Here is a 67,998-nt window from a genome sequence, read left to right as displayed (position 1 = left end):
GGTACTTTAAGGTTCAAGGTTTGCAAAGTGCTTTTCACATATTATTTTACTTAATCCTCATAATAACATTGTAAGGTAGATGTCATTATTATCCATTTTTACAGATGAAAACCTGAGGTTAAGTAATTTGGGTCACACAGCTAAGTGTCTGAGAGGAGCTATGAATGCAGGTATTCATGCCTCCAAATCCAACTTTCTACCCACTGCGCCACCTAGCTGCCACTCTGAGGGTCAACTTCCACTCAGAACCATAGTTCATGATTTCCTGTTCTAACTTAATTTTACCAGCCAGGCAGAAGACACACTGGTTTATCTTTTAAAATTTTTTTTTACAATTGATACACTCATTTAAATAATTATAATAGCTAACATTAATATAGCGCTTTAAGATTTACAAAGTGCTTTCCATATGTTCTCATTTGATTCTCCTTATCACCATGTTGGGAGATAAGTGCTATTATTATCATCCCCATTTTACAGATGAAGAAACTGAGGACAACAACGTTAAGTGATTTACCTGTAGGTCACCCAGAACATGTGTAAGGCAGAATTCCAACTTAGTCCTTCCTTGACTCCACATCTACCACTTTATCCAACCAGTAATACACAGGTTACTTTAAAAATAATTAGAGGATACACATGCTAGTAGCCCATGTCAACAGGGCACATACAGAGGGACATGTGTAGTCAGAGTGCAGTGTACTCAGGGCAGCTCACACTTTTGATGCTGCAGGGCCAACTACATCAGTAAAATGTTATCTTGCTGTTCTCTCCTGGCCATCGAATCCTTTGTCAATCAACTACTCTCTGATGAAATAGGCTAATCTTCTGGGCTACCATCTGTCATGAATGGGCTGATAAACCTTCTTAAAACTCTTTTAGTACATAGTCAAGGTCTATGGGCATTCTCCTCAGGCAGGCAGGCAGACAACCATCACATCAGGGAATGACTAGACAAGTTGTGGTCCACACACATAATGGCCAGCTTCTGTGCTGTAAGAAATCAAGCATAAGCAGAGGGCTATAAAACTGTTCATACCCTTTGATCCACCAATATCCTCACTAGATCTGTATCCCAAAAAGATCATAAAAATAGGAAAAGAACCACATGTACAAAAATATTTATAGCAGCTCTTTTTGTGGTGGCCAAGAATTGGAAATTGAGGGAATGCCCATCCATTGGGGGATGGCTGAACAAGTTGTAGTATATGTAGTATATGAATGCAATGGAATACTATTGTTCCATAAGAAACGATGAGCAGGTAAATTTCAGGAAAGCCTGGAAAGACTTAGATGAACTGATGCTGAGTGAAGGGAGCAGAACCAGGAGAACACTGTATACAGTAGCAGCCACATTGTGTGATGACTGACTTTCATTGACTTAGCTCTTCGCAGCAATGCAAGAACCTAAAACAACTCCAAAAGACTCCAAAAGAAAATGCTATCTACATCTAGAGAAAGAACTTTGGAGTCTGAATGCAGATAGAAGCAGAGTAGTGAAAACTACATATTTTGTTTCTTCTTTCTCGTGGTTCCTCCCATTAATCCTGATTCTTCTTTACAACATGACTTATGTGAAAATATGTTTAATATGAATGTATGTGTAGAGCCTATATCAGATTGCATGCCATCCTGGGGAGGGAAATTTAAAACTCAAGATCTTATAGAAATGAATGTTGAAAACTAAAAATAAATAAATAGATCTTTTTAAAAGGGAAAAAAGGCTCATGGAAATGAATGTTGAAAACTATAAATAAATTAATTAATAAAAAAATTAAGTTAAATAAAAGGACTCATGATAAAAAATGCTATCCACATCCAGAGAAAAAACTATGAAGTCAGAATGTAGATCAAAGCATACCATTTTAATTTTTTTGTTGTGTCCTTTCTTTCTCTTGGTTTTTCCTTTTTGTTCTGATTCTTCTTTCACAACGTGAAATATGTGGAAATATGTTTGATATGATTGTATACATATAACCTATATCAGATTGCTTGCTATCTTGAGGAGAGGGAAAGGGAGGGAGGGAGGAAAAAGTTTGGAACTCAAAATCTTATAAAAGTGAATGTTGAAAACTTAAAAAAAGAAAAGAAATGAAGCATTTGAGGAATACAGAGAAACCTCAGAAGGCTTAGATGAACTGATGCAAAGTAAAGTAAGCAAAACCAGGAAACAATATGCACAATGATTACAAAAATGTAAATGAAAGAATGACAAACTCAAAACTGAAGGCTGGGCAAATCTAATGATCAAGCTAGGCTCCAAAGAGGAGGTGTGAGAAGGTGCCAATCCTTCCCCTTCAGCCACAGTCCTTTGTAGCCCCTTGGCTGGCCATTTCACCCAGGATAGCCTAGAAACCATGACACTGAGGGATTTCCTCCCTGAAGTTTTGCTTCCCTGGTTGGTGACCCCTCTGCTAGAGCTTCATCTCCAGAAAGTTCTAGGACATCCTTTCTTTCCCAATGCATCCTTCTCATCATTCCTTCCTCTCTGGACACCTCTTCTCCTTCCTTGTACTCTCTCCACCCCCTCTACTTCTGGAACTAGGAACCATGACCACATCAGCCTGGCTATTGTTCCTCAATGTGGCGTATAAGTCTATGCTACCATCACCATCATAGGTAACTTTCTGGCTGACGGGCCCCTTCTTTCCTGGCCACTCTTTCCTGGGTGTATTGTTGCCCTCACTGGAATGAAATCTCCTATAAAGCAGGGACATAAATTTGCCCTTCAGATTTATATTCCCAGGACTGAGCATGGTGCTTGGCGCTTAGTAAGTATTTAATAAATGCTTGTTAAGTGTTGACTAATAAATGCTTTTCCCACTCCATTCATTTTTTCTTTCATTCACTTCACCCTCTGCTTTACAGAGGTAAGAAACTATGAGTGTGGAACAATGCTTAAAATGTCATACTTTTTCAATGTGGTAAATAGTTTTGCTGAACCTTTTTTTGAAATAAACAATCATCTTCTGAAGAGGGGAGGAGGAAGGGATATAACGCATATGGCTGGCACAGTGGAGACTCCCGGACCTGGAGTCATTGTGCATATTGTTTTCTGGTTCTGTATACTTCACTTTGCATCAGTTCATCTAAGTCTTCCCAGTCTTCTCTGTATTCTTTATATGCCTTATGTCTTATAGCACAGTAACAGGTCATTACGTGCAAGACCTGAGTTCAGATTTAGCCTCATACACTCACTACCTGTGTGACCCTGAGCAAGTCATTTAACTTCTGTTTGCCTCAGTTTCCTTCACTTTAAAATGGGGATAATTACAGCACCCACCTTAAAGGGTTGTTGTAAGGATCATTGTAAAGCACTTAGTACAATGCCTGGCATGTTGTAGGCACATTTAAATGCTTATTCTCTGGGAAATTTAAATGATATAATAACATAGCAATAAAATTTATATCAATATCAAAATCATTTACATCAATAAAAAATAACCCATCAATAAAATTTATTTTAAAAACTTTTAAACAAATTTATTTTTAAAATTTTTAAAAATTCCAGTGCACTGCTGCAGTCTTGGACATTGTCTGTTGGTCATGAGAGGTGGAGGATGAAGACCCTAAGGAACAACTTATCCCTCCTCAAATCCATGGTACCTAAAGACCCTTATGGCAGATCAGTATAGAAGAAGTATATCTTGAAAGCCAGGAAATAGCATCTATCAAATGGGCTAAGATCCAGGGGGGAAGCTCTCTGATGACACATCCCTTGTTTTTTCCCTTTCCTATAGTCTTTGACCCCCAAGAGAGGATCAGATAGGAAATCTCTTCCTTAATCCTTTCCTCAACCTGGATTGGTAGCTAGGGTCTGTTCTCTTGGCACTCTCTAGGAGGGGCAAGATTCAGAAAATAGTTGGAGAAAGAGGGAGAGGGTCAATTAATTTGCATAACGCTCCATAAACTATGTGGCTACATTATATTGAATCCCTGCTCTATGAATGTTGGAGAAAGAAAATTCCAGGTGTGGAGTGGAGGGATAGAGCCATAATCTTCTATTTTTAATATTCTGAGCAGTATTTCTTATCATCTGCTATTTCAAATCTTGAACTCAGTCAGCATCAACTTTGGAAGGGAAGCTGCCCAGCCCTTTGGTTGAATTTGGGAAAGGAGAAAGGAATAAAGCATCTAAAGGCTGACTGCCCTCTGGTGGCCAGTGGAGAGACATTTAGGAAGTCCTACCATGTGATGGTCAGACAGGAAGTGAATTGGTAATTGGGCTGGTACCTCAAGAATATCACCACCTTGTGGACAACTCAGATATTGAACTCTCTTGTTACATAATACAGTGATATATCACAGACTTCAGGAATACAGCTCAAAAGGTCCCCAAGTATCTTTGGGTGAGACCACAGGCGTCACAGGATCTTAAGCTAAAAGACACTTCAGAGATCACCCAGTCCCATTCCCGTGGTCCAGGGTTAAAGCTCTGGATTAACATGTATAGTAATTACTCTGACTGCCCCCCTCTTCCCCCTGCAAGAGAGAAGTTGGCTACATCTTGAAGTCAGGTTCATAGAGGTCTGGGCCTGGAGTCAGGAAGACCCTGAATTCAAATATGACCTCAGACACTCCCTAGCTGTGTGACCTTGGGCAGGTCCCTTAACCTCAGTTCACCCCACCTGCAAAATGGGCATTATAATAGCACCTACCTCCCAGGATTGTCGTGAGAATCAAGTGATGTAATTTTTTTAAGTGCTTAGCATAGTTCCTGGCATATACTAGGTGCTATATTAATGCTAACTATTATTACTCTCTCCCCATCAAAGTTCTAGGCTTATCCCTGAGAGACTGGGGGATATCTTCTCTATTGCTCTCTCAAGATTCCATCTTGAGATCTATTTATCCATTTGTTTCCCACTCAACTTGGATTCCATTTAGTAATGAACATCAATTAGCTTTTACTAAGGGATATTTATTTTAAAGATATAGCCAGAAGAGAAAAATAAGCATCTCCAGGGGACATTTCACCTTATACCACCTCAACCTCTGGGAAAAATGAGATCAGATTCAATGTATTAGCTGCACAGCGTTGAGACCACCAAGTTCACATCCAAATGTAGCATCTTCTCAGAGGACTGGGTCTTCCCTTCCTTGAGGCATCAGTGTTGGGTTGGCTGCAAAGCCTGGTATGGATTCTACTCTCAGAGTCCCAGTCCTGACCCTCTACAACTCACAAGGTCGTAGCCTCCTGGCCTAAAACTGAAGGACAGATGCTGAGGCAAAGAACTGGGGTCTGTCGTTTTTGGAGCCCCTCACTGGTCATGTGTTGCAGCCTGCTTATATCTACAAGGTACGTTTTCATTATCCTCTAAGCAGCTAGGAGACTCAGTGGGTAGAAGCCTGTAGCACTACAGGGCTCGTAGTCAGGGAGACAGCCCCAGACACTTATTGGCTAAGTGACCCTGGGCAAGTCACCACCTCTGCCTGCCTCAGCTTCCTCATCCGTAAAATGCGGATAATAACAGTACCTGAGTTAATAAATATCACAATGGAAAAAAATAATCAGTCTCACACAGAGGGAACAAGCATCAATTAAGCCCTTGAGCCATGCACTGTGCTAAGTGCTTTATAAATAGTATCTTATTCCATCCTCAAAAGAATCCTGAGAGGTTGTTGGTCATTGGTATCCAACTTGTCTTCTTTTGGGTTTCTTTGTTTTTTTTTAGCAAAGATACTGGAATGGTTTGACATTTCCTTTTTCAGCTCATTTTCCAGATAAGAAAACTGAGGCAAAGAGGGTTAAGAGGCTTGCCCAGGGTCACACAGCTTGAAGTGTTAGAGGCCAGATTCCAACCTAGAAAGATGAGTCTTCCTGACTCCTGGGCTCTTTGTACTATGGCATCCCCTAGCTACCCTATTGACACAGGAAAGACCAACCAGATGAAGGAAGTCTATTGTCCAGATGATGGTGGGCACTTGGATGAGCATCCTAGAAAACCCAGCCATGGGATGGTAGTATAAATTGGCAAGTTGTGCTGCTGAAGCTCCTGGCTTGGCCCAGAAACCCCTCCCAGCTCTCTTCATTGTCATTCCTAGCGTCACATGTCTCCCTGATGGGGCTGAATGGATGGGCAATGATCTCATTTAGGAAATTGTGTCTGATTCCCAGGTCCGACTCTTTTTTTCCCATCATTCTCAGCTATGGTTTTCTCCAATTCCCTTTCAAAGGCCTGAGGGTTGCAGTCCATATGTGTGAAGTGGCCAAGAAATCATCCATGGACCTGACACAGAGTGCTTAGACTCAGCATGAGCTCTGGGCTGCCAAGGCACGTCTATAGTCAGGAAAAGGGTGTATGGGTTTTATTTTTTAAAGGCAGCACTGGTAGAGGAAGTGGATCATGGGATCATAGACAGAGATGGAAGGAATCTCACAAGTCACCTAGTGTCACCCCCTCATTGAACAGATGCGTTAACTACGGTCACACTGCTAGTGTCCAAGGCTAGATGTGAACTCAGGGCTCCCTGACTCCAGGTCCAGTGTTCTATCCATTGTCAGGGATTTTTTAAAATGTTAATGTTTTTTAAAAGCCTCACTATTGTGTCCAAGTGACGCAATCAACTTCCCAACCTAATTCTCCCTTGTAAAAAGTCATTTCTTTGGTGGTGCGTTGTTGGAATCCATGGCCATGGTTAATCAGGTAGGGGTTAACACTGCTACCCCAAAGTTAACTGCTGTTTCAGTGATTAAATAACTGACGTGGAAATAAATTGTTCAAAAAAAGAAAAATCAGTGGGTTGACCATATCTGAAAACGTATGCCCTCTTCTACACCAGTATTCCACCACCTGTTTGAGAGAGATCTCCAAGGCAACCTTCACCATTAAGTTTTCTGAGGGTTTATATGGAGCAGAATTCTGAAGTCTTTCCAGTCTGTTCACCTTTACATAACTGTATAAATTGTCTACATGTATCTTCCCAGGTTTCCCGAGTCATCACATCTTACACTTTTGGTTTGATTATACTTGTATTCCACAATTGGGTCAGTTATTCCCCAACCAAGGGGCTCCCATTTACTCTCCTGCTAGTTCCATAGGGTGGCATCTAAAATGGACCTTTTTCTCTGTCATTGACCTCCTTGGGACATATGACCAGTGGTAGGCTCAAAATATTTACACAAGGCAATTTAGAGAGCGAGAGAGAGAGAAAGAGAATGAAAGAGAGAGAGAGAAAGGAGAGAGAAGAAGAGAAGAGGAAAGGAGTGAAAAGGGGAGAGAGAGAGAGAGAGAGAGAGAGAGAGAGAGAGAGAGAGAGAGAGAGAGAGAGAGAGAGGAGATAGAAGAGAAGGGGAGAGGAGAGAAAAGGAGAGAGAGAGAGAAGAGAGAGAGACAGAGACAGAGACAGAGAGAGGGAGGGAGGGAGAGAGAGAGCATGCACATTGTTGAACAACGCTAACTAGGAACATCAGGAAGGGCCTGCCATAGCACATAGCTTCTAAGATGCACCTTGAAGGAAACAAAAGATGCATTAATTCCTCCATCCCTATTTCTCCAACTGAAAAACAAATTGAATGCTAAAAGTAAAGAAAAATACAATTGATTTTAAGCTGGAAGAGAACTTAGGGCAACCAATCCAAGCTCTTCATTGTGCAGGCAATGGGGACAAGACCAAGTAGGGACCAGAAAGTTCTCCCAGGCAGAAAGAGGCAGGGCCAGGCTCCTCTGGTTCCAGGGGGACCCCCAATCAGGACAGCCAGACCCCCAGGGCAGACACTCCGGAGCAGATCTCCTATGGCGACGCCCTTCAGGACACTGTCTGTGGTCCAAGAGAAGGGATCCAGGGGTAGCCAGAGTTTTCTTGGTCCTTCAGCTGTAATGTCCTCCTGGTCATGGTTGTCTCCTCTGAGAAGTACTTGGGGAGGTCACATTTTGCCAGGCTGTCAGCATTCAAACCCAGGAGTTCCCAACCTCTTGAACTCAGTAGGTTGCCACCCAGACCAACCACATATACCTCAGGATCATCATTCAATAACCTGTGCTAAGGAAAAGAGACACAAACCAGAAGAGGCAGGTGTGACCTTCAAATCTAGTCTCAGGCACACCTAGATGGGCAATGCTCAGGATGCCACGTGTAAAGCAGCCTCTACAGCTGGTCAGCCTCGGGCAGGGAGCAGATATCCTTTGCCTTCTCCCTTCCCTACTGGGAGCCTGAGGAAAAATTTGAAGAGTTCTGGCACATTCCACAGGGACAGAATTGGCAAAGTTTAGGATGAGGGGAAAGTACAATTTGTTCCTTCTTGGGGTTACAAGAGTAGGGGGAATGCCTCCTCCCTGGGCTCACAGCTCCAAGGCCAGGGTGGAACACTCTGTGGGAACAATGAGGGGAAGTTCCTGTTTACATCCTCGTTTGCCCCATAGTCTATGCGTGAGGGACTCTACCCTCAGTCTGATCCCATGAGTGCAGAGAAGATGGGGCTGCCATTGAAAGGAATCCTGCTCGTGCTTCTGCTTTCAAGATTGGGCTTCACTGAGACCCATGAGCCTTCCAGCTGCCCAGGTAGATATCTGCTCCCCATACCACTCCCCCCGCCCCAACCAGGACAGGGAATGCTTACCTGCCACCTCATCAGACCGTTGTCAGTGAAGGACACAGGCTCCAAGTGTCATCAGACCATTGTCAGTGAAGGATAGAGGCTCCAAGTGCATATAGTAGGAGGTGGGAGAAAAGGAAGATCAAAGATCTCTGGGTGAAAGCAGCATCTGAGCTGTTTTTTTTGGAGGATCAGGAGGACCTCTGAGGACCTGAAGGAGCCTCTGAGGTTATTTAAAATACAATTTTTCCTCCCCCAATGATTTCAGAGAGAAGGATATTGCAGCCCAAAGAAAGGTGTGTGTGTGTGCTTGTGTGTGTGCGTGTGTGTTCATCTTTCATTGCCGAAGAAGACTATGCCATCAGAGAAATGATCACATGACTGGCACTTGACTTTGTTTTGAGTGAGGGAGGGCTGTGCAGGTCACCAGCCTAACTTCTCCTCCAGAGTCATCTGAATCCAGTGACCAGATATTCATCAGGATGACTGGAAATGACCCAGGATGAAGCAATTTGGGGTTAAGTGACTTGCCCAAGGTCACACAGGTAGTGACTATCAAGTGTCTGAGGTGAGATTTGAACTCAGGTCCTCTTGACTCCTGCACTGGTGCTCTATCCACTGCACCACCTAGCTGCCCCCCCAAAAAGGAAGTGATTTGCTGAAGGTCATACAGCAGGTAAACTGAAGAGTTGGGATTGGAACCCACATGTCCATCATCACAGCATGATCACTGGCAGATAGAAGGAGGCCAAGGGAATAGGACAGCAAAGGTGCTTGGGGCTTTAGGGAGTCTGAGAATCCTGCAAGTCCAACCCAAAACATTTGTTGTTGTGAGTCATTTTCAGCCACCTCTAACTCTTTGTGACTCCATTTGGGCTTTCCTTGGCAAAGACACTGGAATGGTTTGCCATTGCCTTCTCCAATTCATTTTACTGATGAGGAAACTGAAGCAAACAGGGTTAAATGCCCTGCTCCAGGTTGCAGAGTTAATAAGTGTCTGAGGCCTAATTTGAACTCATATCCTCCTGACCGCAGGGCCAGTGCCCTATCCACTGCACCACCCAGCCATACTTCAATGAACATTAGGTATATACTAACAGCGATGAGGAGGGAGAGAGTTCCAGACATGGGGGAAAGTCAGACAAAGTGCCCAGATTTAGGAGATTGGAGTATCTTGTTCACAGAGCATCCAGGAGACCAGTGTTATTGGATCAAAGAGTACTGAGGGAGACCGGGATGAATTAGTCCCTTATTTGTGAGGGGTAAGAAGACCACAGAAGTGGGGGAGGCAGGTCATGCTGAGCTTTGAATGCCAGTGGATTTCATATTTGATCCTTGAGATGACAGGGAGTCAATGGGGCTGACTGAATACTTGGGTGACATGGTAAGATGTGTTCTTTAAGGAAGGTCATTGGCAGTCAAGCAGGTGGATTGGAGCAGAGACTTGAGGCAAGGGGACCCCCCACCCAGCGGGCTACTGCAATAATACAGGCATGAGGTAATGAGGGCCTGCACCGGGGGGCCCCAGTCTCCAAGGAGAGAAAGGGATTGTGTGAGAGATGTCACCAAGGTAAAATACATGGGCCTTGGGTGGATGGTGGGCTCCTTGACAGGTGGCAGAAAGGAGAGTTTGGGGGAAAAGATGAATTCAGTTTTGGAAATCCTGACCCCACTCAGTTTAGATTTTTTTCCATTCAACAACACTGGACTTGGATGAAAAAAAGGAAAACTCTATGCTGGGCTCAGCAGACAAGAACCCGAGCCCCTGGAATCTGGAAGGGTGGGGGCTCAGAAGCAGAGGAGGTTGGTGGGAAGGGCACCTAAACTGGGAGGGCCAGTGCACTTGATCTGTCCCCAGCCTGCTCTCTGGGCTCCTTGTAGCTCCCTCAGGCTCCTCCTTGCATCCTCCCTACTCAGCCTGGCTCTCCTCAATTCCCAACCCCTTCCCCTTCTGTTCTTTTAAATTCCTTCCCCTTCCCCCTTGAAGGGAGGAGGATTTGAGTTGGGCCTTGAAGGATGCGTAGGATGGCAAGAGATCATCTCAGTCCTTGTCCAGGGACAGCCAGGTACTACTACTAGTTTGTTGCTGTTGGGTCATGTTTGACTCTATGGGGTTTTCTTGGCAAAGATACTGGAGTGGTTTGCCATTTCCTTCTCCACTCTATCTCATTTTATAGATGAGAAACCGAGGCAAATAGGGGTTAAGTGACTTGCCCAGGGTCACACAGCTAGTTAATGTCTGAGGCTACATTTGAACTCCTGTCTTCCTGGCTCTAGATTCAACACTCTACGCTCTGCACCACCTGTCAATACCTAGGTGCCAGCAACTGATCAACTTGCCCTCTATTCCCTTCCTCACACCACCTCCATGATTCTGTTGTCCTTCCTTCTACAGAACCCAAAGTTCTGGATACCAGCAAAATGATTGTTCTGCAGGGCTGCCCAGGACCCACAGGGGCAGCTGGAAGCCCTGGGGAAAAGGGGGCACCAGGCTCCAGAGGTGAGAAAAGAGGTGGGAGAGGTGGGGAGCTTTCTCCCTGTGACAGAAGTGAGGATTGGGACTTTCGGGAGTCTTCTATGTCCTGAAACAGGATGAGATTCTTCAGAGGTGGGGAGCATGTGATGTTGAGGCTACATGTGGCCCCCAGGTTCTCAAGTGCGGCCCTTTGACTAAATCCAGACTTCACAGAACAAATCCCCTTAATAAAAGGATTTGTTCTATAAAACTTGGACTTGGTCAAAAGGGCACATCCAAGGACCTAAAAGGCCACATGTGGCCTAGAGGCTACAGGTTCCCTACCCTGTGGTAGTCCTGAGAGGTGCCAGGCTCATGTGTAATGCACTTGTTTCAGGACTGCCGGGGCCACCAGGGAAAATCGGACCCAAGGGGGAGCCTGGTGAGTGAATTCTCTCTCCTTTGGCACTCCTCAGCCTCTCTGCTCTGGATTCAAACATGGGTTTGTTCCTCTCTGGCTCAGTGGATATCGGAGGCAGCCAGAGAGGCAGCCAGAGGCTGAGGAGCTCCTAGATCTTCTGCCCCCTCCTCAAATAGCAGCCAAGGAACTCTAGTTTACAAGGCCCTTTCCTCAGGACGATAGTTGGCCTTTGCCAGTCTGCCAAGTCTATTCCATGGCCATTACCTCACCTGATCCTTAAAACAGCCCTTCAAGTGAGTCACTACAGGGATTAATCTCATTTTACATGTAAGGAAACTGAGTCAGAAAAGTAAAGAGACTTGCCCCTGGTCCCACAGCGGTAAGATCAGAGCAGGCCTGAACCTGATTCTTTCCTGAATCTGAAGCCAACTCCAACAATCTTTTCACTTTGCCAAAATAATTGTTCTCATTTTGCAGATGAAGAAATTCAGAATCAGACTATAGTAAGCATCAGAAACAGAATTTGAACTCAACTCTCCTTGATTCCCAAGCTAGGGCTTCCTCACTCCCAATGCTCCAGGCACAGGGACAAGGTCTGGATGAACCCTCCTGGCTCTCTTCCTTTCTCGGTCCCAGTAGGATTCTTCCACTGCTTAGGCTACCCCAACCTCACAGATACCCCCCCCAATCCTGACTGTTACCTAGGGACCAATTATAGGTCCACTGAGGTAATGTGGCTTGTTCCCCTGGTGCCAGGAGATGCTGTGGACATGTTGAAACAGTGCCAAGCAGGTGAGAAGATTGCTGGAGGAAAAGGAAGGTTGATTCCTGAGAGCCCTTGGGGTCCACAACTTGCAGGGGGCAACCATTCCAAGTGTAGGTTGGGTATCTTTTCCCTGGAACTTCTAAAAACTCCACCTGTTCCCTCCTCTGAGGTCCAAGCCCCTCCAGAATAAGGGGTGGGAAACTGAGGCACAATTTGGAAACCCAGGTATCCCATGTTTCCTGTGTCTTGAACTCAGCCCCGGTTCTAATGCTAATGGTTGGGGGGAGGCCAAGAGGGGAGTCTTTTAAGAGTCTTGGGATTGTAGTCTGCAACAAGAGTTCTGCTGTGAGGTAGAGATCAGGCACCTCTGGTGGGTTTGGAGGGAGGTCTGTTAGGAAGGGGAGATGCTGAGGAGAAAGGAATTAGAGGAGTGGGGAGTGCTGACTGGCTGGGAAGGGGCTGCTGGGAGCCCTGGGGAAAGCGATGGGTGGGGCAGACTGAAGGGATGAAAGGATCGAAAGAAGGAGCCACAGCTGTGGCCCCTCTGACTCGCCCAGGACCCCAGGACTGCAAGGAGCTACAGAGTCGAGGAGCCTCTCTGAGCGGCTGGTACCGGGTGTGTCTACCCAATGGCATGGTCCTGCCTGTCTTCTGTGACATGGCCTCTGCTAAGGGGGGCTGGCTGGTGAGTGGGGCTGGGCTGAGGCAGGGAAGAGAGGGCACCATGGGCATGCACCTCTCCAACTTGGCCCCAAGAGGGAGGTAGAGCCCCAGAAAACAGGGAGAAGGCTTGGCTGGTTGGATTCTGACTGGCACTGGATGAGACAGGAAACCTCAGACAGCAGTTCTGCCCTCAGGGAAGCAGACAGTCTAGTTGGGGACACAAGATACTGACACGAAAGAAATAGACAGAGACACTCCTAAACAGTGGGAGTTCCACGGAAGGAGATGGGCTGATGTGGCTGAAGTGATGCGTGGTAGAGGGGCTGCCTGGATGAGCTAGGAACCAAGCAGGTCCCTGGGGGATGAAGGAGGGAGGCTTTCACTAGGTGGAGAGGGTGAAAAAGAATCAATGACACTGATGAAATGCCCAAGACAAGTAGGTGACCCAATGGACATGCTGCTGGGCCTGGACTCAGGAAAACCTGAGTTCAAATCTGACATTAGCTGTGTGACCCTGGGCAAGTCACTTAACCCTGCCTGCCTCAGTTTCCTCATCTGTAGGATAAATTGGAGAAGGAAATAGGAAACTACTCCAGTGTCTTTGCTAAGAAAACCTCAAATGGGATCACAAAAAGATACAACTAAAATGGCTGAACAACAAAAACAGCAACTTTGCTATTCATCCTGCTAGGCTCTGGGGACGTAAAAACTAAAGGAGTCATCCCTATCCATGCATACCCTTCTGGGTCCTTTGAGCTAGAAGACTCCCCTTGGATAAGACAAGGGTGGGAAGCTAAGGGTTCCCAAGGACTGTTCTCTCTAGTCTTGCCTCACCTCCGAATACACTTTGAGATCTGCTATCCATCAAGATCTTTTATGACAAACATTTGCCTTCTCGACCAAAATTCTCCCATAGGGGGTGAGCAGGATTCATGTCAAATACTCCCCATGATCCAACAGACTGTGCAGCCTTGAAGCCTATCCTTTCTCCCCACCTCCTTTCTGAAGAAATAAGGACGAGGTCCCCTGGAGGTCAGGGAGGGAGGAACTTTCTCTTCTGGCTGGGTCCTCAGCCCCCTGGCCCCTGGGCTCCTCCCCAGGTGTTCCAGAGACGTCAGGATGGTTCCGTGGATTTCTACCGATCCTGGGCATCCTACAAAGTCGGCTTTGGGAGCCAGGAGTCAGAGTTCTGGCTTGGAAATGAGAACTTGTATCAGCTTACCCGTGAAGGTAAGGACTCCAGGCCCATGCCTGTCTGCACCTTGGTCACCCCAAAAGTCACTTCTCTAAGGCTTGCTTCTCTTTCTCGCATCTCAATTCAACATATATTTATTAAGCTCACCTGTGTGCAGGGCTGGGTCCTGAGGAAACGAAAAAATATGCAGTTTTTGCCTTCAAGAGTTGACTCAGAGTCCAATGGAGGATGGGTGGTGAAGAGAGGAAGAAATGAGAAGCAGCTATGATACAAAGGCAAATGAGATAAGAGCAAAGCTCATAAGGCCTGAGCAGAGCTGCTACCTCTCCAGAACCAATTACTTTTGCCTTAGGTGAACAAATTTCTTATTTGCTCTGGTCCAGTCCCCTCATTTTACAGATGAGGAAACTGAGGCACAGAGGACATGACTTGCTCAGACTCACCCAGATAATAAGAGCCAGGGTTTGAACTTTAATCCAGATATGATGGATGGGACAAGGCAAGATGCTGTGGGAACACTTTCACCATATCTAGGGTGGAAGCAGAAAAGACCTAATTGAGAAGCTGGCACCTGAACTGGGAGACACCTTCCCACACAGAAATCCCAGCATCCTAGACCTAAAGCTGGAAAATACCTCAGAGGCCATTTAGTCCAACCCCTTGTTTTACAGATGAGGAAACTGAGGTCCATGGAGGGTCAGTGATTTGAATCAGGGTTCTCAGGTAGTAAGGACTAGAACTTCGAACTCAAGATCCCTGCCACTAATATTTCACTATTTCCCACTAATGGTAAATGGGAATTCATTCCACACACTTCAGCACAGAGATGGCAGGAAGCAGGACAACTAGGCATTAATGATCCTCAGGATATTCTCCAATGGAGAACCCCAAGGATCTGTGCTTGGTAGACAAAAAATGACATTTTTATCATTGTATTGGATAAAGATTCATTGAATTTTCTTTTAACACCAACTAACACGGTGGAAGTCAGAATCAGGATCCAAAAGGATCTCGACACACCAGAGCACTGGGCTGAACTGAATAAGCTGAAATTCAAAAAGGATAAATGTAGAGTTTTACATTTGGGTGCAAAAAAATTGACTATTACCATGTGGGAGAAGAAGAATTAAATAATTAGAAAAATAGTCATGTAAGCTAAAATGGAGTCAACATCACGATGTGGCAAATAGGAAAGTTAATGAAACCTTAGGCCCCCAGTAAGATGGGCATTGCTTCCAGAAAAACGAAGGTCTTTCTATAGACACCAGACTCTACTCTGCCCTGGTTGGATCAGGAATGAGCTGTGTTCAGGACTGGGTGTAGTAGTCTAAAAATGACAAGGAAGAGTGTCCAGAGCCGGGTAACCAGGATTGGGAAGGGCTTTGAGTCTATGGCATTTGAGAATTAGTTGAAGGAACCGAGAATGTTTAGCCTGGAGGAGAACTGCTATTTGAAGGGAGAGGGGGACAAGTTGCACTGGTTCTGTTTGTCAGGACTCAGCAGTTGCAAAGAGACAATTCTAGGCTTGATGTCAGGGAAGTCTTGCTAATAATTAGATATGTCCTCGAATTGAATGAGCTGCCTTCAGAAGGAGTGGGTTCCTCATTCCCCCTCCAGAGAGGGTCAGGTGATCATTTATTGGAGGTGTTGTGGTGGGGTTTAGTTATAGGTTGGACTAGATATCCTCTGAAGTCCCTTTCAGCCCTGGGATTTTGTGATTCTATGAGGTTCAGTGTTGAGGAGCAAGCCCACTTTGATTTTAGCATGAAGAGGAAAAGAGTGAAGCGAGGCAGCTAGGATCCAAGCTGTGAAGTCTTGGATCAGAAATTTATACTCTACTTGGAAGGCAATGGGAAGTCACTCATAGTTTTTGAAGAGAAGAGTGTTTGGGAAGTGGATTGAAAGATAGTTTAGAGAGGAGAGAGGCTGGAGAAAGGTCCGATCCCTTCATTTTACAGGTAAGGAAACTGAGGCCCAGAGGATGTGATTTGCTCAGACTCACACAGATAATAAGAGCCAGGATTTGAGTCTAATTCCAGATATAATGCTCTTTCCACTGTGGGAAACAAGAGATGACCGTGGTACTAGCAGCCCTGCTATGGCAGGAATTTGGAAATGGGAAGGGGAAAGGGTGATCATAGAGCCCTAACTAGCTTGGAGAAAATAGGACCTAAACCCAAAGTACTGGCATTCCAGGGCATGCCCTTTCATCCTCTTCAGGGGTGACCATACACATCACATCTGAACCCAATGGTTTTTGCTAGGGTCCAGGAATTCCTATTTATAACCTCTGCCTTCTCCCCACCCCGAAGCACCCAAAGAACTCCGAGTGGAACTGGAAGACTTCGATGGTAACCAAACATTCGCCCACTACCAGGGCTTCCAGATCCTGAGTGAGGCTGACAAATATCAGCTGGTTCTTGACAAGTTCCTGGAGGGCACTGCGGGTAGGTTGTCAGGGACAGCAGGAACTGGGGCCCCTAGGAAGGAGGAACCAGGAAAGGCTGTTCAGAGAGATGAGGACAATTGGGGAGGGGCTGAAAAGAAGGAAGTGTGCATGGTGGGCAGGGTGCCACCTTCCTCAGAGCCTTGGGGACAGACCCTTCCAAAGGCACCAAAAGCATAGAACCTTTTCGTCTGGTTTTGATGGAGGCAGAGATGGCTATACAGATGGGGCTGGGGAGTTGAAGAGCCTTAGAGGCCTTGGAAAGTAATGGCAGGAAAGGTGAAACATTAATCTCTGCAGTCCCTTATAATAATTTAGACTCTGGTTTCAAGAGCTAAAAGAGCCTTTTGAGAGCAGGCACTATAACATTGTGGAAACAACTTGGATTTGAAATCAGATGGCCTCAGTTTGAATTCTGATTCTGATACGTATAATGTCATTTAACCTCAATAGGACTCAGTTTCCTTATTTGTAAAATGGAGTTGACCTCAGAGGCCTCTACATGCTCCAAATCCTACCATCATTTGGATTAAACTCCATATTTTCCAGATGCAGAAAATGAGACCCAGATTGGGGAAATCACTTCCTTGAGATCACACAGCAAATTGGCATCAGAGCCAAGATCTCAGTTCTCCTGACTCCCAGTCCATTATAGCACACTACCTCTCTTTATGACCTTATGCTTGGCTAGAAAGGGATGACCTGGGAACAGAGAATGAATAGGAAGACAGGCTGTCAGAGGAAGTTCTCTTTCTTATTTTCTCCTTCCAGGGGATTCCTTGACTTTTCATAAGGGAAAGTCCTTCTCCACCCATGATGCTGATAGTGACACCCACAGTAGGAACTGTGCAGTCATTGTGAAAGGGGCCTGGTGGTATGCAGACTGCTATAAATCCAACCTCAATGGGCGCTATGCAAAAACTAAGGCTGGGGCATACCAGTATGGCATTGACTGGGCCACTGGGCTGGGAGTGGGCCACCCCTACCGTCGAACCTTAATGATGCTCCGTTAGGCACCTGGCAGATACTACAGCATCCCACCTGGTCTTAGGCAACCCATTCCCCTCTGCAGGTCTCTTTAAGGTCCCTCTAAGACTGACTTTTTTTGTGTTCTGAAGTCCCTCCTCATTTTGGCATTCTGTATTCCTAGGCTGCTGACATCTCTAATATTTTATGTTCTAACATAAACATACAGTCTCAGCTCTAAGTTAAGCCAAAGAGCTTTTATTAATCACTTACTATGCGTCATGCACTGGAGATACAAATGCAAGCAAAAAGCTTGGGACCTCAAGGATATTCCAATGGAGGAAGACATTATATAAAGGAAGAGGATGAAGAAAGATGAGTTGGAGGAGGGGAGCCATTCCCATCCTTGGGCATGATGGGAAAGTCCAGAGCATGAAGGCTAGGCGGATCCTTCCTCAGAATGAAGGTTCTGAGAAGGAATCAGCAATGGGAGAAAAGGGCTACCCTTCTCAAACATATTATGTTCAAAGTTCCTCACCAGCTCTCACATTTTACGTTGAACTCTAACATTCTCGTTTCTAAGAGCATTCTGGTTGTAAGGTTATCTGAGTCCCCAGTCCCATTCCTTGGAATTTCTGCTTCCTTTAAGACCTTCTAACCCTAACCCCAGCACCGAATTCAGCTCTGGCTCCTAGATAGACGGACCAACTACAGTGCACTCTGATAGAAAATAAAATCATTGGTAAAGCTTCCTGGCCTCTCCCAAAAGAATCACTCTCCTCCCTTTGGTACCTATCTCTCTTGCCTCCTTCCCACCCCAACATGTTCTAGAGCAGAAGTTATAGCTTGGATCCTGTGGGGAGAGAGAGAGAGAGAGAGAGAGAGAGAGAGAGAGAGAGAGAGAGAGAGAGAGAGAGAGAAAGGAGGGGAAGAGAGATAGAGAGAGAGGGAGGAAGGGAGGGAGAGAGAGAGATGGAAGATAGATGACAGACTGATAGATAGATAGATGATAGGTAGATGATAGACTGGTTGGTTGGTTGCTGTCCTTCCTTCCTGAAGAGGACCAAAATGACATCACCATGATAAAGTGAAATTTCAGTGTGTCTGACTGTGGCTGATCAGCCCAATACGAGCTTGGAATGTTCTACCACAGGTTGGGCACAGAGAATCTGTGTGAATATTTGGGGTGGATACTCCAAATTTGAGCATCCTGCATTTACTTTGTGCTTTCTCAATTCTGCTTTTCTCAAAGAGCACAGCACCTTTTCCGATGCGGGCACTCCATGCTGAGGTCTCCTGTTCCAGTGTTTCCCATGTCGCACAGTCAAAAACAAAGTTCTTTTTTTATTAATTAATTTTATTTATTTTCAGTGTTCTACAATAACTACCATATAACTTAGATTATTATTTTCCCCTCCCTTCCCCCTCCTTCCTCCCTCCCTCCCCAAGACAACATACAATTTTGTGTAGGTTCTACATACACATTCCTATATACGTTTTCACTATTGTCATGCTGTGTTGAAGAATTAAAATGAGTGGGAGAAATCATCTAACAAACCAAAACGCAATACACACACACACACACACACACACACACACACAACAGTGATCTTCTACATTCTGCAATTGAATTCCGTAGTTCTTACTCTGGATGTGGAAGGCATTTTGCCTTAGAAGACCATTGGGAATTTTTTTTAGGTCCTTGCATTGCAACCAAGTTCCAAGTCTACCACAAAAAACTCTCGCACACTGTGGTCGTTGCTGTACACAAAGTTCTCCTGGTTCTGCTCCTTTCGCTCAGCATCAGATCATATAAGTCTTGCCAAGCCCCTCTGAAGTCCTCCTGTTCATCATTTCTTATAGCACAATAGTATTCCATTACATTCATATATCATAATTTATTCAGCCATTCCCCAATTGATGGGCCTCCCCTTGATTTCCAGTTTTTGACCACCACAAAGAGAGTTTCTATAAATATTTTTGTACACGTGGACCCTTTCCCATTTTTATGATCTCTTGGGGATACAGGCCTAGAAGCAATATTGCTGGGTCAAAGGGTATGCACATTTTTGTAGCTCTTTGGGCATAGTTCCAAATTGCTCTTCAGAATGGTTGGATCAGCTCACAGCTCCACCAACAATGAATTAGTGTTCCAACTCTCCCACATCCTCTCCAACATTTATCATCTTCCTCTTCTGTCATGTTTGCCAATCTGATAAGTGTGATTGCTACATCAGAGTTGCAAAACCAAAGTTCTTGAGAGTGTCCTTGTATCACTTCTTCTGAACACCATATGATCACCTGCCCCATGTGAGTTCTCCATAAAATAGTCTTTTTGACAAGCAAGCATACATTTTGCATTTGAACAATGTGGCCAGCCCATTGGAGTTGCGCTCTCTGAAGCATAATTTGAATGCTTGGCAGTTCAGCTTGAGCAAGGACTTCAGTGTCTGGTACCTTATCCTGCCAGGTGATCCTCAGAATCTTCCTAAGACAGTTCAAATGGAAGTGATCCTGGCATGGCACTGGTAGACTGTCCATTCTTCATAGGCATACAACAAAGCGGTCTGTAGACCTTCAGTTTGGTAGTCAGTCTATACCTCTTCTCTCCCAAACACTGAGCTAGCTCTGGCAATGTGTTCATCAACCTCATTATCAATGTGTACATCCCTGGAAAGTACACTACCAAGGTAAGTGAACTTATCCACGGCATTCAAAACTTCTCCATTTGTTGTAACTGATGGTTCCACATATGGATGATATGGGGGTGGCTGATGGAGCATCTGTGTTTTCTTGGTGTTATTAGACTAAAATTAGCACAGGCAGCAGAGAATTGATCCATACTTTGTTGCATCTCAGCTTCAGAGGCTACATTGAGTGCACAATCTACAAACCACATCTACATATATATTATCTGAACGTGAATGCGTATAGTTATAAAATGTATGTATGGATGTCGTCAAGTCAACAAGCATTTATTAAGGACCCATCACATTTCTTTAAAGACCTGTTACAGCTAGGAGGTGAAGTGGATAAAGAATGGGATATGACTGAAAATGACTCAAACAACAACAAACGTTAAACAGCCCTGGAGGAGAAACAGATAATTTCGATGGTGATCTGGAGTTTGCTGTCTGGAAAGGGACATGCAGTGACATGAGGAGAGGAAAGAGAAAGGAATTTGAGGAGAGAGGAGAGTGTCAAAAATGAATTGTTTAACTATGGCATAAAATTGGGGATGGAGAAAAATGAGACCGAAGCAGGACTAGTAAAGCAAGGAGGGTGGAGTGACTAGACATTATAATGAGGATAAAAAATAGGTTTTGGAAGGAGGAGGCATAGAGAGAGATGGCAGATTACAATAAAGTCATGGTCAGATAGAAGAGTTTCAGAGTTACGGCTTGTGGAGGTGGGACACTGACAGGTATAGGCATATAGGCATGACCATGACTGGGTATGGGCAAGATGGAGTGGAGGTGCAGGTCATGAAAGCTGAGGATGATGAAACTGGAAGAAACAACATGTCTATTCAAGTGTCCAAATATAAGAGTGGTGAGGTGGGGTGGAAAAGACTCTGAGCCCTGCAGGTATTAAGCTCCTTGGGGAATGAGGGGAAATTGACCTGGGTAGCTGATAGATAGCTAACTCCACCCCCCCCCCCATCTAAATAGGGCAACACAGATGGTGGGTGACCCTTAAAAGAGAAGTAGATGCTTTTTGGTGGGGCAAGGGGGGAGGTTTGGAAATATCACTGAGAAAAGAATATGTCTACACCTCCTGGTTCAGTGGGGGAGGGGGGAAGATGGGGAGGTGAAGGGCAGGGAGTGATATGAGAAGGTCCTGGAGAAAGCCAGAGATGCAGCATCTTTTGGGGGTGGGGTTTTGGGAGGAGGTAGAGTTTCTGTAATTACCAGATAGCAATCTAAGAAGTCTGATAAGAAAAACAGTTTATGAACTAAGGGAGGCATAGAATGTGCCCTCAACTCTCCATCATGAGACTATGTGTAGTAGGTCTGAGTGTTTGTTGAATAAATGTCTTCTATCTCCTCCCTCCTTCTCCCCTAGCAGACAACCTCCCCAACTCTCCTCCCAGATATTTATTTTCTTAGGGAGGGAGAGGAAGCTGGCTAGGGGAAGCTGCAACCGGCAACCACAGGCCAGGATTGGGTTCTGACTTGTGTGCAAGTGGGTGGGGAGATCAGCCCTGGCCAGGGATGGGCAATGCCCCACAAAGTATCTAGTTTGGAGACTCAGGAGGAGGAAAAAATGAGATGGGCAGGGCAGCTCCCAGTCATCAGAACAGGGCGAAGCTATCCTTGCCTGACTCCAGTTCTGATGCCACAAGAGGAAAGTAGAGGCTGGTTTTTCAGGGATGCCTGGGAACTGGGACACACCCTGGCTTACTCAAAGTACACTCCCACACTTGCCCTCCCCACAAGTATTTGGCTGCTCCTGCAAACACATATATCCTTGTACGTACAAGGATATGTGTGTCTGCAAACAAAACATCCTTGTACACACACATTTAAATTCCTAGCTCAGTTTAGTTCATCTGACACCGTAGGAGGCAGAAGTACCTTCAGACAAAATAAAAACCAAAGCCCTGGATCTGACTAGGAGGATCACTGTGTAATCTTGGGGAAATCACTTAACCAGGGTCCCTCACGCTCACAGTCTCTTTAGGGAAGTGTTATTATCTCCATTTCACAGATGAGCAGGAGAAGATTAGTGACTTGCCCAAGAGTCAGCACACAGTGCATCATAGCTAGCATGTATACTGCCCCTTAAGGCTCACAGAGCATTTTCCATAGGCAATCTCATTTGTTAATCACTCTTCGAGATAAGTACTACTATTATCCTTGTTTTACAGATGGAGAAACTGAGGCTGAGATTAAGTGAGTAGGTGTAGGAATGGGTGAAGTGCTGGGCCTAGAGTCAGCAAGACAAGAGTTCAAAGCCAGACACCTACTTTGGGCAAGTCATTGAACTTGCTTCCTCACCCGTAAAAAGGGGCTAATAGTCTTCCTCCCAGGCTGGTGGAGAAAATCCAGTTAGTGATAACTGTACAGTGCCCAGCACATGGTGAGTACCGTTAGCATTCATGTTAGCTGTTACTGCCGGAGGCAGGATCCGAACTCAGGTCTTGGCGGCACTGCTCCCAGTGCCGTCTCCCAGCTAGTCGGTGTCCACAGCGGCTTGGACTCGGAATTCCCAGGAGAGGCCTGACCTCAGAGGACACCGAGGACGCTATTGGGCAACCGGCTTGGCCAAGAAACCGAGGTGGGAAATGAACAAGCCGGCGCTCGGCCCCGCCCCTTCCACAGCCCCGCCCTCGCCTGCAGCCCACGCGTGTCCCGGGCACGCGGCCCAGGATCCCGGCTGGGGGCGGGGCGGGGCGGGGCGGGGCTGGGCAGGGCCGGCCCCCACGTGAGAGCAGCTGCAGAGCGGAGAGCGGGAGCCACAGCGCGGCCACCGGCCTGCGGGTGCGGGGATGGCAGGCCCTGGCCAGCGGGGGCGGGAGCGCGCTGGCAGCTGCTGGCAGGACCCGCTGGCTATGGCGCTGAGCTCCCCGCGGCCGCCGGCCGCTGGCCGGGGCTGGGGCCGGAGTCGACCGCTCAGCGTGGTCTACGTGTTGACCCGGGAGCCCGAGGCCGAGGCCGAGCCGCTGCCCCTGCGCTGCCTGCGCGACGCTTGCGTCCAGCTCCCCGGGCCGCGCCCGGCGCCGCAGCTGCGCACGCTGCCTTTTGGGACAGTGGAGCTGGGCGAGTCTGCCGCCTTGGACTCTTTCTACAACGCGGGTGAGAGAGCCCCGGGGTCCCGTGGGCAGGGCGGGGCCTGGGCCTGGGGGCGTGGCCGTGGGCGTGGCTAAGAGGATCGGAACTCAAAGTTTAGAAAACAGAATGGGCGGGACCGGACAAGGACTTGGGGCAGAGCCAAGAGGGTGGGATTTAGGGGGATTGGAGACAGAAAGGAGGTTGGGCGCTGTAGGCTATGATGGGCGTGGCCTTGCCTGGGGGCGGGGCCATGAAGGAGGGGCCTTGTGGGACTGAGTGAGCTGAGCCTAGAAGGCTCACTGAGGCTGGGTCTGGGGAGCAGGATTCAAGAAATAGTAGTGGGTGGGCCCAGGGATTTGGGAGAGGGGCTAATGGGAAGAAAAATAAGTGGGTGGGGCCTATAAGAGGGCGTGGCTATAAAGAAGCCCTGAATCTGAGAGGAGCGGAGCAAAGGTGGAAAACAAGAAAGGCTCTTTGTTCGATGGGCGTGGCTGGGAAAGGGGTGTGGCTATAAAATTCAATCTGTGTAAAGGATGGCAATCAAGGAAGGGTGGGCTAACCCAGGGGGCGGAGCTAATTGGGAAGTGAAATCTGGGGGCGGAGCCCTAAGAGGGCGGGGCGGATCTGGAGAGAGGTTTCAGAGGGGTTGGGGAGAAGGGTGGGGCTGGGGGCGGGGCCAAGAAACAGACATTCAGGGTAGAGGAGGGGGCGTGTCTCAGAGAGGTGGGGTTAGAAGGGTGGGGCCCCGGAGGCAGGGCTCCTGAGGCCAAGACGAGGGGTCTAAGCCCCTGTCAAAAGATTTCAGTTGTAGGGAGTGAGAATTCTTATGCTGAGTCAGCCCCACCTTCTCTGTTTGGGAACCAATTGGTTTATTTTCCTGAAGGCCATTCCAAGAAATCATTGTTTAAAAATGGCCCTTCCAGTACAAGGGAACACAGATACCAGCATACACCAATTCAGTTAAACAAACATTTATTAAACAGCTTCTGTGAGCGCAGTGGTCCACATGACAGTGATTTTCATTCTCAGGCATGGTCCATGAACCTGGGCTGGGACCTTTCCCATCAACCTGAGATGGGCTGGGGGTTGGTGTTTGCAGACTTTTCCCCCAAACCAGGATGGAGCTAGGTCTAGTGGCCTTCTTGTTGTTCTGCTTGGGTGAAGAGTCCTGTCTGGCCCTAGACCTTGAGACTTGAAGGGTCAACACCCAAAGGACTTGGGATGAGAGGCCAGGAATCCTGGCTCTCAGCCCAGAGTCCTGTTCCCAGGGCCTCCTCCCACTGCTTCAGGGTTGGGCTTCCTGCTGGGAAGAGGCAACCTCTTGCACAACCCTAGGAAGGGACTGACAGCAGTTTGAAGGGAGGGGCCCTCAAGGCCCAGGAACCAGGAGCTGGTGCTCAGTAGAGATGGGGCTAATGTTTCTCTTCTATAAAATGGGTTAGGCCACCATCATCTCTCTAGCTCTACCCATCCATCTCTGACACTGTTCCAAGATTCTTCCTGGTTCTAATATTCTGTATACTAAAGCCTCTCCCACTTCAGCATTCTATGTTGTGAGGCCCTCCCAGCTCTGACATTCTGTGCTCTCAGGGCCCTTCCAGCTTGGACATTCTTGTGTTCCAAATCCTTCCCTGCTCTGACATGCTATGTTCTAAGGTGCAGTGCCCGTTAATGAATCCTTCTGAAGGGAAGAGTGAATGGATCTCTTTTCCTCCTTCACACCCCTTTGGGGGAATCTAAGGAGTGAGCTGGGAAATTCTCCTCCTCTTTTTGCCGTTACTATGAGAATCCATGTTTCCTTCACCCAGGAAGTGGGGGAGACAAGGGCTTAGAACCCAGAGCCAATGGTCAGGGACCAGGAGCCTACCTTTTGAGAGGATCAGGGCAGGGGGTGGGAGTGGGAAAACAGTATTATTTCTGCCCTAAAGTTTCCAACTTCTTTCCTTAGTTCTTTCCACTTTCTCCCAACATTTGTCACCTTCAAATCATGTTGGGGAAAGGAGTGTCGGGGTTCTCAGGAGAATGATCCTCTCTCTCAGACTTCACCCTCTCTCCCCCAGATGTGGTTGTGCTGGAAGTGAGTGGCTCCCTGGGCCAGCCCTCCCTGTTCTACCACCTCGGAGTGAGGGAGAGTTTTAGCATGAACAACAACATTCTTCTCTGTGCCCAAGCAGACCTGCCTGACCTACAGGCCCTCAGGGTAGGTGGGCATCCTCGGGGCCAGGTTGGTGTGTAAGGTGCTGGCACACTCCCTCCCTCTTTAACTGCCAGTAGAACCTTGGGCAAGTCACTCATCCACTGAACCTCCATCATCCCACTCTGACAAGTTACTTAGAAGTTCAAGTCAAACTCACAAGCAATTATTAACTGTTTACTGTGTGTTGTTGGGAACTATATTGGATATAGAGGTCCCCTCCAGTCCCCTCCCCCACTCACCACCTTTGTGACCTTGGACATGTCCTTTATTTTCCCTTCTCATGAGCATCTCCTTCCTCCTTGGTAAAAATGACTGCTCTGGCTTGTAAGCTCTTGAGGGCTGCCACTTTCACCTACAGCTTTGTACCCCCTAAGGGCTTTGTCTGTACTTGATGCCTGACACTTCTGAGACCTCTTCCAAGTGTGATTCTAAATATAGGTACCTGTGCTTTCTCCAGGCCTGTTTCTTTTAATAGTAGTAATCACTAGCCTTTCTATACACTTTAAAATCTGCAAAGCACTTGACCGTGCGTTATCCCATTTGATCCCTACAAGTACCCTCTGAAGTAAGTGCTATATTATCCCCATTTTACTGATGAAGAAACTGAGGCCTTCAGTGATTAAGTGCCTTGCCCAAACTCACACCCCTTAGTTAGGCATCTGAGGCAGGATTTGAAGTCAGGACTTCCTCATTCATTGTGCCACCTGGCTGCCTCTTCTGTGTATAAGTGTGTGTGTGGGGGGGGGGGGGGAGGATGACTCCTGAGGTCCCTTACAGCTTTAAATTTAGGCACCCAGGATTGCTCTGGGCTTCAGTTTCCTTACCTGCATAAGAGGGTTGGACTAAATGATCTCTAAGACCCTAAATGAGCTCTAGATCCTAGCAGGTGTCCTTAGTGTGTTTGCCCTGGAGTGGAGAGGAGAATAGACCAGACAAGGGTCAGGGCAGGCCATTGGGATCCCTCCAGTCCTGCCTACTTGTGGTTATGTTCCCACTAATTTACTGTCCTTTTCCCTACAGGAAGATGTCTTTCAGAAAAATGCCGTGAGTAGAGACCAGGCTTCTTTCCCTGGTCTAGACCCCAACCCAACTCAATCCACCCCCCAGTTCCCTTTTCCCTTGTTTTATGCCCCCCCCCCCAACCTCTCCAGGCACGTGTACACGTACCCATGTATACATGTGCACCTTGGCCATTTCCCAGCTAAGCCCTTGCCTCTGAACTGCCCCAGTGTCAGCCCTTGCTGCCCCTATCCAGGCCCACAGCACAGGGGCAGACACAGGGATGCCATCTGGAGGGAAGATGAGCTCCTCCCCTTCCCTCATTGCTGGGGCTCCTTTGCAGGATTGCGTTGGGGGCTACACTTTCATCCCCTACATGGTGACTGGCCAAGGACGGGTCCTGTGTGGCGATGCAGGTGTTATGAAGGGGCTGGCAGAAGGGCTGTTCCAGTCGGGAGCAGGCACTGAGGCCCTCCTCACCCCGCTGGTGGGCAGGCTTGTCCGCCTGCTGGAGGCTATACCCACCAATTCCTGGTACCTAGGGTGGAGGCCCTAGGAGGGGGAGGGAGCATGATGACTATCAGGGAATGAGGCATTGGGAGTAAAGGGCTGGAGGACCATGGGAAGTGCGGCTTTAGGAGGAGAAGATGGGAGAGCCATCCATCCTCCCTCACCCAGTGGCTACTTCCGAGAGACTATGCGGAGGGACATCCGCCGAGCCCGGGAGCGCTTCTCTGGGGACCAGCTTCGTCATGAGTTGGGCCGGCTACAGCGACGGCTGGACAGTGTGGAGCTGCTGACCCCTGACATCATCATGACCCTGCTGCTCTCTTACCGGGATGTGCAGGTGTGCCTGGACAGAAGCGGGTGGAGGGCAGGCAACATTTCTGTGGTACTTTACAGCTCACATCACCTATACTGAGGGATTTTAGGATTACAACACATTTTACAGAGAAGGAAACTGAGGCAGGGTGATGCAAAAGAGCACTGGATTTGGAATCAGAGAGTCTGGGTTCATATCCCACCTCTTACTACCAGGGTGATGTTACACAAGTCACTTCTCTGCCTCAGTTTCCTCCCTTGGGATTTGCCCCAGGGGTCAGAGCCAGGACTTCCAGGTCAGCCTTCTTTCTACAGGAGAGGGTGGATAGGTTCTTTTAGAACCAGATCCTTCTAGGAGCTAAGAGTGGGGGGAGGAGGGGGCAGGGCACGGAGGCAGGAGCAGGTGCCTTTTGGAAGCACCATCTCTACTTTGCCCTCTCCTCGCAGGACTATGGGGCCATCATCTCCCTGGTGGAGACGCTGCAGGCCCTGCCCACCTGTGATGTGGCTGAGCAGCCCAACATCTGTTTTCACTACACCTTCGCCCTGAACCAGTGAGACCCAAAGGGCAGGGCGAGGGGAGGGACCTGTAGGAAAGGTGGAGGTGACATCCTGGGACACAGGTCATAGGAAAAAGGGCTCCAGGAATGAGCATGGTACAGTAGGGAAGAGCACTGGCCACAGTCTAAGCACCTGGGTTGAAATGCCACCCTTGCCAAGTACTTTCTATGGCACTTGAGATCCATCAATTAAGTTACTTAATCTATCAATTGAGGAGGTTGGAGTAGATGGTCTCTGAGGTCATTTCCAACTCCAAATCTAGACTCTTATAATAAAGGAGTAAACAGTGAGGGAGATGCCCCTGGGCAAGCAGTGAGGGAGATGCCGCTGGGCTAGCAGTGAGAGAGATGCCTCTGGGGTGAGTAGTGAGGGAGATGCCCTTGGGGTGAGCAGTGAAGGAGATGCCCCAGGACAGATAGTGAGGGAGGTGTCCCTGTGGTGAGTAGTGAGGGAGATGCCCCTGGGGTGAGCAGTGAGGGAGATGCCCCAGGGCAGGCAGTGAAGGAGATGCTCCTGGGCAGGTAGTGAGGGAGATGTCCCTGGCTGGCCAATGAGGAAGGGGCCCTAGGGTGGAAGGTGGCAGTGACTGAGGGGGCACTACTATCCTGGGTGAAACTTGGGCCCCTGAGGCTGCTGCTCAGAGGAGCTGACTGTGAGGGCCCCAGGCCTCACCATCTCCTTGCCTGCTGACTCCAGGAGGAACAGGCCTGGCGACCGAGACAAGGCCCTATCTGTGCTGTTGCCCCTAGTGCGTAGTGGGGCTGTGGCTCCCGACCTCTACTGCATGTGTGGCCGAATCTACAAGGACTTGTTTAACAGCTCAGGCTTCACTGACACTAGTCACCGAGACCAAGCTTGTCACTGGTAAGAGGAGCCACCAGCCACCCCTCGTCCTGCCAACCCCAGGGGCCTCTGAGAGGACTGGGGTGAATCCCAGAGCTGGTGAACCCGGCCCTTTCAATGACCAACTTGTGTGGGCCCAAGCCTGGGCTCATCATTGTAACCACCCCACGCCCACCTTCATCCACCCTGGATTTACCACTAGGTACCGAAAGGCCTTTGAGACGGAACCCAGCCTTCACTCAGGCATAAACGCAGCTGTCCTTCTCATAGCCGCTGGACACCAGTTTGAAAACTCAGATGAGCTCCGGCAGATAGGTGACTTCTCCCATTCCCCCAGCCCCAGGAGAGACCCCTGTCCCAGGGAGAAAGCTAGCTCTTTTTCTGTAACATAAAGTGAGGCCACCATGCTTCCAACCCTCAAGGAAGGTGGGGACAGGGGACAAGGTGTCCCCAGGGGATGAATGAGCCGTCAACCCCACTGGCAGGGGCTGATAGGGATAGAGGTGGTGGGACAGATGGCCCTGAGCTAGTGCCCCTCCCACCATGCCCCATGCATGAGTATCCCTGTGCTTAGGACTGAAGTTGGGATGCCTGCTGGGCCGCAAGGGCAGTGTGGAGAAGATGCAGTATTACTGGGATGTGGGCTTCTACCTGGGAGCCCAGATCCTTGCCAATGACCCCATCCAGGTGGCTCTGGCTGCTGAGCAGCTCTACAAGCTGAATGCTCCCCTCTGGTAGGTACCTAGGGGACCCTGAGGGAACCAGGGAGGCTGAGCACCCCAGAGGCCTGAGGCCCATACTTGTTCTGGATCCACAGGTACCTGGCCTCAGTGATGGAGACCTTCCTTCTTTACCAGCATTTCCACCCAGCCCCCCAGCCCTCAGGACCCATGGGCCTTCGGGCCCTGTTCTGGCTCCGATTCCTCCTACAATCTTGCCAGCCCTTTGCTGCCTCGGATGAATGCCCAGTATGGAGGATGCAGTTGTAGGGAAGGATCTGGGGCTGGAGCCAAGGCTGGCACCTTGACACAGGGTGAGCTCTTTCTTCATGCCCTCCAGGTGCTGATCCTGGAGCAGAATAGGGTGCTGCAGCCTGCCAGGCTTCAGGTGCAAGAGGGGAGCCCCAGTATGGCCGTGACCTTGAGCCTGCTGGAGTCTGAGGCAGAGGTGGGGCTGCCCCCATACCCAATCCACTGGGCCCTACCCTACCCATATTCCCCAGGGCCTGAATTCCCTTCTTCTCCATCACCCCCTGTACCCCATCATCATAAGCACTAGCCCCTCCCCACCCCCATCCTCCATGGCATGCATCTACATTCAGTCCAATCTAATCTAACCTACTGTGTGCATCTCTTACACTCTGGACCCTGACCCAATTCACCCCCCACTCTTCTGAACCCCCTTCTCTACCTTCCCTGGCCTGGGATTCCATCCTTCCAGCCCCTGCACCCTAGAACCTTCATCTCCCCTAGGCCGGTCCCCCATCCCCCCCTCTCCCCCAGGCTGCCGGCTCTGGCTGGACCTTCCCCGCGGCCTCCATCCGGGGAGTCAGGTGAGACACTAGTCCCTTGCTGCCCCCTCCCCTCATTCCTGGCAGAGGGCTCCCAGCTGGTGGGAGGGCAGGGCTGCCTTGAGGGGTTCTGGGGGACGCAAGCCCACCTAATTTCCTTCCTTGGCTCTCCCTGCCCAGCATCTCGAAGAGAGACGAGCGCTGTTGCTTTCTGTATGTGTTCCACACCGCCCAGGACTTCCAGCTGGGCTTCCCTAGTCACCATCACTGCCAGTGGTGAGTCCCAGGGGATGGAGGTGGGACCAGGTGGGGGGGGTCATTAGCAGGGGCTGCTAATGAGGCCTCACTGAGTCTGAGTGATTCTGGAAGGGTGGGAGCCAGGGAAATTGGTGAGGCAGGAGGTGGTCCAAGGAAGGGTATCTCAGAAGTCTTAATGCAGTTTTAGGCTATTAAAGCTGACACCCTGTGTAGAGAGTTGGGGTTATTAAGGGCATAAGGGAGGAACTGGGAATAGGGCCACATGGGAGGTGACCAAGGGCCAGAGAAAGGCCAGGTCCCAAGGCACTGCCAAAGTCTGTCTTGGAAAAAAAGCTGCCTTTTGACTCAGTCAAGGATGTTTCTGGCCAGGCCAGGGTGGAAGCAGGCACAGGCGGAGGTCCTGAATAGCTGATTGGGTCCATACAGGTTCTGTAAGTGGATCCAGACCTTCCTGACTCAGACAGTGCCTCTTGGAGATGAGGGCATAGCCACCAAGGAGGTGTTGGAGGTAAGATGAGGTACAGGCATGGGTGGAATGCCTGGGGGAGGGACTGAGGAGGCTGGCTGACCTGCCCCACCTCACCTTCCCCCAGTTTGACTATGAGTACACAGAGACAGGAGAGCGGCTGGTCCTGGGCAAAGGTACCTATGGGGTGGTGTATGCTGGTCGGGATCGCAGCACCCAGGTACGGATCGCCATCAAGGAGATCCCTGAGAGAGACAGCAGGTACATGGGCACTGGGTGGGCTGGGCAAGGTCCTTGATCCAGCCTGCAGAGACTGGGGATCTGGCTTGGGAGGGAGATAGTGAACAACAGACTCCACTGTAGTAGATGGGTTGAATTCCTGTGCTCTGCTTGAGGCACAAGACAATACCTGAAGCCACTGCTTGGGGGTGATGCCAGGTTGACTCCATTTGCAGGTTTTCCCAGCCCCTCCATGAAGAAATTGCCCTGCACAAACGTTTACGCCATAAGAATATTGTCCAGTACCTGGGGTCTATCAGCCAGGGTGGTTTCCTCAAGATTTTCATGGAGGAGGTACCTGGAGGTACCTAGGCAAGGGCATGTGGTTTTGTGTACCAGTGGGTAATTGTGGACCCAAGGCCCTGGGACTCAGGGTGTCTATGGGATTAGGGCTATGGGCTCAGGATGGAGGGAGTTAACTGTGGGCCCAGTGCCCCAGAACTCAGGATGGGGGGGTATCTGTGAAATCAGAGGGTATGGGCTGAGGACTGAGGGAGGTCTGATGGTACCTGTGGATCCAGATCTCAGAGATGGCCAGGGAGGGAGGGGGGGTCAGAGGCCATGGAAAGGGTTAACAGTGGATGCAGGGCTACTGACTCAGCTTGAACAAGGGCTGGGCATGTTCAGTGGGGTCTCATGTGGCAAGATGCCTGTCCCTGTACACAGGCAGCCTATCATCCTTGTTGCGGGCTGTGTGGGGACCACTTCAGGACAACGAAAGCACCATCAGCTTCTACACTCGGCAGATCCTACAGGGTCTGAGCTATCTCCATGACAACCACATCATACACCGCGACATCAAGGTGATGACAAAGGGCTGCACGTGAAAACTTGTATGCACACACATACACACATGTGCACGCATGCATGCACACACACACACACACAAACATCCAGGTAATTCACAATGATCGGGGTAGTGAATAATGGGCCCCAAAAAGGAGTTATGAATGACTGGTAGGGAGGCTTCCAGCAGACTTGTAGGCATTAGTCCTTGACCCCGTTCACCCTCTGGCCCAATGACTCGAGTGAAGGCAGAGATCATGTTTGTCAGATTCACAGGGGAACATGTAGACAGCCCCTTGAGGTCAGCTCACTTTTGTCTGGGTCCAAGCAATTAGCACAGTGCCATGCCTGGCACACAGTACGTGAATGGACACAGATTAAATTGAAAACTGGCAGACACAGGCAGCAGCTAACCTGCTCTTAACAGGTTAGAGGTGAAGCTGATGTGTCCCACTTTGGTGCAGTCTCAACTTTTGAATTGAAAACCATGATTGGGGAACACATGGTGAAACAGTGGTTTGTGGAGGAAATGACCTGGGGGCAATCGTGGCCTGCAGGCTCAGTGTGAGTCGGCAGCGAGGCATGGCAGCTGAGACCTCTCTCTGAGATGGGCTTCCTACATCAAGAAAGCCAGAGCTCAGGAGGGGACTGGAAGCCGTATTCTAGGAAGGGTTGGTGTGTCCAGAGGGAAGTGATCAAAGTGGGGAAGGGACAGGGCATCATGCCACACATGGAATGATTGAAGACCAGCTGAGGACCCTTAGCCTGGCGAAGAGAGAGGGATTAGCAGGGACTTGACTGCCGTCTTCAAGTATTTGAAGGGCTGGTGGGTGGAGGGATTTGGAGGCAACAAATCCCAGCTCTGCATAACTCGGTACCTGTGTGGTCTAGGGCAACTTATTTCACTTCTCCAAGCCTCAGTTTCCTCATCTGTACAGATGAGGAACCAACTAGTTTCTAAGGTCCCTTGTCCAGATTCGATGTCCTTCCATCAGGTTCTTCTGTTCAGTCCTAGAGGGTGGAAGTTGCCAGAGCAGGGTGGGGGATGGGAGGATAGCACATCTTGCTGAGCTGCTTCCAGTGGGAGTGAGCTCCTCAGGACTGGAGGTCTGAAGGCAGATGCTAAATGGCCACTTCCCTGGGTTCTCAGGCAGTTAACAGTCCAGTCCCCAAGTAGATTGGACTGAGCTTGCAATGGAATCATAGAATGATAGGGCTGGAAGGAACCTGAGGCAGGCCTCTCATTTTACAGAATAGGAAACTGAGGACTTACTATATGAATTTTTAATTAGGTAGCAGAGAGAGAGGCACAAAGAAAGATAAAGGCAGACTCACTTGTGCTGTGGGGGGTGGGATGGAAATGGCATAACAGAACTGGATTGGGGACAGCAGATTTGTCCCCAGGGCAGGATTTGGAGGTATAGATGGGTTTAGGCTGGGGCCTCCCTAGGACAGCCCCCCAGGACTCCCATAACCCCTCCCCCAAGGCAGGACATTAGCTCCTGGCCCTAGTAGATTCCAGCCTAGCACCTGATGAACACCCATATTCTCTGCACAGGGGGACAACGTACTGATCAATACATACAGTGGTCTGCTGAAAATCTCTGACTTTGGCACTTCCAAGAGGCTGGCGGGCATCACCCCCTGTACAGAGACTTTCACAGGTAGTATGGGGCAGGGCTAGGGTCAGTGAGTGGGGGAGGAGAGATAAAGGCTGCCTTCTCTGGGCAATGAGGACTCTCAGGAACTCCTTAGGGACTTTGGGACCTTTCTGATCCCTAGGGTGGGGACAGTGTTTGGTGGTAAGCCATGGTTCATGTGGTAGGTGGCAGTGCCCAGTGTAAGTGTCTAGGTCCTAGACTCTAGGATATATTGATAATGTTTTGGTGGGGAGGGGAGGGAGTGATAGTACGTGGTTTGGGTCCCACTATGCCCTTCCAAGTCAGACTCAATTTGTCCCAATAGGAACCCTGCAATACATGGCTCCTGAGATCATTGACCAAGGCCCCCGGGGCTATGGAAAGGCAGCCGACATTTGGTCCCTGGGCTGCACTGTCATTGAAATGGCCACTGGACGTCCACCTTTCCATGAGCTAGGCAATCCCCAGGCTGCCATGTTCCAGGTATTCCTCACCCTTCAGCCCAGTGGTAGAGTGAGCCAACGCCTACCTCAGGTGGCTGTTGGTGTTAATGGCAGTACCCCAGTGATCTTCCCTACTTCTCCTTTTCCAAAGGTGGGTATGTACAAGATCCATCCACCAGTGCCTAGCGCCATGTCCGAGAAGGCCCGAGCCTTCATCCTACGCACCTTTGAGCCCGAGCCTAAGCACCGTGCCAGTGCTGCTGCCCTGCTGGGTGACCCTTTCTTGCAACCTCGGCGTAAATCCCGAAACTCCATGTCACCGCATCACCCCCATCACCCTACAGGTGTGCTCTGGGCCAATGAAAGGCTGTGGTGGGGGGATGGAAGAGGGAAGGGGTTGGGAAGCACTAAACCTGAGAGCTCCTGGTCCCCAGGTCTCCCACCGATCAGTCTAGCTTCCTCAGCTGGCCAGTCACAGACAGTGCCATGCCCAAGTGCCAATCCCCAGACCAGCCCCATGCCCCCCAAGCGCTGCTTCAGTGAAGGAGGAGCCTCTAATAGCCAGCTACGGTAAGGACTGTAGATTGGGGAAGGGGAAGTCAGTACAGGTATCTTCAGGCCTGCCTCCTCCCCAAGACCTGGGAGTACAAGAGGTCCCAGCCCCTTCTGCTCCCATCCCCAGGAACCATTTCTGTAACTGGGACCAAGTGCCCCCTGATACCCAAAAGAGGTTCTGTACCTTCATTCTAGTACCAGTCCTCAGGGCTCCAGTGGCCTCAGTGCCATCTTCATTCTGGACCAGTCACCGAGGTGCCTGGAGGCTAATGTACCTGTGCCATGCTCAGGGTGCCCAAGGAGTCTGTCACAGAGCAGACCTTATCCCCAGAGGAGAACCCACAGCGGTCTCTGATGCGTAAGGAGAATGAGCGGAGGGCCATGCTGGAGCGAGTACTCAGCCAGGAGCTGTCCACCATAGTGGAGAGCCTGCAGTGGGCTCTGGAGCAGGTGGGCATACACAGCCCAGTGTGGGAGAGACAGCACATGATGGGGATCTATGTGTGACCTTGAGGAAGTCACTCTTTCTGGACTCATTTCTCCATCTCCAGAATGACAGGGCTGAATGTTTTGGGGGTGCCACCCTCTCCCTCCACTCCCCATGTCCCAAGCCCATCCCAACTGCCTCTTGCCATAGCCTTAGCTTTGAGACACAGAAGACTGGGCCTCCCAAGTGTGACATCTCATGGGCATGATCCATGCCTTCAGGCTGGGCTCTGGTGAACAAAGCCTGCTTTCCCTCCCTCACTTCCTCCCTAGGGCCCCCCTGGGCCGCGCCTGAGCCGGGAGCAGGTGGCCCAGCTGGTGAGAGGTCTCCAAGGCTACATCTGTTCTTCCAGTCGCCGACAGCTGGCACAGGAACTTCGGGCCCTGCAAGAGCAGCTTCAGGCCCAGGGGCACAGCTTGGCATTACTCCAGGGTCCCCTCTTTGCTTTCCAGGATGCTGTGAGTGGGGACAGGGGTGAAGGTGGGGCACATGGTACAGGGTTGGGAGGGGCTTTCAAGCTGAATCACCCCCCTGCCTCTGCCCCATAAGCCTCCTGCCCATTGGGAAGTCCTTTCCCAGATCCTACCTTAATCCTTTCTGAGGTAGCTTCTGTTTATTTCTCTGAGGGGATGGAAACAAAGAGCATTGTTCCCTGGACACATGGAAATAATCTCCTCGCTTTGCTCCTACTTCCCAAACCTCTCTGATCTTCCCTTGCTCACACTTTCCCCTGCTCACACCTTCTGGATCTCAGAGCCTGCACCTTTGCCCACCTCTGATCAGAGGCCATATCATAGTGGGCTGTACTCCTTTATCCAGGCTCCCAATACCTTACTTTAGGCCCCGTCCTGATCTCAAGCTCCTCCCCTTGGCACTAGCTGTCTCTTATCTGAAATCATCATCCTCCCCAGGTGAAACGGGTCCTCCGAAGGCATGAAATCCGGCCCCACTGGATGTTTGCCCTGGATGGACTGATGAACCGGGCAGTAAGGGCAGCCCTGGCTGTGCTGGGGACAGGTGAGACCTCAGCTGGAGCTTATGGGCACAAGGTGGTCACTGTAGGCAGGGGTAAAGGAGTGGAAAAAGGAGAGGAAAAAGAGACATCTTCGGCTGAGCGGCCAGATATATCTCAGGTAAATGCCTCGGGCCAGATTGGCAGTGCCCTCCCTGGGGCCCTTTGCTTAGGTTAGATACAAGTTGTGCCTGCTCCTGCTAGCCTTTTGTACTTTCAGATCTAAAGAAGCCAGCCACAGGGGAGCCTGAAGATGGGAGCGAGGAAGAGGAGCCAGAACCTGAGCAGAGGGGTGTACCACCCAGGAGGAGCCACTCAAAGGCTCCTGAAGAGGATTCCCTACCCCTACTGGCACAGCTGAGCCTCCTAAGGGCAGAGACAGGCAGGTGAGCACCCTGGGAGAAATTGTCCACACCCACTTTAATTCAGTAGATATGCATAGGATGCTCAATCCCCCTCCCATCACCCCTTGTCTTTCAGGCTCCTAGGACAGCTAGCAGAGAAGGAGAGGCAATGCCAGGCATTAGCTCTCAGGGCACTGCAGCATGTAGAGACCTCTGCTCTAACCTTAGGTTCTGGGCCTGCAGGTAACCCAGGGCACTGGTGGGATTGTACAGCATGGTGTTCCTGGGTGGGCAGTCGGGACGTATGCCACAAATGGGCTGTGATCCTTCCCTCTTGGGGAGATTGGGGGGGCAAAGTAACATGAATAAGTCAAGTCTGTATGATAGTTTAAGACCAGGATGATCTCTAAGGTGCCTTTCGAGGAGGAGCAAGGAGGGTGGGTGGCAAAGGGAGATCCCAGGCTCCTGGGGCTTAGCAGGCCATTTCCTTCTCATAGATGCCCCACCAGCCTCCCCAGGGGACCTGGAGCTGGCCCAGTGGCTGCAGCAGCTGGGTGTGGATTCAGGCACCATCCAGACAGTGAGTACTGGGGTCCCAGGCTTGGGAGGGAAAAATGCCTCCCCAGCCTCTGACAACCCTTCTCTGGAGTAGCATTCTGGGGGGAAGCTGAGGCAGAGGAGTTACCTTCCAGAGAGCCCTGTCTAGGCCCTCTTCTTGTCCCTCTGTCTTCTAGGCTCTGTTACAGCCTCATAGGGCTGGAAAAGACCAGGGCCATTCTGCTCATGGAATTCTAACATGTTAGGAAGGGCCTTTATCTAGTCCAGAGAATCACACAGGCCGAGAGGGGAAGTAACTAGCCCAAGGCCACAGCTGGCGAGTGGCAGGTTCTAGAACCCAAGACTAGGGCTGAAGAAACCCCGGGGGAGTTCATTTTGTCTTCCAACTGAAACTCTACTGAGTCTCCTTTTTTTGAGAAGGAAACCAAAGTCCAGAAAGAGAAATAGACTGGCCTTGGATGAGAGCAGGGGCAGAGCTGGGGCTCTAAGCCTGCGGATTACTTGTCATTCTGGGGCTTTCTTTTTGGCCTCAGTCTCTCTAAGGCCACTGGGCAGCATGGACCCAGGAAAACCCAAGTTCAAGTCATCCCTCTGACATTTTCTTCCCTGTGTGACCTTTCTGGGCCTCAGGGTCCGGGCAGTTGTGAGGATGAGCTGAGGTAGGGCATGGGAAGTGTTTGTCAGACCTTGAGGTGCTACCGAAATGCTAGCTCTTCTGTTCTCTTGGACTCCAGCTCCTGAGTCACGGCTTCACTTTGCACATGCTCATCACTTGTGCCAGTCGAGATGACCTTGTCTATACTCGGATCAGGTATCTTCCCCGATTTACTCAGGCACAAATTCGATAAAGGGTCCCTACCCTCTGTGCCTCCAGCTCCCCTGAGCCCCCTGACACTGATCAGCCAGGCCCTCCTGCCCAGAATGGGGAAAGTGATCTAGCAGGGCTTACTGACCCTACCCATCTCTCCAAAGGGGTGGAATGGTGTGCCGGATCTGGAGAGCCATCCTGGCACAGCGGGCAGTGCCTGTGCCCTAGACACCCACCTTTCAAGGGGTTCAGGATGCGATGGGCACAAGGGCAGACCTGTGGACATCACGGCAGCAGGCAGCCACTCGTGCAGGCACTCAAGCGGCAGCACTCCCTTCCATGGGCAGAGGCCCCTTCCTCCACAGAGTATTGGGGGGAGGGGTTACAGGAAGAGAAGAGAAACAGTACTGGGAGCTGACCTGCCCAGAGGCCTGCTTGGCCAAGGGCACTGGTCAGGTCAAGGCCATTAAAGAGGTTGCTTTTGTATGTTGGTGTCTGTCACTGCTGTGGATCCTGAGAGATGATGGGCTTCCCCTGAAACTCCTCCCTTTGGGTCTCAATCGATCTCCCCATCCACCTGGCTTACAGCCGGTCCATACTTCCTTTTGACCATATATCCCCTATCTAATCCAAAGTATTTATTAGGCCCTTACTAAGGGCAAAGCACTGGGGATACAGAGAAACAAATGAGTCATGGCCTTCAAGGACCTTCTGTTCCACTCAGAGAAACAGTGGCAGGATGTGTGCCCAGAAGTATCCAGGGAGAGAGGCATTGAGCTGGAAACAGGCCCAGACAGAGGCCCAGAGGATGGAAGGCAGAGAAGGGGCAGAAGAGGACAGTGGGCAAAGGATGTCCCCATGCCCAGTCCTCACAAGTGACCATCTTGTCTAGAGCACCAGCAGTCCCAAGTGACTTTTCTCCTGTCCCCTGCTGCCACAGCCCGAGGGTTCTGGGAAGCAGACCTGTCACCGTTCCCTAGGTCTGTGGGTAGGCCGTGCAGCAACCTTGGGATCTTCTCCTATTGGAGAGAAGCTGACCTTCCCAGACCCCTCAGGTCCCCAAGCAGATCCCAGGGCCTTTTAGACTGTGGTAGTGACTTTATTATCCCTGTCCAAGGCCCCTCCTGCCCCAGCACCTGGCAGGGACTGGCACAGCTACGTCCTGGGAACAAGATTGGTCCTGAGGGGCAGGAGCCCATCCACCCATTCGCAGGGCCGGGCCAACAGCATCTGCCACAGGTGCTTCTCCTCAGGGGTGGAGTCCATCCATGGCACCTGAAGCCCATAGCTGCTGCCTGGTGGGCAAAAGGTAGTTTCATGGGCAGGCACTGCCCTCCCCAGCAATCAAGATGCTCAAGCAAATCAAAGTACATTAAGCACCTTTGCCAAGGGGGGGGGGAATCTTTGACATCACCCCATGCCCTCTGTTCCCCTCAACCCTCTACCACCTGAGTGACACTTGGGCATGAGGACCATCAGCTTTCCAGATACACAAGCACCCATCCATCCTTGGTACCCTGATTACCCTGGGCCAGCACATCCAAGTCTCCCCTTTCCCTCTCACCACACAGTCAACCCTCACTGCATCTCTCCCACTCATCCCTCCCTCACTCTGCCTACCCAGACTTCACTTTATGTGCCCTACCCCCTGCATCCATCTAGTCTCCCTTTGGTGCCCTCAGCTTAAGTCTCTGTGCCCTGCTCACCAGTGCCCAGGCTGAGGCGAGTACCCCCCAGCAGGCGACTGCCCAGGGTACCATAGTCCCAAAGGGATAGCTCCGCACAGGCTTGGTGCAAGTCATCGAATTCGAAGCCGTCATAGACCATAGTGTGGTTGAAGACTGGGCTCAAGCTGCGGCGGACGACCCTTGTCCTTTGGCGGCTGGTTCGGCTGTCATCCGGCAGCACTGAGCTAGGGGGACAGGGTGGGGAAGTGGGCCTGGCTAGGGGCAGCAGGTGATTGGTTCACAACAGGTAGCATGGGGGTGGGAGGGGGAGTAGCAGGGAAGTTAAGTGGGGTACTCTCACCACTGTATGTAGCTGTCCAGGGGCCCTGAGCGAAAGGGGATGAGGTTCTGTGCATCCTTCACCCAAAAATGCAGCTCTCCACTGGGAGGGAGCCCCGCCCCTGCACTCGCAGGAGAGGAGACAGAGCTCTGGTTATGGTCCGATGGCCTTCCTCCCCACCCCACCTGAGGAAGGGTCCCGTTAGGCTGCACCCCTGTACTCCCAAGGGGTGTCACTGCAGCAAGGACTCCCTCACCTTCTGCTCCAGCTGGGATGAACTTGAGGGCCAAAGACAGCTGCCCCCTGCTTGGGAGCCCGTCCGGGGAAGGTGGGGCCTGTGGGGAAAGGAGGAGCCAACAAGGGTGGCACCTGAGAGAAGGAAGCTTCAGGGGGTGGAGGGCTCAAAGGAGTAAACATCAGGTGGTAGGACCAGAGAGGAGGGACCACCATGCTCTGGGGCCTGAGAGGACAGAGCTTGGCAGACTGGAGTCAGAGAGGAGCGAGCTCGGGGAGATTGGGGCCAGAAAGGTGGACTCTTGGCGGGGTAAAGTCTGAGATAAGAACCCTTGGGAAGGTGGAGGGGAGAACTCCTTCAAGAGGAGGTATCTTGAGAGGGGGTTTGGCCGAAGGTCTCTTGGATGAATGGGGCTCGAGAAGGGGACTTGAGAGGAGAGCTCTCGGGAAGGTCGGGCCAAAGAGAACTTTTGGGAGGGTGGGGCTCAACAGAAGGGCACTTGAAGGATTGAAGCTCTAGAGAGGGTTTCGTTGCGGGGGGCACTGAGAGGAGAGATCACTAATGTCTGGGACTTAAAAGGCGGTGATTATGGGAAGCTGAAGAGTCTGGGGCCCAGACCTGAGAGAAGGAAGCATCTGGGAGAGGGACGTGAGTGGCTGAAGTGTCAGGGTAGGTCTTAGCAGAGGGGGACCCCGGGGAGTCGAGTCGTCAGGGAGTGGGTGTGGAAAGGAGGCTGCATTAGGATTTGGGGACAAAGATGACGGTGCATCACGGGGTGGAGGCATAGAAGGGGGTACATGGAGGGGTGTGTTTGATTGGAGGAAGAAAGTTGGGCTTGAGAGGAGGAGGGGCCAGAGGAGGGAACCTGAGAGAAACACTTGTCAAGGGGCGGGACTTGAGAGAAGGGAGCATCAGGAGATTGGACAGTCCAGAATAAAGACTCAGAGGCAATATCAGGGGGCGGGGTCCGAGAAGGGTTGGCATGGAGGCGGGGCTGAGAAATAGGGGCAGAAGGGATCAGGCATTAGGGGAGGAAGTGATAAAAGACAGGCTCTGAAAGGCAAGGATCCCACGTAGCGGGGGAGGGAGATTTAGGGGGAGAGTCTGGGGGGAGATAATGTGAGGCGGGCCCAGAGAAAGGACGGCTGAGGCTATTAAGAAGGTCCCGGTGGGCTGGTGCCAGGGCCCAGGGTCTCCTTACCCGGGGCTGCAGGGGCAGCCAGGCCGACTGGGAAGTCCAGTCCCACGTGCCCAAGGGCACCTCGACCTCGCCCAGGAAGAGGTTGCGGCCGAGGCTCTCGTGGTGCCAGACGGAAAGGTGAAGCACGCGGCCGCCAAGCTCCGACTGCTCCACCGAGTACTGGGAGCCGGAAAGCCGGGTTAAGGATGTTAGGTGGCGGGCACCACTTTGAAGGGTAGGGGTGGGTCCCTTTTCAGCCACGCCCTTCACGGCCACACCCCTCCCGCTTTGGCCCCGCCTTTAACGAGCTCTTCTGGCCTGTCCTTCGAACCTCGCCCCATCTCCTCCATCCTCAACACCCTCTAAGCTCCGCCCCTTTCCCCCGCACCTCAGCCCTTCAAGTCCCACCCTCAGACCCGCCCCTCGACCATTCCCATCCCTAACAAGTTACCCTTCCCCGCCTCCAGAGCCTGGCCCAGCTCCTGGCCCCGTTCACTCGGCCCGGCCCAACCCTCCTGGCTCCGCCCCTTCCCTCCCTCCGGGGCCAGCTTCTTGCACTAGCTCCGGGGCCCCTCCTCACCCGCAGGATCTCGTTGAACACCGGGTTCAGGTTGCGCTTCTTCACCGCGGTCTTGCGCTTGCTCTGCGGGGACTTGTCTGGGAGGAGGTAGCTTTTCACGTAGCTGGGGAAGAGGACGCGGGGCAGGATTAGGGCCCAGGAGAGCCCAGCCTCGGTTCGCGCTGAGGCTCCCCCAGCCTCTCCCGCCCCCCACTCACGGGTCCGAGCGGCGCTTCCGGGCCGGGGCCAGCCCCTGGCACTGAATCACCTGCACCCTCAACTCCCCGGGGATCGGCTGGTAGAGCAGCGAGAACTGGATGGAGCCGCGCACGGGCACCGCGCCCGCCTCGCCCTCGCTGTGCAGACTCAGCTGGCTGCCGCTCAGCTGCGGACACGACGGGGCAGTCAGCGGCTCGGCGAGGGCACAGGCGTGGGGAGGGGGCTCAGTGAGGGGCAACGGGGGCCACGGGCTGGGCAAGGGGGCTCAACGAGGGCACGGGCGGGGCAAGGGGGCTCAGACTAGGGCACCCAGCTAGGGTACAGTATAGGGAGGGAGCCCAGAGAAAAGGCGCCCTATCAGATAGGGCCAGGTAGAGATCAAGCCGAGGTCTGTCCCTCCTCAAGTACAGGACCCTCGTCCCCGCCCCTGTCCCTTACCGTAGAAGAGCTGAGGCTGGACACTGAGGAGCTACTGCTCAGCATGCGGTTGAAGGGGGGAGCGGAGCCCCGCCCCGGGGAATCTAAGGACTCCTCCTCCCCATTCTCCAGGCTTTGGAGACCATGCTTACCCTGAAACGGGGAAGGAATAATGAGGGGGCAGAGGAGTCATCCCCGGATTAACTAGGCTGCTGACGTCCCCCCCCTTCCCTGCCATTGCCTCCCGGAGAAGCCCCATCCCCTCCCTTTCCTCTCCAAGCCTCCTGGCCCCTTACTTAAGGGGACCCAACTCGAGGGCCCCGAGAGCACGGACTTCCTGCCCTGGGGCTCCTGAGAGCCCAGAGCTCTGAGGCAAAGGAAGGTGGCGAGTGAGGGAAAGAGGTGCCCCAGGCCGTGCCCTCCGCTCCACATCTTGGGAGTAGCCTGCTGGGAAAGCTCCGAAAGTCAATCCTGCCTACCTGAACCAGGGGAGGGTTGGGCGCCTTCTCCTTCTTCGCCTTCCCCTCCGGCTCAGGTTCTGGCCCCAGCTCCGGCTCCGGCTCCGGCTCCGGTTCCTGGACCGCTCTGGCTCTCGCCTCCTCCTTTGCTCCCTCCTCCTTCTTCTTTTCCTGTTTCTCGTCTTCCACTACTACCTCCTCCTCCCAGCCCTCTACACCGGAGCTGGGGTCCGTACCTGGAGCTACGAGGAATAGGGCAGGATGTAAAACACTCACCCACACCCCACCATAGCCCTCACACACCCCCGCAACACACAGTACTACCACCACCCCAGCTTAGCCCTCCGAACCAAGGTAAGTGATTGTTCCAGCCTGGACACCTCCAAAGCTGAGAGACAGCTCTTCCTCTCAAAAAACAAACAAAAACTTTGTGCAAAAGCTGAGCAAGTTCGGGCAGGGTGGGCCATCCGTTTTGGGTCTCACCTAGAAAGTGATTTTGCCTTTCTTTATATGCCTAGCACTTAGCACATAGTAGGCCCTTAAATGCTTGTTGACTGACCAACACTTCACACACATACAGCGATTTATTCCAGGGAAATTATATAGTGTTTGCACATCTGACAACCTCAAGTTGGGAAAGGGAGCCGGGGAGGGATGGCAGGATGTCAAGAGACATTTATTAGAGCATAGAAATTTAGAACTGGAACAGAGCCTTAGAACATAAAATGTCCAAACTGGGGAGAAACCTTAGAAAACAGTATCAGAGCCAGAAGGGCTCTTAGAACATGGAATGTCTGAAATAGGAGAACCCTCAAAATGGAATTTCAGAGTTGGAAGGGCCCTTAGAACACAAACTGTCCGAGGAGGAAGAGACTTCAGAACATGGGGTGTTACAATGTTGCGTAATAATGACAAACATGTAGCTGTCAGTTTAAGGTTGGCAAAGCCCTTTACATGATTGATTTCCTCTGCATTTCACAACAATCCTCTCAAAGTGTCATGCCTGATTTAGACAGGAAACCAGCTCGGAGGGGCTGTGACAAGCCCTTGGTCACCAGGGGACGCCAGAGTCAAGAAGATCTGATTTCAAATGTGACCACAGATTGGACCTGTGTGAGACACTAGAGGTGTGACCCTGGACCAGTCCTGTAATCACTATCTGTCTCGGTTTCTTCAAGTGTAAAGTGGAGATCATAACACCTACCTCCCAAAGTTGGCTTGAGGATCACATAAGCACTTAATAAATGCTTCTGTCCTTCTTTCTATGGTCCCAACTCTAATATTTGACAAAGGCATAGTTTGGGTCCGTGGACCTTTCTAGCTCCAGCTCCAGTACCATCCTATGCTGCCTCTTAGTTCCAAGCCTTTATCACTCAGTATTGTGTAGTACAGCCCTCTGTGTTTGTCTTATCTCCTTAATAGATTGCAAATTCCTTGAGGATAGAGGACATTTTGTGTCTCTCCCCAGCAGAGTGTTCTGCACTGACACGGAACCTAATACATATTAACTGATTAACTGTCAGGACTCTAATATATAGAAAGTTAGAATACAGGTCGTTCTACCCGGAAGTTACCTCAGGGCAGAGAAAAGCCTTGATCCATCTAGTCCAGAGGCCCACAAACCCAAAAAGGTTCAGAGATTTGAGAAGGGTCTGTTATTTTAAAAAATCTTTCTATAACTATTTTAATGATAACTTAAATAATGTCTAAATTATTAGTTTCCTTTGTAATCCTTCTTATTTTTCACATTTAAAAATCTTATTCTGAAAAGAGATCCAGTGATTTCACCATACTGCAAGAGCGGTCCATGGGACAAGAAAAGGCTGGCTTACTGCTGCCGCTGTCTCTTGCCTCTCTTTATACTGAGGAAAAGAATAGGCAGTGAGGAACAGCAGCTTTGGCCTGGCCAGACCAAGCTTTAGCTCTGACTTGGTAGCCTCTTTTCATTGCCTTGGGGATATGACTTCCCTTGGGGGCAGTGGATAGAGCACTATGCCTGGAGTCAGGAAGACCTGAGTTCAAATCCAGCCTCAGGCCTTGGGGAAAGCCAGCTAACTTCTTTTTGCCTCATTCATCTGTAAAATAGCACCTACCTTCCAGGGTTGTTGTCGGGGGAAAATAGTGTTGAGCACAGTTTCTGGCAACACAGTAGTCAGTATATGAATGGAGTCTTCCCTTATCTTTTTGGCTCTCAATTTCCACACATTTACAATTAGGAAGGAGGATTTCTATTTGCATGCTTTCTCAGTTTTGACAGGCTTTAAGTTCCCTCCCAGCTCTGACATTTTATGTTCTAAGGTCCCTCCCAGCTCTGACATTTTGTGTTCTATGATCCCTTCCAGTTTTGACATCCTGTGTTCTAAGATCCCTTCCAGTTTTGACATCCTGTGTTCTAAGGGCCCTTCCAGCTCTGACATTCTGTGTTCTAAGATCCCTTCCAGCTCTGACAATCAATGAATTTGTGAAAGGTGACTTACCCAAGGTCACACAGCTTTAGTGGCAGAACTAGAATTAGAATCCAGCATCCCGACTCCCACTTAGGATCTCTTCCCTTGAACCAAGCCTGGATTTTCCATTTGCTTTTCCTAGTACCAGTCCCACCTACTTCCCCCAGTATTTTCTTTCTTTGGCCCCTCCCCACACACACAAGGCTGCTCACCTGCCTGAGCCTGGGAGCCTGAATCTTCCTCAGCTGGGGCTGGGGCTGGAGCCTGGAAGGACAGAGAAGAGAAAGGCTGGGAGGGTGGTGGGGGTGAGGAGGAGAGAGTGAAGAATAGGAGATTAGAGGTCAGATTTTGGTGGCTATGTCCTGAACCTGAGGGTGAGGCTGAGAACCCTGAGCTGTGGGACCAGTTTAGCCTGTCCTAGACTCTTCCCACTCTCATTGAACAGCTTGCTTGACTCCCCCTTAGGGCTCAGGCTGACCTAAAGCTTGTGGGAGGAGGTGGCTGGGAGCCTGACTCAGGACCTTCTAGGCTCAGCCCTCCTGGGCTCCAGTCCCACAAAAGTCCAACCCTAGCCCAGGGCAGTTCACCTCCTGCCTGAGTCAGTTGATAAATTGTGTCCCATTCACCACAGCTGCATCCCCAGGGATTCTACCAGCTCCCCACTCACCTCAGTTTCACTGCCCCTCTCTGGGGTGGACACCTCCAAGGAGAGCCTGAGACTGCAGGGAAAAGCATATCAGGGAAAGGACTCTGGTCTTCTGGGGCTCTCAGCCCCACTGGTGCCCCAACTCGTATCCCCTAGGCTCCCATCCCCTCTTACCTGGAGCCCACCTCCTCCTCCTCAGGCTCTCCTTCACTCCCCAGCTCTGGCTCACCTGTGCCAAAGTAAGGGCCTCAGTGTTCCCTACCTCCAATGTCCTTGTAACCACCAGATGGGCTAGGTACAATGTTCCAGTCCTCCCAGCAAACACATTCTGCCCCTTATGTTTAGGTCAAATGGGTGCAAGTCCACAGGGACAGTGTGGATGGATGACACAGTGCCCAAGAGGCTAACTTCATGCTAAGCCACAAGAAAGACCAGGGAAGGGTAGGAGATGTGTTCCAGGCTAATCAGGGATACGTGGCAGGGGCACCAAGGCCCACAAGCTGGGGACCCAAATGCCTACTTCCTGCCTGGCACTGTTCAGAGACAGTGGGGTGGGGCTCCAAATGGAAATTCCTAGGGGCCTTTGGTCCCTGGAGCAGTGTCTCCTCACCCCTGGACCTCTTCTTCCGGCGGATGGAGGCTCGAACAAGGTCAGAACCCAGGCGGGCATGGCGGTGCCGCTGGGAGCGGGCATCTCTAAACCAGTCACCTGTCAGGGTCTTTAGCTGCCCAGGGTCCACCAGTGATGCTCGAAGCTTGCTGTGGAGATGTTAACATGGGCATTGATTGTTGCTGTCCCTGCTAGATTCTTTAATGCCTCAGGCTTGGCAGCTCTCCCTAAATAGCTGCATCCCTCTCTCCAGCCCCCACCTCCTTCACCCTCACCTCCTCTCCCCTTTTCCAAGGCTTCTTTCCTTGGTTATAGAACCTTAGAGCTGGAGGGGACCTCAGAAGCTCTCTACGACCCATATGCAACAAGGGATCATGGTGTCTCTGCTTGAAGACCTCCCCTACAAGGCAGCCTGCCCCACCTTGGACAGCTCCCACCGCAGCTTAGATAGGCCTCTTTGAAAATTGTACTGCAGCTTGCTCCAGGTTCTTCCCTCTGTACTTCAACGGAACAAGCTTAACCCCTCTTCTACTTGACACATGAGAAGCTGATTGGAACAGTGGATAGAAAGCTGGCTGTAGTAACAGAAAAACCTGAGTTCAAGTCCTAACTGATGTATCCTGGCTTCGGAAAATCACTTTTACTTCTTAGTAAATTCTTAGGGGTATCTAAAATTCAAAACAAACAACAACAACCTGTCTGTATTGGTCCCATGCGTCATCTCCCTCTTCTACTCGCTCATCAAACTGATCTTCCTACAGCTCAGATCTGACCGTCTCACCTTCCTATACAATTAGACAACAGTGACTCCCTATGGCCTCCAGGATCAAATATAACATAACAGAAAATCCTCAGTGTGATAATCATGAGAACAATAACCTACTAATCTGTATTTAGCACCTACTATGCACCAAGCCCTGTGCTAAGCACTTTACAGTTGTCTCATTTGGTTCTCACGGCACCCCTGGATGGTAGGTGCTACCGTTAGACCCCTGTTATGGCCTTTAAAGCCCTTCCTAACCAAATCCCCTCCTGCCTTTCCCTTCTTCTTACACCTTCCTCCCTGACCTGTACTCTCTGGTCCAGGGACACTGGCCTCTTGGCTGGTACTCACATAAGTCATTCCAGCTCCCAATTCTTGACATGTTCTCTGGTTGTTCCTCATGTCTGGAATCCTCTCCCTCCACATCCTTGCCTCCCTGGCTTCCTTCACATCCCAGTGAAAAATCCTACCTCCTACAAGAAGAAACTTGATTCTCCTTAAAGTTAGTGTCTTCCCTCTGTGGAATTATCTCCAAGTGATACTGCACAGGTCTTGTTTTTATATATTGCTTTGTGGTTGTGCCCCCATTTAAACCCATTTCCTTATATTCCCCAGTGCCTAGCATGATGCCCAGCACATAGTAGGCACTTAATAAGTGCTTGTTGACTGGCTTACCAGTATCGGATGTTTCCTCATCTGCCGAAGTCCCAAATGCAGGACCTGTCTCTAATCTACATGACAGCCTATCCTGTCTCCTCCCTGCCCCTAGTCACCTCTTCTCCAGGTCCTTCAGTCCCCTGGATCCTAACCACCTTCTTCTAGGCAAATTCTAGCTTGTTAAGGTTCTTCCTCAAACATAGCACCCAGAACTAGATTCCAATACTCCACATCATCAGAGCAGGGTCAAATAAACCTTTCTGAAGGTAGCATAGCATTAGCTGTTGTTCTCTGCTATGCCACACTGTTGTGCTTGTGTCCACTAAGACCCCTGACTCTCTTTCTTTCTGTAGGAACTAATCTTTAGGTCATTCTTCCCCATCCTGTGCTCATGGAGTTGATGCCTTGAACCTAAGCAGGATTTCATATTTCTCCATATTAAATTTCACATTATTTCATTGGGGCCATCGCTGCAACCTGTTGGGTCCTTTTGGTATCCTGACTCTACCATCTAACATCTCTCCCAGCTTTGTGTCACTCATCAGTTTTACGACTATTCCATTTATGACTTAATCCATATCATTGATAAGAATGTTGAGCAGCCCCAGACAGCCAAGGACAGGTCCCTAGGGACTACTCCTTTACAGATTTTCTCCAAGTTGACATCTGTACACTGATGACTACTATTTGGGTCATTTTTTGAATCACAAATCCCCATAACTGAATCATCATTTAAACCCACATCTCTCCATCTTGTCCACAAGGATAATACAACAGATGTTCTCAGATTTTTTACTGAACTCTAGGTATACTATGATCCATGAGATGCTTTGCTACTGTATGTTCTAAACTTCTAGGTTCTAAGGTCTCTTCCATCTCTGGTATTTCATATTCGAAGGTCCTTCCCTCTCTGACATTCCATGTTCTAAGGTCCCATCCAGCTCTGTCATTACATGTTCTAAGGTCCCATCCAGCTCTGACACTCCATGTTCTAAGGTCCCATCCAGCTCTGACATTCCATGTTCCAAGGTCCCATCCAGCTCTGACATTCCATGTTCTAAGGTCCCTCCCAGCTCAACATTCCAATATTTGAAGGTCCCTTCCAGTTCCGACATTCATATTCTAAGGCCCCTCCCAGCTCTGACATTCCATGTTCTAAGGTCCCACCCAGTTCTGACATTCCATGTTCTAAGGCCCCTCCCAGCTCTGACATTCTGTGTTCTAAGGTTTTTCTACACCCACAATCTATGTTCTAAGTGCTCTTACTGGTCTAACATCTTGTGGTTTAAGGTCCCTTGCAGCTCTTATGTTCTCAGAAGTTTTAATTCTCTTCCATCCACCTCTGATCCCTATTCCCTGCTTCCACCCTCACCTGACCCTTCCCTCCTCCAGTTGGCGCAGACGGGCATCCCTGCTCAGGACACTGGTGATGGCGTCCTGCTCCTCCTCAGTAAGGAAGCTGAGATCCAGCAGTGTATCTCCCTCCACTTCATACGCCATGGGATGGCAGGGCTGAGCAGCCCCCAGAACCAGCAGTGGTAGAGGGATCCTCCTGATGTCCTAGGCACGCTCAGTGACATCAGTTGGTAACAATGTCCAGGCTGCCTGTGGGCAGCTTTTCCCTAAGGAGATTGCTTGAAGATCAGGCCACTGGGTCCAGCAATAAGCCTCGCCTATCCCCCTAGGAAAGATTCCTATAGCTACCCACTCAGGCCCAAACCTAGCCCGCCCTGTGCCCTGGGCCTGACATGGCCCTGAGTCTCTGCCTCTGCTTCAGTGGGGCTGAGAAGGACAACAGAGGGTGTCAGTACAGAGGATGCCAGCAGTGGTAGGGTCAGTATAGACTTGGCAAACCTAAAGCTAGAAGATCCAAGGGTACAGACAAGTACACATTACACATATGCATACGTGTGCCCAGAAACACAGGCAAACATAGGTATGAATGTGGACAGGAGGGCAAATGCCTCCTCAGACAGAGGCACAGGGATGTGGAGGTGTCCCATGGGTACATATATGTAGACATTGGGCACATGGACAGAGCTGGCTTATAGAGAGGCAAGCAAGCATGCAGCAGACCCACATACACACATCCTCATCGCCATTGGTAATATACCCATGTGCACAGACCCAGAGATAGAATCACTTCCCCACATCCGTTCTGTCCCCACCCTGGAAGGCTCGGGCCCTGGGGCTCCCCTGCCCCCAACCTCTTCACTGATATGGCCTCTGCCTTCCTGTATGAGGCAACCTCCCCCAACTTCCTTCCCAACCTTCTTCCACACCCACCTAACCCCTACTTTCACCCCAAGCACAGTCTAGGACTCACTCCAATAAACGTCCCTGGTAGTGCTGTTCAGGGCTCCCCACCCACTCTCCCCACCCCCTCCTGGGCCCCTGCCTTCAGGGATGTCTCTGGAACCCATCTGTGCTTGGCAGGACCCCAGGGGCCATTCATGGCAGCTCTTGGTGCCAGGCAGAACACTGTCCTGTGACCTCATTCAGTGTGTGTGTGTGTGTGGGGGGGTGCTCCCCAAGGAGTAAAGCCTGAGGAAACAGCATGCTAGATCCTTCCCAGCTTCCTTGGGCTTGGGCACCAAGGTATCATTGCCATTCAAGCAGAAAACATTTGCTGTTCAATGACGGGGGGTGAGGGAGGTGGGGTGGTGGTGAAGGAAGGAGCCCCAGGGAACAGGTAGAAAGACAGACATAGGTGCCTGCTGCTTTGCCAGAGGTGGTCTCAGGATCCACAAAATCTTCCCCAGGCTCCCTGGCCTTCCCTTCCCTGCACTGGGGGTTCCAGGGTGTGTTACAGACAGCAGGCAGGTCTTATCCTGAGTTCTCACCCACCCACAACCCTCCCATCCTGAGTCAGCACCCAACATGCAGGCCCTAGGTTACTCCTCCTTGCTGTCTCTTCTGGAGAGGGAAGCTCACCCCCATCTCCCTGCTAAGAGTAGGGACCTAGCTCAGACCCACCAAAACTCTTGCTTTGGTTCTCCCCAGAGCTTGGCTGAGGTGGTGGAGGAGGTGCAGATGGTGAGGCTGGGGGAACAGTAACTTAAGGAGATGATGAAGGGAGAATGTCTTTAAAAAGAAGACAATAGTTCCTTTTGCAAATAAGGGTAGGGTGAGGGATGGAGGAATGATCAAATACACCAAGGGATTGGGGGGAGGAACAAGTAGAAGACCTAGTCTGACAGATCTCACAAGCTCAGTGCTGTTTAGGGTCCCCTGGGTTAGACAGACAAACAGATGGGCACATTGGAATTGGGGGACCCAGGGGAGAGCCTACTGCAAGGCCCAACGCTGTGGAACTAGGCAGAGTGGGGAAGGGCCTCTGGTCTGGCTAGCCCTGGCCTGTGTGCATAACGGATTGTGTTGTTCGTTTGATGCCTGGGCTGTTTGTATCTACTTTTTCCTTGTCAGGTGCTTTTGTCCCTGTGTGTCTGTGTCTGTGTCTCTCCAAGATGTCCACGGACTCCTGGGTGTGGGATGTTGTGTACCTATCTGTGAGGTGGTTTCTTTGAGTAGGCCAGGTTTCTGGGGTGTATATGGGACATGGACCCCTCCAAAAGGTCAGCTGTGTGTCTGTGTATTGCCTGGAGCTGGGCTGTATTGTACACCTGTGGCACAACCTTGGGTTATGTGAACTAGGACCTACTGCCAAACAGGGGAGCATTAGTGCCACCTGTGTGTACATGTGTGTGTGTTAGCAGGGGGGGTATCTGTGACCCCATGCCTGCCTGATGCCATGGCCATAGGAAAAAGGGGGCAAGTTCCCCATCCTTAGCTCCCTCTCCTCAGGTCTCTCTTCAGAACCAGTGAAATAACACACAAACCTAGGCATCTTTACCCTTCTGCAAAATCTGCAGGGCAGAAGTTCTAGACACATCTGTCTGTCTGATTGTCAGTCCTGGACTCCAGATCCACACTCTGTCCCCTCATTAAGATGGATTTCTCTAGTAGTTTCCAGGGGGGAGAGACAGAAAGGGTACCCCGAAGTTTGTGGAGGGCCTAGGGTGGCCAAAGAAGATAGTTCCCACCTGTTTCCTGCCCAGAGATGAGCACAGTTCCTCCATTGGAGGGCCCTACTGCCCCTGGGGAGCATTACCTGTCGGGATCCAGAATGGGGAGCTCTGTGGGTGACCCCAGTTCCTCTGTTGTGTTGGCTAGGGCAGACAGGGCAGCCAGATCGGAGAGAGAGAAGTAGCGACTGAGTTCTAAAGCTGACTCAACCTGGGGAGGAGGAAACACCTACAGAGTCTGCTGCAAAACCGGGCCTGGAGCCTGTCCCTACCTAGCCTGGACTCCCCACTCCCTGCTCCACAGAAAGACCTCTGCGGTCTGGCCAAGTGGGGCATCAAGCTGGGGGGCCCCAAACCCAGACACATGGCTCCTAGCTCCAGTCCTCCCTCACAGTGTGTGGCTTTGTGGAATTCACTTCATTTTTCTGGGCCGCAGTGACTTTAGCTATGAAATGGGCAGACCTAGTTTTGTCCTGCCTGCACCACTGGAAGGAAAGTCAGAAACTTGGTTAAGTATTTGTGTTCCCTTCCCTGAGACGTGCCTCTCTAGAGACTGGAGAAGAGGACAGAACACAGAGGAAGGCAACTCCCTTTACCCACTCCCCTCCAAATTCCCCTATCTCCCGAAAATAATTCATCCAAAAAAGTGGCTGAAACTCCCCTGGAGAGGCTCAAATGACCTCAGAAGTTCCCCCCTGACACACCCAGAGATGGTTTCTCACAAGAAGTAGTTGTGTTTCAAGGTAGGATGGAGGATCCCCTTGGTAGATGGAACACTAGACCTGGAGTCAGGAAGATTAATCTTCCTGAGTGAGAATTTGGCCTCTGACACTTACTAGCTGTGTGACCCTGGGTAAGTCACTTCACCCTGTTTGCCTCATTTTCCCCATCTGTAAAATGGGCTGGAGAAGGAAATGTATCTTTGCCAAGAAAAGCCCAAATGGGCCCATGGAGAGTCGGACATGACTGAAATAACTGAACAGCAAGTGTGAGAGAGACCACAAAAAGAGCAAAAGTTTAGAGCAATGGATTTGGGGGTCTAGCCCTGGCTCAGTTACTGTCTGGGTGACGTTGAGAAAATCATTATTTTCCTCTAGGCCTCAGTTTCCTCATTTGAAAAAATGAGAAAATGAGGGGATGGTTGTCAGAGTAAATGATCTCTAAGACTGTTCCACTTTAAAATCGATGATCCTACTGTGCCCACCTCTATTTGCAGTTCCCACCATCGCCACAAGAGGCTGCTCCAAAGCTGCCTGGTTTCTGTGGAAGCAGCCTTGACAGGCACTGCCCCAGCCTCCAATGGCTCCCACAGCCTCTTATGGAAGTGGGCACAGGTAGCTAGCCCTCACCTAACCATTTGACAGGGTTTGTTCCTTCTGGAGGGCCCCTGATTGACCTCATTTCCTTCTGAAGGTAGTGGGACAAGGGGAAAGGAAAATTTAGGTGTGAGGAGTTTTCCCTCGGTGGAGATCTTTAATGAAGATCAGTCAATTGAAGCAAAAATTCCATTATTACTTTACTTTGAAATAAATACTTCCACCCTATCCCTATTTCCTTTGTCTCGTGGATATGAAAAATACGTAGCAGCTTGGTCCTTCAAGGCACTCCTAATTTTAGGCCCGTCTAGTCAAACAGGGGCTGGGTGGCCACTTATCAGGTAGAAGAGATGCTTTTTGTGGTACGGGGTTGAAATAGATGGCTTCTGATGTCCCTACTAACCCTGTGAAATTCTCTGATCAAAGTCATTGGGCCGAGTTTGAATCCCATTCTGCCACTTCCTACTTGTGTAGCCTTAGATGTGACATCTCCCTCTCTGGACCTGTTTCCTTACCTGTAAAGTCAGGGGTTTGGATTAGATGGTCCCATTTATCTCTAAATTCCAGAATCCTTAGCATCCCTTCTACATCACTTACCCTTCAGACATCTCAGTCCTTTCCATGTACAAGATGGGATGGATTTAATGATCTCTAGGAAACTCTTTACCTCAGGATCTCTGGTGTTTAGGTAGTTCTCCAAGCAGACCACTAGGGCACCCCCAAGCACCCCAAAATACCCAACAGTCCCTGTCTCTGTGCCTCCGGGCTTCCCCTGACCACAGCTTAATGCCTCACTCTTCTGCTTCCACTAAAGTCCTTGGATAAAGCCTGGAGATCCTGGTTAGTGTAAGGGGGCCCTCTTCACTTTTTTTTCCTTTTCCCAGCCTAGGGTAGTTATCTAAGAAAAAACATTTAGAACCATAGATTGTTGCTTTTGGAGCGCTTTTAAAAATCCAACACCTCTTAAAACAAACAAACCAACTTACCTCCTCAAAAAACCTTCCTGAAGGGGTAGAGTTGATGGCTTCCTCCCATCCACCCTATCCAGCCTTTGGACTCCCATGGATTGTGCCTCTGACCTCTTCCTAGGATACACCTTCTCCCTGTAGTCCACACCCAGACTCTGTCCCAAAGACATCTAAGATCTCAATATCCACTATTCCTGTTTCCAATTTACTTCTTTACTAGCTTGCACACGTGGACAGACAGCACCTTCACCTCTAACTCAACACACCTCAAACAGCTCATCTCTCTTCCTTTTCCTGACTCATGGAATGTTGGGGTAGAAGGGACTTTGGGGGCCTTCTAGTTTGACCTATATATGAGCAGGCATTAGGATATCAACAAATAATCATTAAATCTCCCTTGAAGACTTCCAAATGGGGAGTTCACTATAATTTTTGAACAGTTTATTAGTAAGAAGGGGTAGGTGGATGGTGAAGTAGATAGAATGCCACACTTGGAGTCGGGAAGACTCTTCATGAGCTGAAATCTGGTTTCAGACACTAGCTGTGCGACCCTGAGTGAGTCACAACCCTGTTTGCCTCAGTTTCTCCATCTATAAAGTGGAGAATGAAATGGCAAACCACTCCAGTATCTTTGCTAAGAAAACCCCAAATGGGGTCGCAAAGAGTCTGACATGACTGAACAACAAAATTGTTAAAAGGTCTTTCCCCCCTTATTTTAAACCCTCATTTGCTTCTTTTTAACTTTACCCTTGGTTCTCTTTCCAAAACAAACAGACTAAATCTGGTCCTCCTTCTCCCCTGGGACAACCCTTCAAGCATTTTAAGGCAGGGATCACATCTCTCAATACATCATGTCTTCTCCAGGCTAACCATCCCAAATGCCTCCCATCACTCCATTTCCTGGGCTTATCTCTCACCCTTGTTCACCAGTCCGGTTGCCCTCCTTTCAACATGCTTAAACTCATGAATGTCCTGCATAACATCCGTCCTGTGCTCCACTGTATTCCTGCAGCTCCCTCCCTCATTTGGATTATTGTAGTAGCTTCTGCACCTCGTCTCCCTGCCTCGTCTCTCCTTCAACCCCTCCAGTATACCCTGTAAAGCTAATTAAGCCTATCTAAACACAGGGCTAATGAGTTACTTTCTTGTCAATGGCTCCCTATTATCTGTAAGTTGGCCATAAACCTTTTAGGACCAAAAGGGACCCAGACCACTAGCACACACACACACACACACACACACACACACACACACACACACACACACACTCGGACTAGGACATCTAGTTATTGTTCAAATATTTCCAGTGATGGGGAGCTTACTGCCTCACAAGGCAGCTCATTCATAGATTTTTAGAATGCATTGTTGAAAGAGACCTAAAAGGTCACATGGTCCCATCTCTCCATTTTATGGATGAGGGAACTATGGCAGAGAGAAATGAAGTGATTCACTCAAGGTTACCCAGGTTAGAACATTACTTTTTCAATTGGGTTGACAATTTACAGCCAAGCTCCTCACTAGCTCTGAGCTGCTTTTCTGGCCTCTGATCCAGTCAAACCAGCTTCGCCATGTCTTCAAAGGGTAGTACAGTTTCCATTCTCTTGTCTCCCACATTTTGCTCAATGAGGTCTCGATTATCCTCCCCTTCACCTTTCCTATCCTAGATCACAGCCTCCCTTCCTCTGTCCTTCAGGACCCAGCTAAGGTATCAACTCCATAGCCTTCCCAGATGATCATGCCTACGGCCAACAACTGTACACATTAACCTGGCACTTCGTTATGTCTTTCCTTGGGGCCAGGTGACCCAAACTAGGCTGTAATCCCCCAGGGAGCAGAGAACTGCTTTCTGCACTCTTCCTAGGGTCCATTTAGCCCAGAGAGCCTTAGCTGACTGAGCTCCCTATGGGTATGTCCTGAGGCTGAATGCTCTGTCCTGAATCAGATGTGACTGGAATCCAGTTGCTCTTGGCTCAGAGGTCAGTTCTCTAGCCACTGCACCACTTGAACTTGTGCCTCAGTAAGAACTGCCCACATTGAAAGAACCAGTCTCAGGAAGTAGTAACCTCCCTGCCAGTGGTAGTATTCAGGAAGAGGCTGGATGACCCCTTGTTGGAGAAATTAGAGAAGACACGATGCTTCCAATTCCGATTCTATGATCTTTTAGCGAACACAAACAGCAGGTCTTTAAAGTCTTGCCCTCTCCCCACAGCATGTGATCAGAAGGTGAGGAGGAGCTGACTCCCTCCTCTCTCCCAGACTGTGAACTCAGTCCCCCAGTCAGGGCTGGAGCTAGAAGTATATGGGGATGGAGTGTCTTCTGTTTTTAGGAACAACTGCAAGGGGTCCCAGGGATTCCTCTGCAAGCCACACCCTTCCTGGGGAATAAGGAGACTGCTCTGGTAGTCCAGGCATCTGGCTCCAAGACTGGGAGAGGAGGGCTCAGAATCAAGAAAGGGAAGAGGACCGGGTACAGACTGGAGTCAAGCCTCTTTATTGGCCCTGCCTGGCAAGCCTCCTTTCCACAGGAGCTCAGTTGCCCTTCAGAGGGGTAGGGACATGGTAAGCTAGATCTGCTTGGCCAAGGGCTGGAGGGGCCGGGCCCCAATCACAAAACATGAAGAGGGAAGGGGTGACTAAAGCGAGAGGCTCACAAGTGCTGGTCAGTGTGGCACTGGGCACAGTGATACATAGCCCTCTGGAGTTCCCACTGTGGTTCTGTCCCCTGCCCTCACATCTATTAGCCTGCAGAAGTGGGGCCTTCTGCTTGGACCAGGAATTGCTGACGTTTGTCTTTCTACAGCAAAACGGACAGGAGAAGCAGGAGCAGCCAACCATGCTCTATCCTAAACTAGAGGGCGAGGCCCTGAGCAAGGGGAGAGACCAGGCTTCTGAGGGTGGGGGTGGGGGTGGCGCCCCTGCCCCTCCGTTTCTTGGCTGTCTGAGCAGTTATTAGCCCAACCCTCTGCTCCTGGCAGAGAAAGGGAACCAGAGGTTGGAGGCTGGGTGGTAGTGGGGAAACCAGGGCACCTCATTCTCAAAGCCAGGCCCTGCCACCATACTGCCCTCAGTGGGGCATCTTGGCTAACACTGGGCTTTAGTTAGGCTAGTGACTGAATGTATGGCTGCTCTTCTGCCCCTCTCCTGAGACAGGGAGTGGGAGCTATGTGGAGGAGGTGGGGGAGACAGGGATGAGAAGGAAAAGTCTGGAAAGCCTGTGGTGGTGGCAGAGGCAGCCTTGCCAGGCTACAAGGCCCAGTGGGAAAGATCAGGAAGGGAAGAATTGGGAGGAGAGCCAGCCCCCTTCCCTGAGAGCATCCTGAGAGCTCCCACCAGGTGACAAGAGGTCAGCTGCTCCATCCTGGGAAGTGGGCAGATGAGGAAGGGCCCCAGCTTGGCTAAAACAGAATTAGGGGTAACTGGCCCCTTGCAGGGTCATCATCTCAGTCTCTTGAGTTGCGGCTGCTATTCTTACAGCCTGGCTCCAGTACTTCAGGGAGGGAGTGGTATGTGCAACCACAGGAGGTAGGAGTCTAGGCCTAGCAGCCAGCTCTGGGAGGGCGGGGCAGGGAGTGTGTGTGTGTGTATGTCAGGCCCAGGCTCCTGCCAGCCGAGGCCTGCCAGGCTGAGGGGGCGGCCATCACCGCAGATTGAAGACAAAGGCAGCAGTGACGATAATGCCCAAAAGAAGAACAAAGGGAAGCCAGGTCTTCACAAATGCCCCGAAGCTGTAGCAGAGACAGAGAAGGAAGAAAGCAAGTTAGTCCTGGCTAGCCCTTTTAGACTGATGATGAAGGCTGAAGGCTTGTCACAGTATGGGAAAGGAGACAAAGGAGACTCGGGGAATTCAGCACCCTGACCTGCCATGGCCCCCAATCCCTGACTCACTGTCCTCCCAATTGTGCTCGATGCCAGCCGAGCCAGTGTCTGCAGACTGCCCTGGGAAGGAGCAGTGTGCACCCACCTTCTGAGCTGTTACAGGGGCAATCCAACACAAAGTTCTTAGGGACCTACTTGGGCTACAACTCTGGCTTGGCTGAGCTTTGATGTGTGAGCTAGGGAGACATAGTGACCCTCTCTGGGCCCTTGGGCCTCCTGTTGTTGGACTTGGAGATGGTAAGAAGGATCTCCAATGAGGATTCAGGGAGGCACACACCCCAACAGTGGGGTGTGAACAGGAGGCAAGCAGGGAATGTGTGTGCATGTAAGTGCATGTACGCTCTAGCCCACTCTTGTAGGAGAAAGCTTCCTTTCCTCAGCTCAGTGGGGGGCTCAATTGGACTGGGAGCTAGGGAAGCAGCTTTCCCAAGTCTTCCCCTCAGGACCTAGCACAAAGCTAAGCTTGTAGAGGCCATTGGCTGACATTTTCGGCTAGGCCCCAACTCTCTCCTGCCAGCACCAGGGGATGCTGGTCTTACCTCAGAGGGCAGAGACCATCAGACACACCATACAAGAAGAGATCTGAGCTCCGCCAGTCTTGCCACCTCCCAGGGCAGGCAGGGTGAGGAGATGCCATTGGAAAGATGATCCCAGATGGAATTCCAGGAGTTGAACGTGAACCCTGCTTCTGCCCTCACCAGTCTGGCATGACCCCAGACAAGGCCCTTCCTCTCACTGACTTTCCATGTCCTCACACTCGAGGGCCATGGAGTAGAAAGCACTTTCATCAGTTATGAAGCACTGAACAAGTGGGAGCTCTCACTGCCAGGAACACATCTGCACAACTCACTTCCTACATTAACATCCCCTGAGCACGCTGGCTGCAGTGAATCAAAGACAACAATGTCTGCTCAGATCTCTGAAGAGTCTTCTGAGCTCCAGCACCAGACAGCCAAATGAGGCCCCTTTCCAGCTGCCTCTGGTGCCGCCACATCTTAGGAGCAATTCTGGGGGCTTGGAGATCCTTGGGGAGCTAGCAACTCCCTTGTCCTGGTCATGCCAGATGGATGAGGGCAGAGGTGGGGTTCACACTCACCAACCAGAATACCAGCCAGGATCATCTTTCCACTGTACCCCTTACCCCTGCCTGTCCTGGAAGGTGGCAAGGCTGGCAGAGCTCAGATCCTTCCCTGTACACTGTGTCTGATGGTCACTCAGGCAGCCTAGGGGTAGTCACTGCCCTCTGAGGTAAGACCAGCATCCCCTGATGCTGGCATCAGGCAGGGAGCACACATCTTCCTCATTATACTGTCTCTGACACAGCCCTGAGAAGACAGAAGCCAAAGCCTCATTGTCCTTGTTTTGTGGAGAAGGACACAGAAAGGAAGTGATTTCTCAAGGTCACTCAGCTAATCCTAATCAACAGCTCCCCACAGCAGATCCAGAATTTACAGAGCCTTCCCACACTCTCCCCCATAGCTGAGAGGCTTGGGTAGTAGCCCCAGGCACACCCGAAGGTGTCTAGCCTGGTCTCACCTGACATACTTCCCATAGATCAGGGAGAAAAGGCCGACCTTCACCATGTTCCAGTGAGAGCTGTTGTTGTAGCGCATCAGATTCAGGGCCAGGGCCACATGGGAGTGGCAATTATCACAGCACAGATTGTGCTGCAGGAGAGAAATAGCAGGCATTAGGTGCCAGCCTTGGGGAGGCATAGAGGGTCTGAGCCACCACTGCTCCCCTCCTGCCCCACCTACCATGCGATGTTTATATTCCTCTGATGCCTCATGGACTGCAGTGTCCCAGGCATTTGGTCGGCTGGCATGCACTTTGGAAGGGTCCAACTTCCAGTACCTGAGGGGAGAAGGAGCCATGGGGCCCCAGCATCTCAAAGTCTGATCTCACCTCTCCTCCACTTGAGGCTGCTCAGGCAGCTCAGGGTTTGCACCTGAGGGAAGGGCATCCCTGCCTCACCTCTCCCTCCAAAGGCCTGTGTGAATAAGGACAGGCCCAATGCCATGACTGGTTCAAAGGAGATGGTGGACAAAGGCCTCTGCCTACCCTTTAGTGGTTAGGGGTGGGGTGGGGGGCACATACTCCCTGGGTTGGGCTGCTACACTAATTTTTTCCCAAGAAGCCCCCAAACCTCCATTCTAAGTGAAGAGTTCAGCTTGATCCCCTTCCAAAGCCAAGGCAATTTCACTTGGGGGCAGGTAAGCCACACTGGACCCCAGCGCTGCACAGCAGGACACAATTCTATGGCTTCCACTGCATGCCTCGGGATGACATTTCCACTGAATCTACTGTAAGGGAGGTCAGCTACGGAGAAAACGCAAGCACAAACTCCTGTGAGGGCTTTGAAGCTGGTTTTGTCACTTTTGGACAGATTATCTTTGCTACGGGTCCCAGGTTCCTCCTGGGAGCTTTGAGAGCACAGTCCCTGCTGGCCTGCTTGCCTTGTCTGCCCACTTCTAGCTGTTTCTGTGTACCTCCATCCTCTCAAGCTTAGTAAAGTCACAGGTAGAAGCAGCACTTCCCCTGATGAATAAGGAAGGTGAAGGTTAACCCAAGGAGCAGAGAAACAGCAGAACTCCTGGGGCAGCCTCTAGCATGGCAGCAGCGGGGAATGAAGGCTGATGCTGCCCTGTGGGCAGGTACACCCTTGGGGTGTCTTCCCTGCTGGGGCAGGTGGGGTTCATCCATCCTCAAAGTTAAGTTTTTAATAACTTACTTCACAGGCTTCCCAAAGGCCATATTGTCTTCCTGTGGGGAAAGAAGAGAAAATCCTATGTTAAAATGTCATGTTAGGCCAAGAGGGGGCCAGCTGGCTCAGGGAATAAACAGCAGCTCGGTGCCCTGGCCTGTGGCCATCAGGAAGAAAGACATCCCAACCCTGGTGCCACAGTGGAAGCTCAGGGCCTAAGGGGTAGGGAAGAAAGCCTGGAGAGCAAATGCGGCATGTGTGCATTGAATGAATCATTCAGCCTCCCTCCCTAAGTCACCTAACATCATATAGAAAAGGAGTATAAAGACAGGAGATGCCTAGGCCTCCTATCATGGAGCACAGGGTTGAGGGGAGGAAGGGAAGACTGATCACTATCGCCTTCCCCTAAAATTGAAAAGAAAATGGGGCCCTGGGGGAGATGAGGCAGCTAGAGCTAAGAATGCCTACCCAAGAGAGAACAAGGAAGGGAACTCCTTTGTAACCCATAGCAAAAGACCCAAAGACAGCTTTTCTGTGACCCTGGGGAAGCTCTACTGAGTTATGTTTTTCCTCCTTTGGCTTTCTTTGTCTTTGCTAGCAGTAAAAAACCTTCCACAATTGAAAGGTGGGAGTTACTAGGAGACAGATTCCAGTGGAATAGTCTGCCTTACAAAGTAGCGATCCTGCATTCCTGACAATGTCTGGGCAAAGGCAGATGTGCACCTGCTGGATGGCCTACCAAGAAAGTTTCTTGCAAAGAGATGAACTAGATCAGGGGTGGGGAACCTGCAGGCACAAGGCCACATGTGACCTTCTAGGTCTTCAGGTATGGTCTTTTGACTGGGTCCAAGTTTTACAGAATAAATTCTTTTATTAAGGGGATTTGTTCTGGGAAGTTTGGATTCAGTCAAAGGGCTGCACTTGAAGACCTAGAAGACCACATGTGGCCTCGAGGCCAGAGGTTCCCTACCCCTGTACTAGATAAATCTGAGATTTTGTCTAGGTCTAAGCGAGGGATCCTGTCATTCTGGTCAGTAATGGCATTCCAGATGTCCATTGGACCAGGGGAAAAAAGAATCCTGGTTGAAAACATTTTTTAAGAGTAGTAAAGTAGGAAGGCAGGGAGACCAGTATTTAGTGTCCCCAAGAGAATAACAGGTATCCTAGTGACCAGTTACTAGGAATACGGAGATCACTGGGTGCGGTCCCTGGTACTGCATGTGTCCATAGCCACCAGCACTCTATGGAGGAGCTGGTGGGGAGAGAGGAGAGCAAGCCTCTTTCAAATGCTACTCTCATGCCCCTTCCCTCACCTCCTGAAGCTGACTGGCTGCTTGGATCAAGGGTCATGACTGAGCAATGGCATGATGCCAGCTGATCTTCCAGATAAACTAGACCCTCCTCCCAGTGAGATGGAAGAAGCCTGCAGACTCCTGTTCTGGATGGCTATACAATAGTCTTCTTCTCAGACCTGATCTAAAGGATGATTCTGTAGGCTCCCCCAGCACCCACCACTCCAGGATCTCTTCACTTCTACTTTTAAGAGTAAAGAAAAGTGAGGTGTGGAGGAGTGATTACCTGGAATTCTAATTCTGCAAGTTGGGAAGGGAAGAGAGAGATCACTGTGTGGTCAGAATACACTTAACACTTTTCTCAACAACTTATTTTCCATACCTTTCATTTACTGTTTAGCATGAAATGACTTGTTAATTGGCTATCTTTTTCACGTCTGCTGTGAAGGGAGCCCTAAAGGGGATGGAGATGACTGTTCAGAGAAAGTGCTGGTCCAGAGATGAGGAAGAGGACTGCTGAAATAACCACTCAGAACAATGCTAACTGCAGGCTTTGCTCCATTTTTGTGACATAAAGTCTGGGGTGGATGAAAAGATGGCAAACTGGAGATCAGCTGATTTTCAAGTGCATCCCTGTGCACTCCAGAGAGCATGGTCTGGGAACTCACCGAGACATAGTAGGGGCCTGCAAAATCCCGAATGATGCCCGTGGAAGTACAGATGCCCATGTGACCAATAATGGGGAAAACCCACCTGCAAGACAAAAGTTCAATTCAATTCAACAGACATTCGTTAAGGGCCCATGGGGTACAAGACATGGTGCTAGGGATGGGGATACAATGTCATCAAAGGCATAAAATCTTCCAAGAGTCTAAGTGGGGGTGGGGGAGAGGGTGGTGAGATGAAGTGTGTCCAGAGAGTAACATACAAGGTATTCTGAAGGGGGAGAGTGGAATGACAACAAAAGGGAATTAGGGAAAGGCACCTGGGCTGGGCCTGAAGGCCAGTGGGGAGATGAGGGCAGATCCATGGGAGAACTTTTTAAAGAGCCTCTTAGCTTATCTGCCCTTTCCAATACCACATTCAACCCCAGAGGGATACAGTGTGGGAAGGAGCAATAAACTCAGCACTGGGTGATATGGATTCTACTCCTGGCCCCACTTAGCTGTGGGATTGTAGAAGTAACTTCCCCCTGTGAGTCTCAGTTTCCTCATCTGTCAAAGGAGGATAACACTTGTGCTCTCTAAGTCACCAGACTGCTGTGAGGAAACTACAGTCGATCATCAAGCACTTCTGATGTGTCTTTCCTGGGCCAGGCCTTGTGCCAAGTGCTGGGGGCATAGAGGCAAAGGTAAACAACCCCTGCCCTAAAGGGGAGCACAACATTTGTATCTCTAAACATACAGAGGTGACACAAAATGAAGACACGGTAGTTTGGGGAAGGACAGTGCTAGTTGTGGGGGAGAATAAGGAAGATTCCCTGGAAAAGGGGGTACATTCTAGGGATGGGACAGTCAGGGCAAAGGGATGAAACAAGAAATGCAGTATTCTGTGTGTGCAGAACAGGAAAAGGACCACTGCAGTGTGCCAGAGGCCATAATGTGTAAGAGAGATCAGGTGGAACGGAGATAAGATGACTGAAGGACTTTATATTTGATTCTATAGGTAACACAGGCTGCTAAGTGGTGCCACAGTGCATAGAGCACTGGGACTTATGCTGCTGAGTTTAAATCTGGCCTCAGACACTTCCTGGCTGTGTGACCCTGGGTAAGTCACTTTATCCTGCTTGCCTCAGTTTCCTCATCTGTAAAATGAAATGACAAATCACTCCAATATCATTGCCAAGAAAACCCCAAACGAGGTCACAAAGATTCTGACACAACTGAAACGACTAAACAACAAAAGAGGTAATACGGGGTCTAGTGGAAGTTTACTGAGCAGCTCTGATAGCTATGCGGAAGATGGATTAGAGCGAGGAAAGGCCTGAGGTAGGGAGATCAAGTAGGAGGCAGTTTCGATGAAAGGTGATGAGGCTGGGGGGGGGGACCCTATGTGAGAGGCATGGAGACAGAAAAGATAAGTTATGACAACTGATTCATGGTGTAGAAAGCAGGGAGGACTCTTTAGTTGGGAGTCTAGAGAACTGGAAGGATTGTAGCATCCTCAAGAATAATGAGAGGGGTGTCTGGGAGTAGAGATAACGAGTTGTTTTGAACATGTTTGAAAACAATGAGAGTTCCATGGGCTGTTCCATCCGTAGGCAATTTATGACGTGGGCCCAGAGTCCCTGAGAGAGTCTAGGGCTAAATCGAGAGATCTGGAAGTCATTGGCATAGAGACGGCCATCAAAGCCATGGGAGCGGATGACATCACCAAGCAACTTTGTAGACTTTAAAACACTTGATCCCTGAGTCACTACTCCCAAAGCTCTGTTTTCACTGCATCATTCTCTTGCCCAAAGACCCCCAACAGCCTCCCCTCCTTACACACCTTAGCCTGCCTTTCAGGAAGACCCTTCACACTGGTACCTTGCCAGTCTCAACTCCCACTACTCTTCCACATAGATCTGGCACTCTCACCACACTGGTCAATTCATGGTCCTGAGAACCATGCCTACGCATTCCTACCCATCCACCTTTGTCAACACTATAAACCCAGAGAGGTGGCATGTTAAGAGTAAAAAAAGAAATGGTCACACATCTAGTGTCTACAACCAAATCTGAACCCAGGGATTTCCAAGTTAGAAGGAACCTCCAAAATCTATCTAACCAAGAATTCTTTTTATGATATACTGAACAAGCAGTCATACCACCTTTGCTTGAGGAGGGGCACATTCCTTCCTCACCCAACTCATTCCACTTTTGGATTCTCTTTCAGCAGCAATCAAAGGTAAGAATGGATGAAAGCTTGCCCAAGATGGTGCAGCAGCTTCTCCAAACTTACAGAATCTCAGCTGGAAAGGACTTTAATACTTCAAGGAGTTTAACTCCCTCCTCCTAGATGAGAAAAGTGATCTGTCCAACTTTTCCCACCCTGGGAGGTGGAAGAGCTGGACCTAAACCAGAGGCCTCCTGATCCCTACTCCTGGGCATTTCTGGTGAGTTAGCCTCAGGTGAGGACTGAAAATGGGGTGGAGGAAAGGATCTGGGTGTTGGGGTTGGTGTGGGAAGGGAGAGAGGCCCCTGAAAGTTGGAGATACACAGAAGACAAAGCCGATCTCATTCGGAAGGCACAGTCCCGTCTCCCACTTCCCTGGTGGGGACAGGAGCGAAGGGCAGCTGCTTTTCCTGTGTCCAGGCTGGCATTCCGGGATCCCGGAGGGATCCAAGGAGGGGAAGACATAAATGGGGATGGGAGCAACAGATGGGCCCCAAGAAGGGAGGCCAAGAGGGGAGATGAAAGGACTGCAGAAAAGTCAGGGCACCTGGCATGAGCGGGGACACCCAGGGTGGGGAAGCCTGAAGCAGGAACAGGGAGCCAGGGGCACCGCGGGCTCAGGAAACCCTCGGGCGCCCACAGCGCTGTGCCACGCCTCCTCGGCTGGCCTCTGCGTCCGGAGGCTGGAGGACCTTCCCCAGGTCTTTTTCACCCAGAAGGGCACCGGCAGGGGCAGGGGCAGGGGCAGGGGCAGGGCGTCATCGGAGTGAGGGCCGAGGCTCTAAGGGGGCGGAGCCACAGGTCTGTTCAAAGCTCCTCCTCGGACTAGGACGCGGGAAGGGAGGTGGGGGCGGGGCTGGGCTCTAGAGCCTCTCCAAGGGCGGGCGAAGGGGCGGGGCCAGCCTTCACTAGGGCTGAGGGCAGGCGAGGGGGCGGAGCCTGGAGCGAGAACGCCTCCGAGGGCGGGTGAAAGGGCGGAGCAAGCCTTCTCTAGTGGCTGAGGGACGGCAGGGGGCGGAGCTCTGAGGGCGAGCATCTCGGAGAACCGGTGGGAGGCGGGGCCGGGCTCGCCAACAGCTCGGAGGGCGGGTCCAGCCTTCACAAGGGGCAGAGGGCAGGCGGGGCGGGGCAGGAGGGGGAGCTCGGTGGGCAGGCAGGAGGTGTGTGTGTGGGGAGAGGGGGCACCGGGACCAGGAGCAGGATCCCCTCGAAGCGACGTCGCCTGCTTTCCCGAGAGGCTAATCCGGCAAGGCCGGAGCTTGAGGGCGGAAAGGGGCGGGCCCAAGCTCGCGAGACGCGACGACAGGGCGGGGCTGGTAACGAGGCGGGGCCGGAGCCGGAACCTAGCTGGGGGGCGGGGAGGGCCTGGGGGCTGCGGGGGTCGCACACTCACGTGAGCAAGGGAATGGGCGTCCACACCACGCAATAGGGGAAGCGACTCCGCTCCACGTCTATCCCGACGACCGCGCTGCCGCCGCCGCCGCTTCCACGGAACTGCTTCATCGCTGCTTCGTCGGCCGCCTCCACTTCCGCCATCCCCGGAGGGGGCATTGGCGGCAGCAGCAGGGAACATCCTTCCGCTTCCGCCTCTGCCATGGCTCCGGCTACCTCCGGCCGGCCCGAGCCGTTCCGCTCTGCGTCACTTCCTGGTGGTGATGTTCCCTTCTTCACCGTCCCCCCTCTCCCCGGAACAGGAGCCTGGCCTCTTGGGGCCTATGCCAGACCTCCCCTTCCGTCGTGGGGAGGCCACGGAGAAGCCCGCGGCGGGGAACTGGCCGGGACCACGCGACGGCGAGACGCCGAGAAAGCCCGCGCAGCTGCTGGCGTCACTGACCGTGGCCCTCCCCAGCTCAGGGAACCACTGCGGCTCCCCATTGCCTTCGGGAGAAGCGTCTGTCCGGCCAACCCTGGCCAGGGTTCCCGCCCTACCTCGGTCCCTTCGGGCGCTTCCTTCTGCCTGCAGGCCGCACCCAAGGCCGGCAGAGCCGAGCTCCGAGCCGACCGCGGGCGCTGCACCCCCTCCGGGGCCTTGGAAGATCCAGTGAGATGACTGTTTCCCGGCGCCGCGCCCTTGCCCAGGGCCATCCTTCAGTCCAGCCCAGATCGCACGTGCCTCTTGGCTTCAGGGCAAGGACCGCTGGCCCTTAAACGCTGGTAGACGGACTCTCAGACCCCACGAAGACTTTCTCTCCTCTTGGAATCCTTTGCTTAATCACAATCAACAGTAATCAAGCGCTTCCTACGTTACACGACCGGCACTGCGCCTACACGTAGGAGAATTCAAATAATCCTGGCTCCCAGGCAGCTCGCATTCTAGAAAGGGAGAAGCACGTGCAAATAGGAGCGAGAGGAGGGACCTGTGGTGCTGAAGGAAAGCGGGGAGAACCACGTGATTGTCCTGGGGTCCAGCACAGCCTCCTCTGGGCCAGTCCTGCCGCACCTCTCTGACCAGCTCCACAGCAGCTCTTCCAAACCTTTTCATCTTTCCTCCTCCCCCCACCACTGAGAACCTTGCTTCCTAGTTTACAGAAATCATTCAAGCCATTTGCTGCCAACTCCCTCTTCCTCATCTCCTGTCATTCAGATGCCTTCTGCCACTCTCCTCCTTCACCCCCACCTCACACGAAGTGGCCTCACTCCTTGTCAAGGTTAACCCCTCTACCTGCTCAGCAATTCCATTGCATCCCATCTCCAACAGATTGCCTCCTCTGTCATCCCCAGTCTATCACTTCGTTTCAGTCCATCCCTGTCTGCTGGCTTATTCTCTCCTGTCTGTAAGCATGGCCATATCTCTCTGGACTTTGGAAAATACTCACTTGATCCATCCATCATATCTTTTGCCCAGAAGGCCATCTACAAAAGTGTTTCCTCTCACTCTCTTCTTAACTCCTTACAATGTGGTTTCTGTCCTTACCATTTCACTGACACTGCTTTCTCCAAAGTGATTAATGA

General features: G+C 50.8%; 4 protein-coding genes across 13 annotated transcripts; 2 read left to right on the top strand and 2 right to left on the bottom strand.

Annotated features, from left to right (window-relative positions):
- Positions 1 to 8,351: 8,351 nt before the first annotated feature.
- Positions 8,352 to 18,200, top strand: FCN3 (ficolin 3). 3 transcript variants are annotated; one of them, XM_072609512.1, is made up of 8 exons: positions 8,352 to 8,502; positions 10,932 to 11,036; positions 11,389 to 11,433; positions 12,169 to 12,204; positions 12,736 to 12,863; positions 13,942 to 14,071; positions 16,349 to 16,483; positions 17,254 to 18,200. In XM_072609512.1, the coding sequence occupies exons 1-8, from the start codon at positions 8,367 to 8,369 to the stop codon at positions 17,493 to 17,495; spliced, it is 957 nt and encodes a 318-aa protein (XP_072465613.1). In that variant the 5' UTR covers positions 8,352 to 8,366; the 3' UTR covers positions 17,496 to 18,200. The 3 variants fall into 3 exon arrangements, with proteins under 3 accessions (XP_072465613.1, XP_072465614.1, XP_072465615.1); XM_072609513.1 differs by lacking the exon at positions 12,169 to 12,204; XM_072609514.1 differs by lacking the exon at positions 16,349 to 16,483.
- Positions 18,201 to 18,295: 95 nt separating this feature from the next.
- MAP3K6 (mitogen-activated protein kinase kinase kinase 6) lies at positions 18,296 to 38,276 on the top strand. 4 transcript variants are annotated; one of them, XR_011967129.1, is made up of 29 exons: positions 18,296 to 23,246; positions 25,283 to 25,422; positions 26,440 to 26,463; positions 26,762 to 26,952; positions 27,097 to 27,265; positions 27,688 to 27,794; positions 28,498 to 28,665; positions 28,847 to 28,959; positions 29,219 to 29,378; positions 29,462 to 29,612; positions 29,704 to 29,811; positions 30,117 to 30,196; positions 30,335 to 30,430; positions 30,839 to 30,920; positions 31,006 to 31,139; positions 31,334 to 31,461; positions 31,824 to 31,960; positions 33,502 to 33,607; positions 33,909 to 34,066; positions 34,178 to 34,370; positions 34,461 to 34,596; positions 34,872 to 35,031; positions 35,341 to 35,526; positions 35,980 to 36,201; positions 36,301 to 36,466; positions 36,561 to 36,667; positions 36,922 to 37,004; positions 37,717 to 37,793; positions 37,955 to 38,276. XR_011967129.1 is itself a non-coding variant. In XM_072609500.1 (29 exons), exons 1-29 carry the CDS (start codon positions 22,940 to 22,942, stop codon positions 38,016 to 38,018), a joined length of 3,837 nt encoding a protein of 1,278 aa, XP_072465601.1. In that variant the 5' UTR covers positions 22,852 to 22,939; the 3' UTR covers positions 38,019 to 38,276. The 4 variants fall into 4 exon arrangements, 2 of the variants coding, with proteins under 2 accessions (XP_072465601.1, XP_072465602.1); XM_072609500.1 differs by having other exon boundaries at positions 22,852 to 23,246; positions 35,980 to 36,085; XM_072609501.1 differs by having other exon boundaries at positions 22,853 to 23,246; positions 30,147 to 30,196; positions 35,980 to 36,085.
- Positions 38,277 to 38,868: 592 nt separating this feature from the next.
- Positions 38,869 to 52,237, bottom strand: SYTL1 (synaptotagmin like 1). Of its 5 annotated transcripts, none has more exons than XM_072609506.1 (15): positions 52,100 to 52,237; positions 49,361 to 49,610; positions 46,569 to 46,717; positions 46,133 to 46,187; positions 45,980 to 46,031; positions 45,525 to 45,600; positions 42,887 to 43,107; positions 42,429 to 42,560; positions 41,990 to 42,156; positions 41,793 to 41,895; positions 41,234 to 41,392; positions 40,054 to 40,132; positions 39,819 to 39,918; positions 39,497 to 39,702; positions 38,869 to 39,085 (listed from the first exon to the last, which is right to left on the bottom strand). In XM_072609506.1, exons 2-15 carry the CDS (start codon positions 49,486 to 49,488, stop codon positions 38,946 to 38,948), a joined length of 1,767 nt encoding a protein of 588 aa, XP_072465607.1. In that variant the 5' UTR covers positions 49,489 to 49,610; positions 52,100 to 52,237; the 3' UTR covers positions 38,869 to 38,945. The 5 variants fall into 5 exon arrangements, with proteins under 5 accessions (XP_072465607.1, XP_072465609.1, XP_072465608.1 ...); XM_072609508.1 differs by having other exon boundaries at positions 45,525 to 45,576; XM_072609507.1 differs by having other exon boundaries at positions 49,361 to 49,669; positions 52,100 to 52,211.
- Positions 52,238 to 56,772: 4,535 nt separating this feature from the next.
- Positions 56,773 to 67,098, bottom strand: TMEM222 (transmembrane protein 222). Its single transcript, XM_072609515.1, has 6 exons — positions 66,440 to 67,098; positions 62,838 to 62,922; positions 60,905 to 60,936; positions 59,931 to 60,027; positions 59,710 to 59,840; positions 56,773 to 58,022 (listed from the first exon to the last, which is right to left on the bottom strand). The coding sequence occupies exons 1-6, from the start codon at positions 66,640 to 66,642 to the stop codon at positions 57,935 to 57,937; spliced, it is 636 nt and encodes a 211-aa protein (XP_072465616.1). The 5' UTR covers positions 66,643 to 67,098; the 3' UTR covers positions 56,773 to 57,934.
- Positions 67,099 to 67,998: the final 900 nt, after the last annotated feature.

The sequence above is a fragment of the Notamacropus eugenii genome, chromosome 5 (assembly GCF_028372415.1).
Source record: "Notamacropus eugenii isolate mMacEug1 chromosome 5, mMacEug1.pri_v2, whole genome shotgun sequence".
Taxonomy (NCBI): Eukaryota; Metazoa; Chordata; class Mammalia; order Diprotodontia; family Macropodidae; genus Notamacropus; species Notamacropus eugenii.
Note: the sequence above shows the minus strand (reverse complement) of the source record. Positions and strands in the feature narration are given on the sequence as shown.

Coding starts and splice junctions, on each gene's coding strand:
- FCN3 (XM_072609512.1), top strand. CDS start 8,367: ATGCGTGAGGGACTCTACCCTCAGTCTGATCCCATGAGTGCAGAGAAG. Junction 11,037..11,388: donor GGGGGCACCAGGCTCCAGAG/GTGAGAAAAGAG, acceptor CACTTGTTTCAG/GACTGCCGGGGCCACCAGGG. Junction 16,484..17,253: donor GTTCCTGGAGGGCACTGCGG/GTAGGTTGTCAG, acceptor TTCTCCTTCCAG/GGGATTCCTTGACTTTTCAT.
- MAP3K6 (XM_072609500.1), top strand. CDS start 22,940: ATGGCAGGCCCTGGCCAGCGGGGGCGGGAGCGCGCTGGCAGCTGCTGG. Junction 30,197..30,334: donor GCCTCCATCCGGGGAGTCAG/GTGAGACACTAG, acceptor CTCCCTGCCCAG/CATCTCGAAGAGAGACGAGC. Junction 37,794..37,954: donor CTTGTCTATACTCGGATCAG/GTATCTTCCCCG, acceptor ATCTCTCCAAAG/GGGTGGAATGGTGTGCCGGA.
- SYTL1 (XM_072609506.1), bottom strand. CDS start 49,488: ATGGCGTATGAAGTGGAGGGAGATACACTGCTGGATCTCAGCTTCCTT. Junction 46,188..46,568: donor CCGGAAGAAGAGGTCCAGGG/GTGAGGAGACAC, acceptor ACTTTGGCACAG/GTGAGCCAGAGCTGGGGAGT. Junction 39,919..40,053: donor CATCCCAGCTGGAGCAGAAG/GTGAGGGAGTCC, acceptor CTGCGAGTGCAG/GGGCGGGGCTCCCTCCCAGT.
- TMEM222 (XM_072609515.1), bottom strand. CDS start 66,642: ATGGCAGAGGCGGAAGCGGAAGGATGTTCCCTGCTGCTGCCGCCAATG. Junction 62,923..66,439: donor ACGCCCATTCCCTTGCTCAC/GTGAGTGTGCGA, acceptor TTTGTCTTGCAG/GTGGGTTTTCCCCATTATTG. Junction 60,937..62,837: donor CAGGCCCCTACTATGTCTCG/GTGAGTTCCCAG, acceptor CTTTCCCCACAG/GAAGACAATATGGCCTTTGG.